General features: G+C 38.2%; 3 protein-coding genes and 3 pseudogenes across 4 annotated transcripts in view; 3 read left to right on the top strand and 3 right to left on the bottom strand.

The window, feature by feature from the left end:
* Nucleotides 1–1,339, bottom strand: part of LOC143629410 (protein TIC 21, chloroplastic-like) — a 2,602-nt gene extending 1,263 nt beyond the window's left edge. Inside the window, exons 1-3 of the mRNA XM_077098691.1 lie at nucleotides 1,263–1,339; nucleotides 446–620; nucleotides 127–384 (exon numbers count right to left, since the gene is read on the bottom strand). Of these exons, the coding sequence (XP_076954806.1) occupies nucleotides 127–384; nucleotides 446–620; nucleotides 1,263–1,339 (510 nt within the window). The remainder of the gene's footprint in view (nucleotides 1–126; nucleotides 385–445; nucleotides 621–1,262) is intronic.
* A 5,972-nt stretch (nucleotides 1,340–7,311) lies between these two features.
* Nucleotides 7,312–9,394, bottom strand: LOC143629411 (reticulon-like protein B11). 2 transcript variants are annotated; one of them, XM_077098692.1, is made up of 6 exons: nucleotides 9,233–9,394; nucleotides 8,956–9,136; nucleotides 8,745–8,886; nucleotides 8,585–8,654; nucleotides 8,310–8,483; nucleotides 7,312–7,661 (listed from the first exon to the last, which is right to left on the bottom strand). In XM_077098692.1, exons 1-5 carry the CDS (start codon nucleotides 9,282–9,284, stop codon nucleotides 8,317–8,319), a joined length of 612 nt encoding a protein of 203 aa, XP_076954807.1. In that variant the 5' UTR covers nucleotides 9,285–9,394; the 3' UTR covers nucleotides 7,312–7,661; nucleotides 8,310–8,316. The 2 variants fall into 2 exon arrangements, with proteins under 2 accessions (XP_076954807.1, XP_076954808.1); XM_077098693.1 differs by having other exon boundaries at nucleotides 8,278–8,483.
* Nucleotides 9,395–26,506: 17,112 nt separating this feature from the next.
* LOC143629361 (uncharacterized) lies at nucleotides 26,507–26,866 on the bottom strand. Its single transcript, XM_077098656.1, has one exon. It carries the CDS (start codon nucleotides 26,864–26,866, stop codon nucleotides 26,507–26,509), a length of 360 nt encoding a protein of 119 aa, XP_076954771.1.
* Nucleotides 26,867–31,544: 4,678 nt separating this feature from the next.
* Nucleotides 31,545–33,132, top strand: LOC143629412 (UDP-glycosyltransferase 84B1 pseudogene; annotated as a pseudogene).
* Nucleotides 33,133–51,973: 18,841 nt separating this feature from the next.
* LOC143629413 (UDP-glycosyltransferase 84B1 pseudogene) lies at nucleotides 51,974–53,475 on the top strand (annotated as a pseudogene).
* A 5,589-nt stretch (nucleotides 53,476–59,064) lies between these two features.
* On the top strand, nucleotides 59,065–60,543 carry LOC143629362 (UDP-glycosyltransferase 84B2 pseudogene; annotated as a pseudogene).
* Nucleotides 60,544–60,948: the final 405 nt, after the last annotated feature.

Here is a 60,948-nt window from a genome sequence, read left to right on the forward strand (position 1 = left end):
TCTGATTATTAGTGTCCTTGCATATTAGTTGTTAAATTGCTAAAAGATAACCTAACACTAACAATTTGGCTTGAGGATCATATAATAATGCATAAAATTACTACTTTAAAAACTGATTAAATATACCTTTGAAGGGTCATTGGCGGTCTTGCGAAGGCGATCAGAAAGGCGAATGTAACCTAAAGACCAGAAAACCGACAAGAAAGCAGCGACAATACCAGCAGAAGTAGCATAGAATGTAGCTGGTGATGTGATTTTTCCAGTAATGACAACCGAAAAGGAAAGAATAACAGCAGCTACAACTGTAGAAACAAGCTGTCCCCAAAACCCTAAACTACCCAATCTCTTGAAATACCTTGAAGTGTTCTCTAATCTCTTTGCAACCTACAACAATTTCACCATAAATAGTAAAAAAAAAACCCAATTCATAGATATGGAATTGTACCTGAGTAAGTTTTGCTTTTTCGGCTGCTGAAATTGGGGGCTTGTTAGAGTTTCTAATTGGGTTTGGATAAATGTGATGCGAAAACAGAGACATAGAAGAGGATGCAAAGGAAAGAGATGAATGAGAAGAGAGTGAATTGAAGGCGGGAAGAGGTCGGTGGATGTTGGGTAGTGAGACTCAGGGGCGGACCCACATAGTGTGGATCGGGGTCCCGGGACACCAATGTTTTTTAAAAATTTATTAGAAGCGGTATATTAAATTTTTTGAGGACCCCATAAGATTTAATACTTGGAACCCATACTATTAATGTTGATGTGGTCTGGTGGAAAGTCCCTTGTTTTATCTTTGAAAGGTCATGGGTTCAAGTCTTACAAGGCTCAGTTTTTGGTTTTTTGTGTTAATTTTTAGTGTTAATCAATCATTTGATTGCTAATGTTGCAATGATAACTTTAGAAACATTCAAACACCTCTAAAATACATATCATTGTTTTCAACTTTATGCATGGTTTTCTTTAGAAACATTCAAACACTTTAAAATATCAGTTTTATTTTTCACTAGTTTAAGTTAATGGTTTTCAACACATGCTTATGAAAGGGTGGATCTAGGTTCTATCTCAAAAATGTTTAAGAAAGGGAAAACAAAGTGTTTATGTGTCAACCCGACCCATTTTGACCCGTTCAGGTAGTGATGATTGAAAAGAAAGTTTTATTATGATATTGTTTTTTATTATGTTCTTCTCCTCGACCCGACATGAACAACGACCGACCCGAAAAATTTGAACACTGAAAATATGGGACCCCATTGGCAAAAAATCCTGGGTCCGCCACTGGTGAGACTTTGGTTAGTATCGGTGCGCTGCCGCAACGAGCTGCCGGCACCAACAAAGTTTGCATCTTGGAAGGTAAGTTGGTATATTTAGTTGGCAGGGGTGCTCTAATTCTACCTTCCAAATATTTACGCCCTGTTTTTTTGTTTTTTTTAAACGAGAGGAAAGAAAGGAAAACTAAGAATAGTTAAAAAATTGGGTTTTATTGAGTTTTTTGTAGGATGAACGGACAAAGGAGCAGGAGGAGTTAGCAGAGATTAAATTGATGTTTTTTCTCAATAAGTTATCCTCCTAAAAATGAGATGATTACTAAGGATAACATAGTTATCCTTTCATTTTCTTTAAATTCCTTCAAACTCAAGAACACTTAATTAAAAAAATTTCCTTCCCTTTCCTCTCCTTTCTTTTTCTTTCTTAAAAAACTTAAGAACAAGGCACTAGTTTTACTTTGTTTATTACTTTGCTTTTGAGTTTTTCTTAAAATATAATGAGATTTTGTAACCAAATTTTATAAATCATACAGTAACTCTTAACGTGTAAAAATATACGTGAATCACGCTCAAGTTAAAACACAAAACACTTAACCCCGAAAAACAAAAACGCTCGTACGCTTAAGGAAACTCAGTTACACTCATGTTAAAAATTAATTCAATTGAAGATCCAGATCTGTGTGATTGGATGAGTTGATGATTAATTAGATATAGATTGATGATTTCGATATCATTTGATGTGATTTCATAGATCAATTTCAAGAAAATGCTAATACGCTCAAGGAAAAACCATTCACGCTCAAGTCAAAAATTGATTCAATTGAAGATCTAGATGTGTTTGTTTGAATGAATTAATGATTAATCTGATCAATTTCGAAGTTTAATTGATTTAATTGTTAAACCAATTGCTTAAAAACTAACTTGTGAAAAAAGGGGAGCGCGTTGCGTTTTTCAAGGCGAGTTGTCGGACACTCGATGTCAACGACGGTGATAGTGACAGGGAAGTGTAGAAGCCAGGCGAGTGGTGCTCAATGGCGTTGGAAATGGCAGCGACAGTAGCTTGGTAGAGGAAGGGTCAATTTAGGGTGTTTTGAAATCAAACGGTGGAAAGAATCGCCGCACGTTAATGTACGATAAGGAATTTTGTATTGTATCCTTTTATCTTATAATTACACATTGATTTGATAATTCAGATTAGATCGAGTATCCTAGCAAATGCTTGACCGAATTAATCAAAATATATTTTCTAATAACAAAATTCACTAGATTAGTTATAACACATTACTAACTGTTTGGTTCTAAATAATTTAACAAAACAAACTATTGCTTAAAAGTTCAGTTTTAACTTTTAACACACAATCAAACATTCAAACCCAACAAACACATGGTCATCCTATAAGTTGGCATCTTATTACATTTTTATTTGGTAAAACAGTACCAACTGAAAATAGATTTGAACTAGTAGGTAGAACACCCCTCCCCCGCGATGCGGGGGTGCATGACAAATATAGCGTTTTACATGACCAAAGTCGATTGTCTTATGTCGCCATAGATGGACTCGTGCGTTGCTGTAAGGCTATTCTATTCGCGTTCTTTTTTAATTTGCATAACATAAAGAATTTGGTGATCAACTTATCTTCACCAACCAAAACTTTTTACTTTCTTGTACCACTAACCTCCATCATGTTCATCTCACACCTACCAAGCATGGTTAACCAATTTAACGTCACTTCTTAACACTAAGGGGCGTGGGGGCTCCAGCAGAACCAAGAACCAATAATATTATAACGTGTGACAGGGAGATAAACTGAATAAGGGGGGTGTTGGAGCCCCTGGTGTGGAGGGGCTCCAGCGAATTTTTTTTTTATAAATATATTCAAACAACGTATTATTAAAAAAAACACATAAATTATTAAAAAAAACACACATTAATAAAAAAACACATTAATATCTAAAAATAAAATAAAAATTAAAGTACTAAAAAGAAACATTCTTCTTATTCTTCGGCTTGGTCTTCTTCGATCAACCTCTTTCGGATACGTTCCTTTTGCTTTTCCATTAGCATATGATCGACCGGATTTAGGTTACTGAAGTCTCTAGTAAGAAAGTCCAAATCTCTCATTCGAGTTTTTTCCTTTTTGTCATAAGAGACCACCTCCATGGTTTTGTCGAATTTATTGAAGGATTCAACAAGATTGGCGATGTTTACGGCTTCCCCCTCAGCCGGTGTTTTCCCCTTGGCATCCCTTCCCAACGGCCGCCTCCTCGGTGGTGAAGACGTTTCCTCCCCCGCAATGTTTAGGTCGAATCTAACGCGGCAATCCGACCCGGTTGAAGTGCTATACGCTCCAGACGAACTAGTTTTAGTCCGTTTCGGCCCTACTTTCGCATCAAAGTCCGGCGCCACCAGCTCAACCCACTTGGAACACCTTTTCAACCTGTCCCACAACTTTAAATCGTCCCACGTCTTCACCATCCCATACCTCCGCAAACACTCCTGTTTCCACTCTTCGACCGTGAAATTGTAAACCGCCAAATCATCACTGCCACTTGGTCTCATACGACCGCTGTTCCTGTTGAAAAGATTAGTAAACAAGCCGACAAATTTTCTGATTTCGGACCACCGACCCGAAATCATATCGACGTTCCGCTCTGTACTCTCAACGAGCATGTGGAACGTCTCCCTAACCTTAGGCCAAAAAATCTTTCTCTGTTGGTAGTCGGCTGCAAAATGAATAAATAAATTAGATTTCCATTTAACTTTTTTATTTAACTTTTTTATTAAAAATCTTTTTTAAAAACGTTAAAACAATTACCGCAACGCCGATCCTCAGAAATGACTATCCAAGCCCGACACAAGGCTTCCTTCTCATCCGATGACCACGGAGTGGTTTTCCGTTTCGTCCTCGGAGTCGAAGCCGGTTCCGACCCGTCCGTTGCAACTGGTTTTTTCCGGTGGACGCGTCTTTTTGGTCCCGTAGCTTCACCTTGTGATTCTTGTGTCTCCGGAACAACAAAGTTAGGAGACGGTTGTGTGTTGAATGGTTGAAAGCCGGATGATTCTTGCGGCTCCGAATAAAACATCGGTTGGTGCGGTGAGAAAACCATAAACGTGTTCAATGAATCGTCGTCAAGATAATCTGAATCAAGGTTTGGGAACCAATTTCCAACCATTTTTTTTAAAAAAAGTTGAGAAGATGAATTGATTTTGGGTGAAGGTTTGAGTTTTGGTATAAAAATGGGTGAAATGGAGTATATTTTATAAAGAAAATATATTTTTTTTTAATTTAATATGAGTCCAACGGCTCTTTTTGCTAAAATCTAGGAGCCTCCTCTCTCTTTTCTCCCGCTACCAAGCTCACGCCTGCCTTTATCCTCCCTCTAGCGCCCCTGGAGGTGTGGTATTAGCGCCTGGGGGCGCGAGCGCCCCCGTTGAAGCCCCCACACCCCTCAGTCTAAGTGGCTTATTAACTATTTGACCTGTAAACAAATAGAAAGAAAAAAAACACTAACCTGAAACATAGTAGCCATCAATCACATTAAAATCAATAAAACTATGCAAATGCAACATGTCCCACATGGAGATAACAAAAGTACCTGTCTCACCTCCCCTAGAGCTATTGAAGAAATATCCAAGGCTCACTCGTTACCCTAAGCCCTACAGCTCCCTCGCTTACCACGTCCTAAGATGAATCAGTGACATGCTTTATACAGTAGGAGTTACTGTATAAATCCTCTAGCCCCCCTAGACGCACAAAGTGATTGATGATTGATGTTTCTAAAGTATGAACAATAAGCATATAAAACTTTCAAGAGTCATTTAATCCATAGATATTAATATTACACAGCAAGTTTAGCAACATACCTCTATATTTTACATTTTTAGTGAACTGATAGACAAAAGTGCAATTATGCTACATTAATTTTTTTGTTTTACACAGATGCTAGACATTCAATTTCCAATATATATTTTAAATAAATCTTAAATTAGTGGAATATTTACTCAGAACAGGACTAAATTTTTAAATATATATTTACCAATGCTTTCAAGACAAAGATTTGACTCATTGTATATTGTTTTTTAAGCTGCTGATTGTAGGGTTTGGCCACTTATCTTAATTAATCCAAATGAACAACAGGCAGCCAACCATCATTGAGATCAGCATATGAGCAGCGAAGCAACCGGTATCAGATACCTTTTTGGCCTCCAAATTCTTGCCTGACTCAGAATCTATTGAGTTTGTCAAACTTTGCAGCAGGTCTGTTGGGTGGCAGTGCAGGAGTTAGTGCTGTGCTGCTAAGGTGGCCCGTTATATCGTTCACACCATTCTTTAATCAACCCTGCTAGACAATATTTGAACCTAAATGTTTTGACGTACCATGCCTCGGTTTAGTTGGTTCTGTGTAGCTTCCTTTGCTGTCTTCAGGATTTAATCCCCTCCGCCTGTATAACCAAGTTTATTAAACACAAATATCCCATTAATCTTTACTAATGAATCTTGAAAAACACTAAATTTATATGTACATACCTTGAGACCCTCTTGTGGGTACAATCTTTCTTGCATCAGTAAAAGAATTGTACGAACACGGTTGCCTCTTGAATCATAAGAGCATTGCAGTGCATCTGCTTGCACTATATTATCAAATCAGTGACTCTAAAATGAACATTACAACCCACAATCATGAACTTGACTACCGAAGTGACAAAACCGACATTCACAAAATTGATGTGGGGTTGTTACCCGAGGCTCAGGTCCGGTACGCGGCTGCAACATAGGTTGCCATGCCAAAAACGGGAGCATCATCGCAACCATAAATCATAGAGAACAATAATAGATTCATCAACAACGGACATCGCCCTAGCCACCACAAAACCCTCCAATTCCACTAAAAGTAATAAGAAAATGAAATTTGTATACATACAATTAGCAACTTTTAGAAAATAAGCAAGATAAGCTCAGCATTATACAAACATTAGAAGCCCATGTTACACCCCGTAATGCACAAAGTTAGATAAACTTGTAACATTACAAATTTTGGGTGTACATATTCAGAAAATTGACGCTGTTTGTTAACCGAGGCTCGGTTCCTGTACATGGCAGAAACCGGAGTATCATCATAGCCATAAACCATAGAGAAAGTTGCAACCCAATAAGTCAAAGTAACAACCAGATAGCATCCACACTCTGCAAATTAACTGAAACTTATTTAACATGAAACATCCTTCAAATAAGATAGTAATTGACCAAATTTGTATATTAACAATTGCAAGTTCGTTAAGGAGTAACAGGACCAGCAATACAGCGAGACAACCGCTGCCATGTGGAGCTTGATTTTGAAACCCCATTTCTCTTTGTAGATCTCTTCGCCATCAACACTACTTCTAGGGTTACGGCGTAGAAAGGTGGACGGAAAACCAGCGCGCCACAACCACTCGGGTTCATGAATCAAACCCGGCAACGATGATTGAGTCGGCCACACCACCTCCACCAAGGGTAAGGATCATCGATGTAACAAAGAAAGAGGTAGATGACGTCCATGCCTCCATCGTTAATATCATCGAAGAGAGAGGTTTGGAAGTATCTGGAGTGGAAAGAAAAGTAGAAACCCAAAAGAGACACGTACTACCACCATCTGGACAAGTAAGATAGAGCTCAGCTGTGTACAAACACTTGAAGCCCAAGTTACAACTCCTTATGCACTAACCTAGATGAAATTGTAATATTAAATTAACTCACACCCATAACAGATTGTCTTTTAGCCGAAATTGAATCCATCCATTATTGATATAAAATTATCAATACATATACATTTGAAAGTTTTAGGTCTATGAATTAGGTTAATCGATCCATTATTGATCAAAAGTTACCAATGCATTTACATTTGAAAGTTTTAGGTATACCGAATTAGGTGAAGGGCGAATCTATCCATTATTGATATAAAAATTAGGTGAATCTACCCATAACGAAAGTTTTAGGTCTACTGAATCTATCCATTATTGATTAAAAAAATAATAACACCTTTAAAAGTGTAATTTTAGCGATGCTGCTTTCTGGTCCTGTGTTAGCCGCACCAAGTAATTAATCAAGTATAAAACCAATAGCCAAACCAAAATAGCGATACTATAACTCCTTCCAACCATCAAACGGTTGAGAGCATACACCACACCAGATTAACAGTCACGAGTGATTCACATATATACTCACACCTTAAACTCTTCAAACATGTTTAGTTCTCGTGGGATAAACGTGTCAAAAACTTGCACCAACTGGAAATCTAACAACCACTTATGGCAACATCAAAAACAAAAGCAACTTTTGAGATCCGGTCTGTCAACTCTTCTATATAGATTTCACATATATATCAGGGTTTTGATCTTGAGCAGCTGGCAAAAGAAACCTGAAAACAGGTAAACTAGTAAATATTTAAAAACACCAACGTACAGAAGTGTGTATAAATGGATCAAAAGTTTCAAATCATACTTGAAAACCCGCTAATGAGACATAAGACATATATTTAGCTTTAAAGCAGAACGCATCATTGATTTGAATAAAAATAACAAATCACAGATCATATTCTGTTCATAAATCATATATTAGCTTCGTTATGGTGATTCTAAGAAAACCAGCACTTGTTGAAACCAAAACATAAACTCTTGTAACATTATTAAAACTGGGTTGCTATTAATGATATCAGTTTAATCTTAAGCAGTAAATTGATAAATGATAATCATTCAAGTTAAAAAGTCAATCAAGACCTTGTACCGGCAATGACTGAAATCAACCAAATTTGCTCAAGACGTGGTAATTTAGTAACAAAAAATAAGTGAACCGGTGTTACATCATGTAAAACATGATCCAACAAACAAATGTAAACTTGCAAAAACTTATCTTTTAATGTAAGTAAGAACAAACATGAGCAACTTAAGACAAAAGCATTCATAACTACAACACATATCTCAAAAGTCAAAACATAACGAGCCATCTAAACATGAAACAACTTTTTCTTTGTTTACTTTTTCTTTAGAAAGGTTGATCGCACGGTTACCTTTGGCTTATTCAGTCTTCTTTTGCTTCTTTTGAGCCATTGGAATGTTTTGCAAGATGAGATCAACTATCTTTAACACCACACTCATGTTCTTGTGCACAACTATCAACTTTTCATCTATTTGAGGCTGGAACGTATCATATAACAAAGGAACCGACAAGCTAAGAAGCACCCCTAATGTAAAATCAAGACAAACCAACAAATCAGAATAAAAACTTCATGTTTAATCGTAAATTCGTGTACACACTTCCATAAAATGTATATAAGAAGCTCACCAATATAAACCAGTGTAAGAAAATTAAACAAACTACCAATACAAGAAACCATCCATAATCCAAAAGCAACCTGAATATTAAACCCGCATTCAACAATCATAAAACTCAAATACACAAATCTTGATTCTTGAAAAATAACAGAAAATTAAATCAAATGTACCAGAACTAAAGTCCTCAAGTTCCCATCAACCGCAATTTCATGAACGGTTGCTAAAGCCCGATTAACCCAAACTCTGATCTCATCAGCAGCAATCAGAACAGACTCTTCAGATATATCCAAATCAGGAATCGGAGGCAACGGCCTGAAATCAAACCATATTCAATCAAATTAACCTAAAACTAATTCATTAAAACTAGTCAATTACACGCACCGGTTAAGAAGCGAAGCCGATTTCACCCAAAAGAACAAGATCACAACCAAAAGCAAAAGAGAATTAGCTACAAAGGATAAGAAATTATATCCAGCTCGTTCAAACAAAACCCACATGACAGTTGAACCAATTAACAACATAACACCTCCGTAACATTTCCTCCATAGCAATGTATCAGCAACTGTAAACAATTCATTAACAACATAAAGGTTATCAATTAATTGATCAATTAATCAACCAATTGAATAGATCTGTGATTGAATTGGATGTTTGATACCTGGGCCACCGCCGAGAGCGTGGTGGACGGAGATTGGACGGAATTCGCCCATGATTGGATTAGGGTTTGTGTTGTTGGAAAGAAAGGAGGGAGATTTTTGAAGGTGTGTAAAGCGTTACGAAAGTTTTTTCTTTTTGCATAGATTGTAACGTGTGAGGGTAATAATTAGTTATTATTAAATATTGTAAATAAATAGCGTTTGATCGCGTGCATTATAATTTAGTACCCTGGTCTAAACTAGCACTGTGTTCAGAGTCTCATTTAATGAGGGAAGGGGAAGGAAATTAGGAGGAAAAAGAAATGAGATGAAAAGCCTTTTTTGTATTTCCGAGTTTAAAGGAAAGGAAGGAAAAATAAAGGGTTTTAAATATTTTATGTGTTCCCGAGTTGGAAGGAAAAGAAAAGAAAATTATAATTTTACTATTATACCCCTTAAGTAAAACTAAAATAGAAAATATATTTGATAACATTTGAAGGTTTCTATATATTTTCATAAAGCTGGCTGATTCAACGGAGGTTATTGAATCATTAAATAACTTGGATACTACAAGCTTACCTGTACTGGTACCTAAGTTGAAGGTGCATGATCTTTCTTGAGATTTAAAATATTATTAATTTTGCCAACACAAACAGATGGAACTTATGAGTTTAACTAGGATTTTGAAGCTGCTGGTGCAGAGGAAATAGCTGTTTTTGCATCTGCATCTGAGTCCTTCTCAAATTCAAACATTAATTGTACCATTGACCAAAGTTTGTCTCGTTATCGGGCTGTTGTTCATGCTGCTACAAAGCTCAATATCCGTGTTCGTGGGTATTGGATGCCCGGTTGAAGGAATGATATCTCCATCAAAAGTTGGCAAAAGAACTTTATGATATGGGCTGTTGTGAAATATCACTTGGTGATACTATTGGGATTGGCACAGCAGGTAATTGCCAGAATATTATTGCTTTGTAATTTATTAACTTTCAATTCCCTTGTGGACTCGTTTGCGAAGGTACGGTAATCTACTATATCATCGCTTACTTTGTTGGTTGCACGAATCAACCCGTTTGCAACTTTTGAAAATTTGAAAAGTTAACCATATGCATGTTCAGATCATTCAGTTCATCATAGATAGATTTTAACAAACAGAGACCATTTCAATACATAAATAATTGTAAGTAGAGAATCATGAGAACCGCATAAACATTTGTACATAAGGTAGTTATGCCGATGGATCTCTACTTATAATTGGTTAAGTATTAGACAACTCTCTGTCAATATGTATCTATAATCTAGAGCCGGCAAAACGGATCGTGATGTGTTAAACGGGCCGAACACGACACGGTCTGTTTAACACGACTGGCGAACCCGAACACAACACATTTAACTTGTCGTTTTCTCAAACACGGGAACATGACCCGTTAGACCCGCAAGATAACATTTGTTGCCTATTCCTGTTTGTACATAACAAACAAGTATATCCCATAGCCCACCATGGCTAGACCCGCAAGAGTCAAGAAGAAGTTCAGAAGCTTCAACAAGCAGGAATGATACTCATTGTTTGGTTACGAGGGTGTTCCGGTCATTTTATGGAACGTGCTGAAAGTTATAGTATAAACGTGCTGAATTACCGTTTTAAGTGCTCAAACGGGCCAAAATAAACTGTTTTCGGTGCTGAATTTTATTGTTAAAAGACCTGCCACGTGCTTAAACAGGCAAAAAACGCGCCGAAACTGCTCGTTGCTGAAAAGTGAAAGCAGACTGTTTTTGTGCTGAAACGAGCAGAATTTTCTGATTTTTGCTGAAACGTGCTGAAAAATTTTGCTGAAACAAACCTATAATTGCTGAAACGAACTGTTTTTGTCCTGAACTGTGCTGAAATGAACTGATAAACGTGCTATGCGACCCGAGATGTGTTGTATTTTGCTTGATATCCATGTAAGATCATTTTCTCTTCTAAATTTATAGGCATAAACTTGAGTTAGTTAACCTTTCAACCCTAACTAATAGTTATTTTACACTATATATAGGGAATACTAAAGAGACGAGTTTTGTTATAATAAAGATTGATATGAGGGTAATTTAGGAAATGAAAAGAAGATAAAATTATATTAAGATCTTTTCTTTCGTAATCTCTCCATATTGGAAAGACATATATACATTCCAATTTTCTTCTCTTTTCCCTCCCCTCCCCTCCCCTCCCATTCTTTCTTTAAAAAATCTTGGGAACATGACTTTTATACATTTTCCTCCCCTTTCCTTCCCCTCCCCTCGTTAAATGAGACTCAGGAACACACCGTAGATCCATTAATTCAATTAAAGATTCGAAGGTTCCATGACTGTATCGTACCGTCCGTGACTAATGTGGATCAACCACTCAGATAGAATGGATGGGCAATGAGATGGATTTTGGTAGACATAATCTAGATCACATAAGTGTTTTTTACTCGATCTTTAACCAGTGTTGTAAAACTCGGTTAAGTACTCGGTGATTACTCGCTATATAGCACCCTTCTGAGACTCTTTCTCCGCCTTAGCATATATTGCTTGGACTCAATTTTAGGCGTTCAACTTTGAGGTACTCGGCGATTACACGGATCTATTCGGTAGTCAAGTCAGAGCTACTCGACGATTACTTGGATCTAGTCGGTCAACTCGGTGCTAGTCGGCCAAAAATATTAAAGAATGAATATCGAATTTTGGAATATATTAGTATTTAAAAATGCTTTTTTATTTATATTAATATTCACGTATTTTTATATAAATATTAGTGAACTTATGAAACTTGACACGTACACACACGCACATATATAATTATTTCTTTATAATTTATCATGTCCAAGTACTCATTGCATAGACTGAGTACTCGCAACTTCTCAATCGACCGACCTGGTAGCGCCTAACGACTTCTACAATCATGTCTCAATCTCGACAAGATACATAAAAAAGGAACTTGGAGGATTGATACATTGAAATACAACTAGAGACAAATACACTTATTACAATTATGTAGATGATTTCAAGTTTGAAACAAGTTTAAGATACAGACGGTACTTTTGAATTTTTTTTTCAAGTATTAAGGTCATAGACTTTTATAGGAATATAGAGATATTTGTCTTAGAAGATTCCTATTAGTCTTATTTTTGGCTTATCCTTAGCCTTGATGTTTGTTGAAGAGGTAGGTCCCAGCAGACCAGTTGGTCCCGCAAGACTCACCTTGAACAGGTACGTCTGCGCAAAGGCCATCTGCTCCCGCAGGACCCACCATGCTCATAGAATCTTACGCGCAGTACGCAAGCTGTACACGCAGGGAAAGCCTCCCAATGGTGAAGTACCCCGCCTGTTCCCGCAGTTGCGGATACAAGCCATCAGGGAAGGCTACCCGCAGACAGCAGAGCTACACGCACAAGACACTAGCTACTTCAGCAGTCACGTGAAGGAATGAGCAAGGCGGGAACAATCCCGCCCAAATGAGCCAGTCTGAGTCTGAAAGATCTTTTGTACCATACCTACCAAGGTATGGATAGGACAGACGATCTGACCAGAACAGCCCATGAGCCAATCACAGGGTGACAGCTCACAGACAACAGTGCGAGGAGGAGCACCCTCTAGTACTGTTTCACTATTAGCCGCTGCCTACTCACCAACCCTTACTATGGAGCATGCGCAGCCTACAGTTGGTGGAATAGTGTTACTGTTGGCCGTAACCTATTCACCAACCAGCATGGCCTGCGTACAATCCACCGTAAGTGGGACGTGCATAGTCTACAGTTGGTGGAATAGTGCAGCCGACTTTGTTACTGTTGGCCGTAACCTACCCACCAACCAGTATGGCCTGTACGTAATCTACTGTTGGTTGAACAGGAATACTATTCAGCCGGCTGTACCTTCTAGAAAACCTACCTTCGGCTATAAATACTCCAACATCTTGGAATGGTAAGATCATCTGCTATCCAGTTATCTAGCAATCTCTTAATATACACTTATATTCAGAGCAACCTAGTCTGATTCTCACGCCGGAGGGTGGTCACAAGGAGGAACCCCCCCCTTCTCAGTGACGAGCTTACGGTGTTTGTTTTGCAGGTCTCCTGAAGAACAGCCTTCTCAGCTAGACCTCATTCGTGGGAAACATTACTTAACCCTCAGATTATCTATAATCTGTACCGGGTCACTTAGTGTTTCTTCATTGGCGCCATCCGTGCATAAAAGCTAGAACTATTTTAGTTTTCACAATTTCTGAAGAAATGGTTAACGTTACTCCGGTCCAAAGGCCCGTAACTGATCAAGAAACCCCGGTAACCACCCCAGCAACTGGGGGGAACACCGGCGGTTATACAATCCTTACGAACACTACCCCGACTAACCAAGCCGGGGCAAGTGGAGTAAATATTCCATTGGGGTTCACCGATACCCAACTGGAAAAACGAACGAAGGTCCCTCGCCAAACACTAGATCAAGTGAAGGCGTGGGCCGAAGCACGGCAAAGAGAATTCCAAGCCGAATTGGATGAACGCTTGCGTTCAGCTCAACAGGCTGACGAATTCACCAGCACTCGCCAACACCTCAATATGAGCAGTGACTGCGAGTACTCAGAAGACGAGTTGGAGTCTGATACCGACGCGAACCCTCGCCATAAGGCGAAAGGGAAGCGTAAGGACACGGACGTCCAACTAAAAAGGAATTTTGGGGAAGCTTTTAAACCAATCGCGGAGAGAAACCCGCGTGACTTCTCCAAAACCTTTAGACCAACTGCTACAAATGCAGGAAGGTCAAAATTCGCAAGAGACATTGCGGAGGCAATCGCCCCGAGAAGTGCCAAACAAATGTCAAACATTGGCACTTATGATGGTCTATCCGACCCAGACGACCATCTGAACAGGTTCATTGCGGGGGCTACCGTCAGCAACTGGACGGAACCCACGTGGTGCTACATGTTCCAGATGACTCTGGTCGGAGCAGCCAGGGCATGGTTCGATCGTTTACCGATCCACCACATATATGACTGGGCGGACTTTCAGAACAAGTTCAGCCAGCACTTCAGCCAACAGAGGAAGTACACTGAAGAGCAGTGGACGATCCTCAACTGCGTGAGAGAGGAAGATGAATCTTTACTAGACTTCATCACTCGCTTCAACTCCAAAAAGCTTAGTCTCGGCAACATAAGTGAGGATCTGGTTCGCGCCGCCTTCATCCAAGGCACCGAATACCCAGAACTTATCCGCACGTTGACGGGTAAGGATGGCATGCCATCCACATGGGATGCCATCATGACGGCAGCAAAGCGCTTTGCCGAGACGGAAAAGCAACTGGGAAGGGACCTTCCCAAGATACGCACCTCTACACGCAGAGGACAAGAGAGAACAATGTCCGGATCGCCCGGCAGAACAAAAAGAGGAGGCTAGGTATTTGGCAGTCAAGGGTAAACTTTGACACCTCATCCAGCTCTCGCCCTCTTGTTGGCGGAAGGGACAACACACACCCTTCAAATCGAAAACACCGGTGGACGCCACTCACAAAGAGCGTCACGGAGATATTTGCCACGGAAAAATTGCCATGGCCCAAAGCCCCATCGATCCGGCAGAAACCTAATGCGGATCAAAGCAAATCCTGTGATTTCCACGGGACAAAGGGTCATGGTACCGAGGAGTGCACATCCTTGAAGGATATTATTGAAACATTTGTTAAGGATGGAAGGCTTGCACATCTCGTGGCATCGATCAGGAAGGGAGGAAGGAATGACAACCGGTACAGAGGTAACGGACGAAAGCCCGTCGACATCAGCATCAACATGGTTCATGGCAAGGTCAGAGGAAAAAAAAGACGGGTGATAGAACCATGCGCGTGGAAGGAAGCTGAGGTGCGCTTCCCGCGAGTGCCAGGAGGCCCCAGCAAAGAAGGCCCCATCGTCATCAGAAGCCAGCTGGGGCACTACATCACCTCCCGCACTCTTGCTGACAACGGCGCTTCGTCGACAGTGATGTACAGGCAGTTCTTTGATAAGCTGGATGATGAAGACAAGGAACGCTTGGAAACGGTCTACGCTTCAATGGAAGGGTTTGATGGCAGTACAGAAACACCCCTGGGTATCCTATCTTTCCCCGTTACTCTTACTGATGGGAATCATTCACGCACAGAAGACGTGGATTTTGTCGTAATGAAAAAGCCACACCACACATACGACATCCTATTCGGAAGAGATGGGATGGCAAGATTCAACGCCGTGGTATCTTCAGTCCACGGCATGATGGGATGGCCAACAGCTGAGGGTGTAGCAATGATCTCTGGCATTCCCCAGGTATGCATTGCATCTGTCTCATCTAAACCCAAACCAAAGAAGGCTAAACCAACCGTCACTGAACCGGAAAAATGGGCCTTCAATGGCAAATACCCCGACCAGGCCGTTACCATTGGACCAACAATTGTTGATCCCACCCGCACCTTACTCAAGCGCTTACTGCAGAAAAACGCTGACATCTTTGCGTGGACACCAGCTGACATGACTGGTGTACCCCGAAGTAAGGCGGAGCATAAGCTCAAATGCGATCCGGCTGTTACGCCAATCGTACAAAAGCGCAGGGTAATGGGGCCTGAACAAACTAACGCGTGTAGAACCCAAGTCAAGGAACTCCTTGACGCAGGCATCGTACGCGTTAGTAGATATCAAACATGGGTTGCAAATCCCGTAATGGTACCGAAGAATGACAAACAATGGCGCATGTGCATAGATTTCAAAGATTTGAACAAAGCATGCCCCAAAGATTGTTATCCGTTACCAGAAATTGATCTCAAAGTGGATTCGTTGGCGCCATTTCGCCTTAAATGCTTCTTGGATGCGTATAAGGGGTACCACCAAATCCACATGGCCATTGATGACCAGGACAAAACCGCATTTCGGACGCCCGATGGTACATTTTGTTATAAAATGATGCCATTCGGACTTAAGAATGCAGGGTCCACGTACCAACGACTAATGGACAAAGAGTTTCATGCCCAAATCGGGAGAAACTTGGAAGTCTATATGGATGATTTGGTCATCAAAAGCCTCGAGCCTGAGGCGATGTTGAAAGACATTGAAGAAACTTTCAACACGCTCCGAAAGATAAACATGAAGCTCAACCCGAGCAAGTGTTCATTTGGGATGGAAGAAGGGAAGTTCTTGGGAGTCATTGTTACTAAATATGGCTTTAGAGCGAACCCTGAAAAGGTCGAAGCCATTGTTAAAATGGAATCACCTACCACCATCAAACAGGCTCAGACACTGAATGGGCGACTAGTCGCACTTAATCGCTTCTTGGCAAACCATGCGGATAAGTCGTTTCCTTTCGTGTCAACACTGAGAAACTGCTTGAAGAAAACGCACTTCCGCTGGACACCAGAAGCGGAAGCAGCTTTTCAGGAGATTCGGTCACGCCTGATCGAACTCCCAACGCTTACAGCACCACAAGCGGGAGAGGAGTTAATCCTATACCTTTCCGCAACAGATAGAGCAACCGGGGCAGTCTTACTAGTAGAACGAAAGGGCATCCAGATGCCAATCTATTATGTTAGCCGTATACTAACAGACGTAGAAACCCGGTACTCTACCCTCGAAAAATTGGTCTTAGCACTTATACACGCTTCACGCAGGTTAAGACGATATTTCCAGGGCCACCCGATCACCATTCTCACCAACTTCAAACTCTCAAATGTTCTAGGCAAACCCGAATTATCGGGACGTCTAGCCAAATGGGCAATTGAATTGGGAGAATATGCAATTAAGTACAAACCAAGACCAGCCATAAAAGGCCAGGTCTTGGCCGATTTTATTGCAGAAGTCCCCGTTTCGCGGGAAAAAGAGTGCCAGGAGGAGGCTCAACCCTCCACAGCACAGGACGTCAATGATGTCTGGCGACTCTACACTGATGGAGCAGCCAATAACGAGGGTTCAGGCGCAGGGTTAAAATTAACCAACCCAGCAGGCCAAGAATATACTTACGCTATTCGGCTGGACTTTCCAAGTACGAATAACGAAGCCGAATATGAAGCATTCTTGGCCGGTTTAAGAATTGCGCGTAAGATGGGAGTGAAAAACTTAGAAGCCCACGTGGATTCCATGTTGGTGGCCAACCAAATAAATGGAACATACACGGCTGTGAATGACACCATGGCCCTGTACCTCGCCCAGGCAAAAACCCTTATGCGTGATTTTAGTGATTGTAAAGTCATACACGTCAAGCGCAGCGAAAACAAATCTGCGGATGCGTTAAGCAAGCTTGCATCACTAGCCTTCACCCACTTGGGAAAGGACATCCGCATTGAACTCCTCGAAGCACCATCAGTCCCGCACAAGGAAATTTGTGTCATCCAAACCGGTACAGAAACGTGGATGACACCAATAATAAATTACCTTGCAGCAGGAACACTACCAGAGTCAAAAACACAGGCAAGAAAACTACGCTGTAAAGCACTGAATTATCAGCTCGTCAACGACATCCTTTACAGACGTAACTTTCTTGGCCCACTCTTGAGATGCGTGGACAACCAAGATGCCGACTACCTCCTAAGGGAAGTACACGAAGGCATATGTGGGGTACACGCAGGCCCCCGCGCTGTTGTAGCCAAGCTAAACAACGCGGGATACTTTTGGCCGGGGATGCATACGGATGCACTGGCATACATCAGAAAATGCAGGTCTTGCCAGCTTTACGCACCTAACACGCATCGCCCAAAAAACGAACTGGTTCCAGTCACTTCTTCGTGGCCATTTCAGAAGTGGGCCATCGATGTGACAGGCCCATTTCCTACAGCAGCAGGAAATGTTCAGTTCCTAGTGGTAGCCATCGACTACTTCACCAAGTGGATAGAAGCAAAACCTTTAGCCCAAACAACCGCAAAGCATATCAAAAAATTCATTTGGGAATTTATAATTTGTCGTTTTGGACTTCCACAGAATTTGGTGAGCGATAACGGCACCAACTTTGCTGACAAGAAGCTACAACAGTGGCTGAAAGAACTTCAAATCACCCACACCTTTACCTCAGTGGCACACCCGCAAGGTAATGGTGAGGTGGAGAGAGCAAACAAGAGCATCGTCGAAGGCATCAAGAAAAGACTTTTGAAACACAGATCCGGCTGGGTGGACGAGCTTCCGCACGTCCTTTGGGCAAACAGAACGCTGAAGAAGGCCAGTACGGGGGAAACCCCGTTCAGCCTCACTTATGGCACGGAAGCCATGGTCCCGGTCGAAATTGGTCTACCCTCACCAAGGGTCTTGAGTCAGCCAGAAGACAATGATGCGGAAAGACGGTTGGATCTTATGCTAACCGAGGAACGCAGAGACTTAGCCGCAGTGCGTGAAGAGAATTACAAACGACAAATGCAAAAGTACTACAACACGCGGGTAAAACTCTGCAACTTCAAGGAAGGAGACTACATACTGCGTAACAACGAGGCTTCGAACCAAGAGCGCCCAGGAAAGTTGGCCCCAGTCTGGGAAGGGCTATATGTTATCAAACAAGTTCTGGGAAAGGGCGCATACCGGCTCGAAAGGCTCGATGGCACTCCCATCCCAAGAACATGGAATGGAGCTCAATTACGCAAATGTTATATGTAGATCAATTCCAAAACTTGTAAAGAAAAGGCCAAGAGCCACTTCTAATGGAAATGATTCTCCTTTCATAATGTGTTTACCTTTATTCTTATGAACTCCCCACTGGTGCCGGTGTTTACCGCATAAAGGGGGAGAAGTAAGTTGTTACGTGTGGAAGGCGGCAAAACCCGCATAAACACAACGTTAAAAATAAGGGAAACCTACACGCAGGTATGATGAAAGTAAAGTTTAGCCATCCTTATAAGTGCAAGTGACGGTCTTATCCGCACAATCACAAATAAGGAAGCAAAACTTTAAACTATCATTTACCACGTTCAAAGGTTATCCTAAAAAAAAAAAAAAAAAAAAAAAAAAAAAAAAAAAAAAAATCACAAGGAAAAAAGGAAACCCTACACGCAGGTCAGGTATGGGTAAAGTTTAGCCATCCTACCAAGTGCAAGTGACGGTTCTATCCGCACAATCACGAAGGAGGAAGCGAAACTTTAACCCACTATCAACCACGTTCAAAGGTTAACTTATCCTAAGTACTTAGAAATAAGTAAACCCGACACGCAGGTCAGGTATGGGTAAAGTTTAGCCATCCTACCAAGTGCAAGTGACGGTTCTATCCGCACAATCACGAAGGAGGAAGCGAAACTTTAACCCACTATCAACCACGTTCAAAGGTTAACTTATTCTAGAACACTTGGAAAATTGCTAACTTAAACCAAGTATGCAAGTCATGAGTTTATAAAGCAAGGAATCCAAAGAAGGAAATAACAATCTTATACGCAAAAAAGATTTACATTTCAATAATATATTACAAGAATGATCGGGTTACTACCCGCCTAGAAGAGAATCTATACAAGTCTAAGCAATGGAAAGGGATCTTCGGGGTCAAGCTTCAGGGCCGCCTCCACTAGGACCCGCTCCGTCAGAAGAACGGGGTGGTTTGAGGAAAGCTTTGAGGACAGCTAACCCATCATCAGCAACAGCTACTTCATCCACCTTTTCCACCACTGGATGCGGGAAGGCGGCATATTGGTTCAATGCTTGGTCGTAAATGGCTTCGGTATCCACATCGAACAAAGGGAAGTTGGAAGGCGGGACGCCTTTCTCAACAAACCCTAGACCAAGCATGAAGCCGGCCTTTTCCCCATCATCATGAGAAGCGTTGAGGGCTGCGGTCATAGCATCATCGTAGGAGGTCTCTGAAAAGACCCGACGCACAACCTACAAAGAAAAAAAAAATACATTAGAACCTTTTCTTACAAAAGAAATGCGTGAAGATAAATCTAAACATACCTGAGGCAACGCTTCTCGAAGAAGCCATTGGAGGGCAGCTTGAGCTTCGGTATGGGCGCGTTCGGCTTCGCTCTTGTTAAGGTTGGCAAGTAAAACTTCCTTAGCGGCAGCCTCTTCGACGCCCTTAAGCTTCCGCTCGGTTTGGTCAAGCACCCCCCTCTGGTCCAGGATTTCCTGGAGTTTCTTGGCATCTTCCATTGCCAAGGCATCATGAGCGCGTTGGAGAGCCTCTAATTTGCCTTTCAGCTCCTCATTCTCCAAACGCAGAGGCTCAACAACGGCTTCAGCCTGGGCAGCCCTCTCGGTTGCGTTTCGCGCAGTTTCTCTGGCCAGCCGAAGCTGTTCATTCACAGCTTGGGCAGCCTTGGAACGGGCCTCGAGTCGCGCCTGAACTTCAACCTCGAGGGCCTTGAAGGCCTTCTCCTTGGCGGCGGCAGCTGCCGCCAGCTGTTGGTTCTCCTCCCGAAGAGCACGCGCTTCAGATACGTCTTTGGCGCGAGCTGCTTTCAACTTGTCGTTTTCACGACAAAGCAGCTCGATGCGCGGCTGCATCCGGGCCTGGAGAACCCGAAGCTCATTGGTTAGCCTACCCTCCTGGTAGCTAACCATGGCTTCCCCCAACGCACCATGAGGAGCAGCGTGGCGAGCCCAGTCCACGCACTCCACAGGGGTACGAAGGGTTGTTCCTCGGCGTATGTTCCATCGTGGAACATACACTTCATTGGAATCCGACACTGCAAAAGAAACAGACAGTAAGGAAAAGATGATAAAAAAGGGGAAAAACAAAGGAACCCTACGCACCTGTAGGGTCAATGACAGGCCGATATCCGCCAAACCCATCACCTGAACCTAAAGGAAATCCATCCAACAGGTCAGGCAGATGGGAAGGTGGCAAAGATCGGCGGGAAGCCCTGCGCATACCTGATGGTCCGGCTGTCGGTGCCGGTGGCGCGGGCATGGTGGCAGCCGCCGTGGTCTCCGCCGCGGTCGCCGCCTCCTTAAAAGCAGCAGTAACCGCCGGTTCCGTGAAGGATGCTGTAAAAATCGCACTCACGGCCGGCGGTGACGTCATCTCGGCCGGAACAGTTGGCTCGACGGAACGAGCAACTGGACCAGCGGATGAAGGCGCAGGCGACTGGGTCGACGCCTCAGGAAGGCTGACCGAGCCTACCGTCATTGGCAAGGAGGTACTCCCCTGCGTTTTACCCCGGATTGCGTCAACATCCACGCCTGCACAAAGAAAGTGTTAAAAGAAAATTATGAAGTGACAAATCTACAAAGGCATTATGATTGTACTTACGGGTTTTCTTGACCCTGAACGTACGGACGGGCGGGGAGGAACCCGATGGAGCCGGCCTCTTGGTACCGGTCACCGTCGTCTTCGTTGGTTCTCCGGAGGTAACGGTCGTAGCCTCCGGAGCAGCGGTCTTCTCACAAACGGGCTTCCCCGCCACCTCTTCACTATCTGACTCCGTGTCAGATAGAACCACTGGATCAGCTGTGGGGGCCTTCTCCTTCCCCTTCACGCCGGCAGCAGTCTTCTTCTTCCGCACAAGGGGAGGACCATCTGCGGATTCCTCAGAAGAAGATAGGATGTAAGGATTTCCAACAGCGGGTACAGCATTGGGGGGTTCGGGATAAAATATCTCCTTACCTGGCCGCCGGTGGCTCAGGATCTCTTGGCCCGGCGGATAGACCTCCACAAACCTATCTGCCGTTTGCTCCAGGATGGGCAACTCATTGTCGTCCAGAGCACGAGTGCCCACCCGCACGGGACTGTCAGCTTCCCGCGGGAACAGGAGCGACTCCAAATTATTCCCCTCTGAAAGAAAAGAGTTAGAAAATAAACTAATATCAGCAATAAAGACAAGACATACCATAAGGAATAGAGTTCAAACCGTATTCGAGAAGGATAGGAAACCGAGACGCATCCTTCCATACCCGGCTCATCCCCAGCAGCACCATCCCGGACTCCGCAAACCGGTAAACCGGAGATTGGACCCGGGATATCTTCGCGAACCATTCCGCCTCCTGGTAGCTGGAAGCGTGAAGGCTCGGAAGCGCTTGACCCTTCTTGAACTTCATAGCAATGGGGATGGCGCGGGCAGAGATGTAGAAGAACTCCCGCTTCCACGATCGGAGACTGCGCTCGGTCACGCAGATCTTTAAACCCTTAATACGGGTTGTCAGGGTGTACCACCCTTGGACGCACCTCCAAGTATAGAAGGTCATCAGGCGGTCCACGTAGGGTTCAATACCCAGAATCCGGCACACCCACTCGAAGTGCCGGACCTTGGCAATCGCCATCGGATGCACCTCGGTCAGGTGCACCCCGTGCCTCTCCAGGACACGGTACATAAACTTTGTCAATGGGAACCTAAGGTTTCCATACACAAAGAATGCAGCATATACCCCGATCTTGCCACTGGGGGCATCGTACACAGTCTGGTGAGATTCAGGAAACTCAGGCTCGAGGGACTCGAGCATGAACTTCCTGACGATGTACTGGTACTGATCGATAGGTAGAGCACACTGGCACTCGCCAGCAGTACTCCTATCGTCGGCTACAGCTTCAGCATCATGAGAAGACATTTTTGCAGAAAGAAGTGATTTCGGGAAAATGCTTGCCTGAAAAAGGGGAGTATTTGCCGGAAATCACTAAGAAGAAGAAGAGAGGTGAAAGTATGAATTGCAAATAACCCTCTTCCCCTTTATATAGTAATCGCAATTAATGCGGTGAATTTAATGCGGAGGAGAGAGAAATCGACAGTGCAATGAAACTATGACACGTGGCAAAAAGCAAGCTGGCAACAGCTGTTGAAAGGACGTGCCAGTAACTTCGCGGCCACGCGCCCGAAAAAACACGCCCACGCGCCTGAAAAAGCGACTGGAATGACCATGTTCTGTCACGTCACCATAACTTCCTGCACGTCCTGACACAGTCAGAAGAAACTGTCGCACGACGTTTCAGATGTGTGGATTGTTCTTATCCTTACCAACCTTTTGAATTTCAAAATTCAAAAAGATTCAAAAGTAAGCGGGAAAACACCCCTTACCTTGGCAACCAAGAAACCATAAGACGGACGCGGGTACAGTGTTAAGGCAAAACCCTTCACATACCTTGCACCCGCAGGGAATTGAAGCCAAGAATACCTCGGCAACAAAGTAACTATAAGACGGGTGCGGGTACAGTGTTAAGGCAAAACCCTTCACATACCTGACACCCGCAGGGAATTGATGCCAGAGGCACCTTGAAAGTAAAGTAACCGTAAGACAAGCGCGGGTACAGTGTTCAGTCAACCCTACACGTACCTAGCACTCCGCAGGGAATTGAAACCAAGAAGGATCTTCTGGGCAATGCTTGCGGAAACGGAAATAACATCCCCGCATAGCGGGAACGTCGAGAACTACATTGTTTGAGGCTCCAGGATGGAATTGGTGGTTTAACATAATTGATCACTATGTTCAAAACCACTAAAACCTCAAGGAGAATCCACACAAGTGAGACTCAACGCTCCTGACTTGCGAGAAGGTTACATACCTACCCGCATCATACCCAAAGATCAAGCAAAAAAATCGGGAATTTTTGCAAGTGACATTAGGAAACCCGCGGGAAGAATCCCCACGGAGAACCTTAAAAATAAACCCTTTTCAAAACCCCTTGCTTAAAGTCCAAAAGTTCACCTCACTTTATTAAACATTCGTGAGAAGAACATTGGACTGGGGGGACTTGAAGAGGTAGGTCCCAGCAGACCAGTTGGTCCCGCAAGACTCACCTTGAACAGGTACGTCTGCGCAAAGGCCATCTGCTCCCGCAGGACCCACCATGCTCATAGAATCTTACGCGCAGTACGCAAGCTGTACACGCAGGGAAAGCCTCCCAATGGTGAAGTACCCCGCCTGTTCCCGCAGTTGCGGATACAAGCCATCAGGGAAGGCTACCCGCAGACAGCAGAGCTACACGCACAAGACACTAGCTACTTCAGCAGTCACGTGAAGGAATGAGCAAGGCGGGAACAATCCCGCCCAAATGAGCCAGTCTGAGTCTGAAAGATCTTTTGTACCATACCTACCAAGGTATGGATAGGACAGACGATCTGACCAGAACAGCCCATGAGCCAATCACAGGGTGACAGCTCACAGACAACAGTGCGAGGAGGAGCACCCTCTAGTACTGTTTCACTATTAGCCGCTGCCTACTCACCAACCCTTACTATGGAGCATGCGCAGCCTACAGTTGGTGGAATAGTGTTACTGTTGGCCGTAACCTATTCACCAACCAGCATGGCCTGCGTACAATCCACCGTAAGTGGGACGTGCATAGTCTACAGTTGGTGGAATAGTGCAGCCGACTTTGTTACTGTTGGCCGTAACCTACCCACCAACCAGTATGGCCTGTACGTAATCTACTGTTGGTTGAACAGGAATACTATTCAGCCGGCTGTACCTTCTAGAAAACCTACCTTCGGCTATAAATACTCCAACATCTTGGAATGGTAAGATCATCTGCTATCCAGTTATCTAGCAATCTCTTAATATACACTTATATTCAGAGCAACCTAGTCTGATTCTCACGCCGGAGGGTGGTCACAAGGAGGAACCCCCCCCTTCTCAGTGACGAGCTTACGGTGTTTGTTTTGCAGGTCTCCTGAAGAACAGCCTTCTCAGCTAGACCTCATTCGTGGGAAACATTACTTAACCCTCAGATTATCTATAATCTGTACCGGGTCACTTAGTGTTTCTTCATTTGTCTAGGTGTATAAGATTTTTAAAGGAGTGTATATGTATTTTCAAGGGGGTTAATGCTAGTTTTCCTTGTCTCTTAGCTATTTTGTTTGTTGCAGCCATGTTTCACTAGTTTCACACTTTATACTAAGATAATTTACTACTATCATTACTAGTTTTTATATGGTTGTTGCAAGGATGGTTCATCACAATTTTTACATTCTATACATGTCTTAAAACATGTTATTCAAAAACTTATAAATTACTACCAGAGAAAATAAAAAATGGTGGTTTGATGCCCGCAAGTGGTCTATTGGTCCACTTGACGACATCTGAGTTATCATCTTTTTTTTGTCCTTTTTGTTTTAAATAACTTTTTAGTTATTATCATTACATCGTTTATACTTGCTAAACTAGCGTTGGTTCGCGTATGTAAAATGTTGATTATTATATTTTTTATGGTTCGTTGCGATTTTTTTATATGTTGGTTTGTTGTATTTGGGCTCAAATTCGGGTGGTTCACGCTCGCAACACGTTTTTTATGCCATCAAATCCGCGTCGGTTCGCAACCACGGCACGTATATTTTTTTGTTCGCCATGAGTTTTGTTGCTAATTTTATCTTTTTTTAGTTCTGGTACCATAAACTGATATCGACTAAATTAGTGTCGGCACGCAACCGTAGCGCACGGTTTTTTATTTTTGTTTTTTTAATATGTTAGTTTGTTGTATTTGGTTGTTAACGGATTTACATTTTTACTAACTACGCCATTAGCCCGATGCAACGCGTTGGGTGTTACACCAAGTTTATTTTAAAAGCGGTTTTGGCATTTGAGGGTAACTAGTAAAAACCAGCATTTGCGTGTCACTGGTAAAAACCACAAGACACGAAGAACGAATAACGAATAACCTTAGGAATGGATTGAATTAGTTACGTGTAAGCTTTTTTTGTCTTCGTTTCAGAGTGTTTTAGTCTGATTTATTTATTGTTGAAGTGAATAGAGGAACCACACTTCCTTATTCGTTGTTTTATAACTAGTTTGCACGCCGATATCAAGCAATCGGTCATGATCGGCTGATCCATCTGTTCGACAAGCGACGTTAAGAGGAGACGATGACGTTGGTCCAGCTCCATGAGACTCGGATTCAGTTAGAGTTGGAGAAATGTGTGGACCGGGTCACTGTTGGCATTAGTAGGCCCATACTTCCCATGCCCAAACCTCAAACCTGACTCTATCGAACCCAATTCAAGCTACAAAATGACTGAGCTTGAGACAATTATTTTCGAATAAACAATTATGTATATGTAAATCTTATGTTATTCATCCTTATTACTTCAAACTCTTGTAATACAGACTAAGGATTTCAACTAAACTGAAAACCTGGTTCAATCAGTTAATCTACTAGACTACAACTAATCATGCATCAAACATTATTTAAAATTTATGACGTATATGTTTGTTTTTTTCCATTTCAAAGTGAATCGTTTTCAACCAAACACACCATAAACATTTTCTTAAATTATAAATTTAATAAAAATATGAATGTAACAAGTTTTCAAAGTATGATATAAAGTGTACAATTTCATATTTCATAAGTGCATGCAAATACTTTTTAAAAAATAGGGATATATTCCACAATGCCGGTTTTGAAGGAATGGTCATCAATTTCATCTCATGGATTGATGTTAGATACTTAGATGGCCTTTTGAAGCAAGCTATCCTCTTGAAGAATAATGCTTATGGGAGTTTCACCAAAACCATTAACCCTGGCTAACATGACTTCCTTCATCATTGAACCAAACTCCTTGCGATTGAATGGACCCTTTTTCTCAACACCAAATTTCTCAAATAACACGTCGTATAGACTATCAATCTCTTCCTTTGATTGCAACGCCAATTCCATATTGGTTTCGTTTTGGATTTCTTCGCGAGACAGAACTCCGTCTTTGTTTGCATCTAAAGCATTAAATCGTTCCTCGATGCATTTTTCAAAAGCTTCTGAATTGTCAACGAATTTTTGTATCATATGGCTATCGATAAGTTCAACGCCCATATTTGCGAAATTTGTGATTATTAAAATTTATTTAGTTTTTATTTGTAATTATATAATTAGGTTTCGAGTATTTTATTTATATAGATGAAATATGTTCCTCCATTAAAGGACTTCCTTTTAAAATGCTTGAAAGCCCTTTACTTTAGATTTTAAAGGGTTCGAAGGTTGTGCGGTTGTTTCGCCATTTAATATCTCCCATTGCAAAGTAAATGGTTGATCAAAAATAATTATATTATATGATTTAAATTATTATTAAGAGTATGCATCAGTTAGTTATTTCGTTTTTTTTTCTATTTTTAACAAACGAAACATTGTTTTCTCTTAAGGGTGGGTATGTATTATAATAGAATTTTAAATATAGATATACTTTTAATTTTATTGAAAAAGAATAAAGTTTTATATGTCATTAAAGTCAAAATCATTTACCTTTATATCAATTTTACAAACAGCTAACAAATAAATATGTTCCCTCTTTCCTTTTAACAAAGTGGCAAACTAAATCATTATGACTAAGAATTTGTACTCATAACATTGTGTACTCACGCCCAATTCCACTTAACGTTATAACGACTCACACACCGTCCGCGCCTTGCCTTTTGTTGATGAGTGTGACTGCAGCAACGACCCTTGCTGATTTCCTTTTTCTCGTTTAATTAAATTATCCCAATCAAATATTTTCGAATCACAACATTTTGTCTTAATTTAACTTTTATTTACTTAATTTAAACATTATTTTAATAAAGTGGTTAGCGAAATCAATACGTACTTTAGAGTGAAAAGTTAGCGAGAGCTTACTGTCTACATGGCCTTGGAAATAAATTTTGTGAGAAAATTATCGACTGATTTATGATACATTATTTTGTTCTTCACTAATTTTCTTTGTGGTGATACGCTAACTTTGGTTCTTCAATTTTTTAGTTTGATTTGCTTTTATGATAATTTATTGTAAAATTTTTTATATGTGTGACAGCTATAGGCTAATCTATATTCTTTCAACATTTGGGGTTTATGCTAATTTATATTGTATCATAAAACAGTCGGTAATTTCCTCACAATCCATTTTTATTTTCTAATGAGTTCTTCAAATCCATCTTTATTTTTTAAATTTAGAAATTTAGAAAAAACATCCAAATAATCACTTCAACTCATCTCTATCTCCAAACTTCATCTCTAAATTTTAGTCAAATGATATAAGAAACCTTCAAATTTAGAGTGTTTCACAATACTTCAATTCCATCTACCCTTCTATAAATTTATATTAGAAATCATTTTATATTGAAAATAATTATAAGACAAATGAATATAGAGATGGTAATGAAGAATGAGTTGGGGGAGGTTACTAGAAAATAATGTATAAATTAAAGAAATTATGTTTTCTTGGTAAAATTTAAAGATGGAGATAGAGAACCCGAGCATTCTCAATGGGTTTTCCATACCCAACTTCATTTTCAAAATTTAGAAAAAACATCTAAATAATCACTCCAACTCATTCTCTATCTTCAAACTCCATCTATAAATTTTAGTGAAATGATATAGAAATCCTTCAAATTTAGAGTGTTGCCACAATACTCCATTTTCAACTAACATTCTATAAATATATATATTAGAAATCACTTTATATTGAAAATGATAATAAAACAAAATTTGAGTTAAGATTATAAATGAAAGAGAAAAAAGAATATAGAGATGGTAATGGAGAACGGGTTGAGGAAGGTTATTAGAAAATGATGTATAAATTAAAGTAATTATGTTTTTTAGTTAAATTTTAAATATGGAGATAGAGAACCCATTGGGAATGCTTTAAGTCTTGGCGTGGAATATTGATCAATTTAGTTTTTTTTATTACTTTTTTACACTTACGTATGATTTGGTTTTATGTTAATTTATGTAGTTAGGCCATACGCTATGGGGCTCCGTTGGCTTAGTTGGCGGGCGTCCTTGGGCGCGAAACACCACAAAGGCGCGGTGGTTCCGGTCATTGCAACAGCCGGCGTGGTTTGTGGTGTTGGTGGGCACCCTCCCCTTCAACGGCTAACAAAAATGATTATATATATATATATAAATCCTAACTGTTTGAATCAAAATCAAACCCAATTAACTGGGTGGAGTTGAGCGCCCAACGGGCGTCAGAGGAGAACTGGGTGGAGTTGAATTAAAATGGCTTCGAAGCCCCTCACCATAGAAGGGGCATCTTTGGGGTGGGGCTTTGAAGCCCCTAGTGCTGACGTGGCACTGGGGGAGGCTTCGAAGCCCCTCACCATAGAGGATAGTCTTATTATTTTCAATTGTAATGACTAATGGTACGTAGATGCCGTACGTGGTTCTTTCACCGTCCCCTGTCGGTCCTCGTCTGAAGCCATAGGGCGCTGTTTTTGCCAGCTCCCGCACCTCTACAAAATTTTCTTCAAATCAGGATGCACCATCTAGATGAGGTGTTGAAATAATTGGGGTATCGATGGGGATACCCAAAGCCACTTTAGCGTCGCTCGTTTGGTCTTTCTTCCGCATTGTCTAGATCAGGTTGATGAGTTGCAGTTCATTTGTTTTTAATTCTTTGGTTTGATTTTATGTTAGTGATTAATATATGCTCCTGTTATGCAAATTACTCAACACAACACACGAAAGCAATAAACAAACACGAGGATTTAACGTGTTTTAGTCTAAATTGACCTACATCCATGGGTGACAACTAGATATTTTTTATTGAGTGACAAACGACTACAAGTACATAACATTATATATAGAGAGAGATACTAATCTAGGGTTTCTATCTTATTAAACAAGAAATGTAAATCGTGTTGGGTTTAGGGCCGGTCACCCGCATTCATCTCCTCTTTTGACTTCAAATAATAAACCAGACCCAAGCAACGCCTACGGACCCAATAACTCTTTTAAGTTCTTTCCTTGGTTTTACACTAAATTATTTTGTAGAACTTTCAAACCGAACTTGAATATAGGCCGGTTTGATTCTTTCATTATTTGATTTCAAGCAAATTTGTTTTGCAAAATTTGTGTAGTTGATGATGAATATTAGTTAACTTAGGTTCATTCATTCTTTAGTCTTATTTTGCTTTATGCAAATTTGTATTGTAATCATTTCAAATTTAACGACGAGTATAGACTAATTAGGTTCTTCATTCTTTAGTTTGATTAGTTTTATTCTAATTTATTTTTTTCTTTGAAAGGCAAATTTGTTTATATAATAATATAATATTATTTAAATCGACCATAAATTTACGTTAATTTTGGCTCTTTCGTTCTTTTCTTTGATTTGGTTTGCAAAGTGATGATATGACTAGTCCATCTAAATTCTAATTGGTCCATTCAGTTGTTAAAAGTAAAATTGAGTAGCCAAATTAATGACAAAAACAAAAACATGTTGTAATATTGTCGGGAGCAGAAATGTATACATGTTCTTTAAACAAAAAGCCAAAATATTGGCATAGATCCGAATGAACGTCATTGCATACGTTGTTTAACTATTGTATTTTAAGGTTTGATGTTCGCCACACTTGCACCGGTATGTTGTCGATTGTGAATTCTATAGTTATTTTGCATATTATATTCATATTATTTGTTGTTCTTTTTTTTTCTTGAAATTAACATTGTTGCACATGCATCCTCGATTATCAAAAAGTTAAATCACTATTTCAAAATACAAATTTGCTTACATCACATTTAGTAGCATTAGATTACATTTGATTTTATGCCATTCGTGGGTGCATGTTTATGATATGGGAAAATTCCTTAAATAGTGTTTTTAAGAGAGAGTATTTGTGTTTTATCCATAAATCCTCTAATATTCTTAGAATAGTCCATAATATTTAGACGGAGACGATACTGAAAAATCCAATCAAAATTTTAAAATAGTGAGGGACCCGTCTATATTTTCTCACTAAATCTTATCCCGAAAAGCTGTCTTGCCAGACGGTTTTTTAATGTTTTCTACCTAATCCTTACAAATTCTAAAAACATGGAAAAATATGCCTTTAAATTCCGTCTTCCAAGACGCATTTGAGATGAATTTGTACCAAAGAGACGATATTTTGGTTCTGTTCTTAGAAGTTAAAATCTCGTCCACACCAACAAGATCAATTTTAATCCGTCCACACCGACAAGATTTAAGTTAATTATGTCCATATCGAATAGGCTAACACAAGTTTAACTATGTGTTTAGATGCCTAGCATATTTGACTATGTGTTTGAAGGTATAACACATCGCTGACTATGTGTTTTGAGGCATAACACATCGTTGATTATGTGTTAGCTAGCTCGTCAGGGGACTAACTAATACATCGTCGGTAATACGTTAAAAGAGGAACAAATTTGAAAAAACAATTTTGAGATGACAAATTTGAAATATACCATCATTAAGGGGCTACATTGAGAATTTTACCTTCGAAAATAGAGATATTTTTAATTATTAAATTTCTGGCACACACAATCTAATTATTTGCCATTATTCCCTTAAGGAGATAAGGCTGATTTAAACGAGATAGACCATACGTTTTTTAGAACATATAACATAAAAAATAGATGGCGTAAGAAAGGAGACACAAGGGACGGTTTTTAATCAAATTTCGTCATTTTTTTAAGAGATTGTGATTTGTGAAGGCTCTCTCACTTTGGATTTGGAATTTGTGGTCTATAAAGTATTTCACTAATTCTTTTCCATTCTCTTCTAAACACACATCACCCAAACCACACACCAATGAGTTCAACTTCAACTCCTAAACCAAACCAACAAAAAAATGTATTGCTTGTTACCGTTGCCGCTCAAGGTCACGTAAACCCAATGCTAAGACTCGGCAACATACTCGTATCCAAAGGCCTCCACGTCACACTCGCCACACACGACCACGGCCTCAAACACCGGTCATCCACCGTTGGAAACATCCACCTCGAGTTCTTCTCCGACGGTTTACCCGAAGACTATAACCGACAAAAAGCCGATTTCAACTTCTACATGAACTCATTACTTACTCATGGACCGGTCAACCTGTCAACCCTAATCTGCACACATAGCCTTAAATTCTCATGCATTATTAACACCCCTTTCGTCCCGTGGGCCGCAGATGTTGCCGCAGAGTTCGGAATCCCATGTGCCATGGCTTGGATCCAGCCATGCACGATCTATAAAATATATTATTGTTATTACAATAACCTCAACGAGTTCCCGACCGAAAATAACCCGAATATTAACGTTAAGTTACCCGGTTTGCCATCGTTTAGTCCCGAAGAGTTACCGTCATTTGTCCTTCCATCCAACACGTTTCCTACGTTTGGTAGTATATTAAAACAAGTGTTTCATAACCTACACAAGATCAAATGGGTGTTGGGTAACTCGTTCATGGAGCTCGAAAAAGATGTGATAAATTCGACGAATGGTTCGTTTTGGCCTGTGGGGCCGCTTGTTCCCGCGAGTCTTTTAGGCAAAACGGATAATATTGGAGGTGATCTTAGCGGGTTCGATAAGTCAAAGTCTGAAGATGAGAGCAACTGTTTGAAATGGTTGGATAACCAGAAACCGGCTTCGGTTGTTTATATATCATTCGGGAGTTTAATATTCTCGTCGGATAAGCAAATAGAAAGTATTGCTAGTGGTTTAAAGAAAGCAAACCGGCCGTTTGTGTGGGTGATAAAGCTTCCAGAGAATGAAGAAAGAAAAGAGTTAAAGATATTGGATGATATTAAGAAAATAGGTTTGATTGTGAAATGGAGTCCGCAAACTGCGGTATTGTCGCACCCATCGGTCGGGTGTTTCATGAGTCATTGTGGGTGGAACTCGTTGGTTGAAAGTGTTACCGCGGGTGTGCCTGTTATTGCTTGTCCGCAGTGGAGTGACCAGCCGACGAATGCTAAGCTCGTGACCGATGTTTGGAAGGTTGGTGTGAGAATGGATAAGGATTCGGAAGGGGTTTTTGGCGGGGAGGAAGTGGGAAGATGTGTGGATGAGATTATGAGTGGGCCGAGATCGGAGGAGTTTAGGAAGAATGCCGTGGAGTTGAAGAGGGCGGCGCGTGACGCGGTGGCGGACGGAGGGTCGTCCTACAAGAACATAGAGTTGTTTGTAAAGGAAGTGGTTAACTATCCTTTGCTAGACTTGTGATGCTTGTCTAAACTAGTAAAATGGTGAGGTTGTTCTTTATTATTATGTGTTATTAATTAATGTGTTTTATTTTACACAATGTTATTCGAATCTCAATATATAGAACATTGTAATTAGTATCTTAAGTTAAACCTATCAAAATAATTAAAGGCTTGGATGCATGCCAACCGAAAGCATTAGCTAGATGGACTTTGAATTTTTATTAAATTACTGATTAACTATGGCTTGATCATGTGTGTTTTGGAGCAGTACATTTCAATCTGAACCAACAGATTTCAACGTGTCTTGAAATTGTCAAGATACATTGGCTAGCGGTAACATGGTTGTCCTTTAATAACACCATGCGATGGAAAAATGTATAATAATATAAAAGCATGAAATGGCTTTCAGTCGCTATTGATTTTTTTAGAAAACTTATATGTTCTTTACATTTAGAATTATATATATTCTCATAGAAAATTGATCCATTACCACTTAAAAAATAAATTTTATCTGGCCAAGGTACTTTAGTAACCACTGTTCTCCCCTCTTTAAGATTACGTCTTATATTTTGGCATGTGGCTGCACTTTTTACTTACCTATATATGGTTGCCTAAGCATTGGCCGTGTTTGGTGTAATCCGATTATAAAGAGAGATTGGTTTTATATACTCTCAACGTTTACTTGTTGGTAGGGCACACTCATAACTAACGATTTGTCTCAATCACTCCTAACTTGTAACCTATTTTCTTCCGTCACTCACAAACTTAACGGACCATAACCCCATTAATTTTGTTGCTGATGTGGCATTTTTTAGTGAGATGGCAAACTTACGTGACGTTTCCTTTAAAACATGTGGGCCCAAGCTCCACTTCATTATTAAAAATTGAAAAACCTAAAACTAATAACAAAAAATTTAAATCCATCTCTTTCTATCCCCTCTATCTCTCTCCCAGCCACCCACTACAAAATACCACCGCCGACCATCACCACTTACCTGTCATATCGACACCATACTTGAATCTGAATGACTGATCCAAACAATAACCTACCATTGTAACCTCATCCCTAAAACTCCTCTCAGTTTAACTAAATGAGTGTTTGGGATTGTTTATTTTCACCAACTTATAACTTATAAACTTTTTGAACTTGTAAATCATTGGATCTAGGATCTAGTAGTTGAGATTAGTAGTTTCCAAAATTTGTATAGTTTCCTATTTATATGGTATAGTGTCCTATTTAGGTGTTGTACTTTATTTTAAATTCTTCTTACATTTCTCACAAAACAAATGTTTTTTATTTGAACCATTTTCTCTCTCTCTCTCTCTTTATATATATATATATATGAGAAAAAAGAAAAATAAAAGATGTTTTAAAGCCGAAGTCTTATTTGTAATAGACTCTCTATCCTTGAGATGGAGGAAATGTTTGTTTCGATCGGTCTTGTCTTGTCAACCATATCAGTAACTCTAGTATAACTTATGTTACTAAATAATTTGTTTGGTCGGTTGTACTTGACTATTTTTCCGGTTTCAAGTGATGTATTCGATGAACCATCTCATATCCATCATATTCACCTAATGTGTGAAAAAAAATATATTCATAATTTGCCTTTAATAACTGACATATTATTTTTCATAAAAATAACATGCCAGTATTTAATAGCACCCTAAGTAGGACCAAACATGTACCTAACAACATATAATGTGGTAACGGGAACTCACGAGAAAAATCTGACCCCGGCTAGGTATACCACCCTCCGATCCAGGGTTTGGTTTGTCCCATATTCCGAAAATTAATCCAAGTGTTTTCCTGACACATCTTTGTGTGTGTGGATTCCATACTTCCACTAAAAATAAAGGATAAGAGTCTATTTGGTTGAGCGTAATGGAATTGAGGGATAATTGAATGAAAGAAGGAATGGAATAGACAAAGAAATATAATTGATCATTACAATTCTTTTGTATTGTTTGATTAACTATGCGAATGGAATGAAATTTCTAAAGTGCTATAACACAAGATTGAGAAAAACAGTTAGACTAAATGCATGTATCTGGATCTAAACTTAGTTGACAAGTAGCAGGCATACTATACGCCGGTCTCAAAACGTATCTCCAATGGGCATAGCACCCGAAGATATTGTGGACTTGTGTGTGCATTTTAGTGACATGCCCCAGGGGAAGAGAAGCTGCCCTGCTGAGTTATACAGAAAACTATATTTGTGTTTTATCGATAGTTTAAAAATGTCTTGGTGTCGGTCAACATCACATCGCTGACGTATTTTCAAAACTGCTTTATAGGAGATCAGTTAGATTAAATCAAACAAGAAGAACTGAGACATATTTTCAAGATTGTTTTATAGGAGATTAGTCAGGTTAGATTACACAAGAAGAGCCGATAAAAGATTGAAAATATAACCATTATATGCTATTTGATGGCTCAGATGTTTGAAATCAGAAATAACATAATTATGTTTTTGCTGCCATGCTTTGTGATATCTAACGGGCATTTAAATCCCATGAGTTAAGTGTCATTTTACTATTTTAGTACCCATGGTTTGTTCAATTACGTAAATTTAGTACCGTTTTTGAATTCATTGCAAATGATTACCTCACTTTTCTGAAACTTGCCATTTTTTAGCCCCGTTTATTCTTCCGTTAAGTTAGTGGTAAATTGGTAATTTCATTTATTTTTTCGTTTGAGTTAGTGTAATTTTCATACTAGTTATTGCAACTGATTACTTTATTACTTTTGGATATATAGACAGTCCAAAAGAGACATTACATATTAAAATTAAAAGTTAACTGTAATACATGATAAAAGATGAAAAACAACCATGTTTTTGGCATAGCATATTTTTTTTTTGCATTTTGTTCTTTATTGCCAATCTACTTCAGTAGCTCAAGATCTGAGTTCATATTGGCAATTTTTCTTCCATTTTCTTTATGTGCGTTGATTTTTTTTCTTTTCAAAAGTTCGGGTATGATAACAATAGCTTTTTGACACATTGAAGAATCAAGCCAAATAACAATCTCATAGCTTCACACCTCTCAATATAACATAAATCGAACATGTAGATGAACAACGGTTGACGAACCACATGGGCAAAGCACCATATTGTAATTCACTGAATTTGAAGATGAACAATGGTTAGGGTTTGAAGGATCGACAAGCGCGCGTGCGCGGGAAGGAAGGAGAGGGGAGGGGAAGAATCTGTTCATTTAGGGTTAGAGGTTATCTTTTTATTGTAATGTGTAGGGTCTCTCTCTTGGTTATTATATGTATTCAAAACTAACCCAAGTATTCAGTTGCAATAAATTTAAAAAATGTAATAAAATTGCATAACTAAAGAAACCACATATATAAAAATGACACTTAGCTTAAAAGAGAAAATAAATAAAATAAGCGAAATTACCCAATTTACTTCTGTCTTAACGAACAAAATAGACAGGGTTAAAAAAGTTCTTAAATGGCAGGTTTAGAAAAGTGAAGTAGTCATTTACAATAAATTTTAAAACGTTATTAAAGTTGCCTAATTGAAAAGTACAAAAATGACATTTAACTATTAAATGAAAAATAAATTACATCGAACAGGAAAGTTGGTAACTTTTTTAGAGGGAAAAAAATTGAATCATAACGACTCCATTTTATTTACTGCATAGAAATTATTTATATAATTTGTTGTAAATGTAAGAATAATATATAGTAATATATATTTATATATGACCATTATAATCATTTATATTATAATAGATAACTATATCTTATTATATATTAGTTTGGTAATTGTTGATGGGCCATATTACCTATAATTAGTTAATGAAGGGTTTCCCCTTGGGTGTATATAAAGAGAGATAAATATTAACATCATAACCTAATCACATACACATAAGAAAATCATGTGTCTCCTCTCTCTTCTAAACCGGGTTCCTTTCAAGAACCCTAACCATCTTTAACTATACATCATAAAGGGGAACTCGACCAAGATGACAAACATGTCAACTATCTCATACTCTGCTGCGATTACTATTCTCCATGCTGTAACAGGTTAATAGGTTTAATATTTATCATGTTTTATATTACTTACATGAAGAACTGATCAACATGTGGCATCAGAGTGATGTTGATTAATCATTTCTTTATGTTTTCTCTAAATCTGGATCTAAATCATATGACATGAACTAAAAAACTTGATAAACCTTATTTTGTGCAACTTGAAAAATTATGATATTATGAAAACTAAATATTCAATTTGATTACATATTTTGGACATCTCTTAGCCGTGTTATGATGACCATAATTTCACATATTCACTTTTATGTTCAATAAGAATTTTAGTTTTAGCACCATTTGTTTAAAATATCTAATATTAATTTGGTATTGAATTAGTATTTTAGTATGAATATAACTTTATGGTGATTTAGCTTCCATCGATAAAATATTTAAAATTATTAGCATATCCCATTATTTAAATATATACTGTGTACATCAATTCATAATACAGTATTAATAAAGATTTTTGAAAATATTAACATATTGATTTAGAGTTCACATTATGCTATGTATTTCTAAATTATTAACTAAACTTTATCTTCAAGATATTTCGTTATCTAGTAATTAATAAAAGATATATTTTGAAACTAACTAAATCCTGGAGTTAAAATCTACCCATTAGAATTTGGACCAAATTTTATGGCTTATAATAGTTTGTGGGTTTTCATTGTTCATGGATTACGGGTCACAAAACAGGACTTACGAATTATAATTGTTCGCGGGAACTAATAAAAAAAATTCACAAGTTTTTTGTGGGATTTAAATTTGGGAAACTTATTGTTTCCAAATCCCCGGAAATTGTTTTCTCGAGACTTCAAAAATCCTGAAAACCCACAAAGTCGGAAACTAATGTTTTCTCGAAAACCTAAGTTTTCAAAAACTCATATTTCCCGAGAACTAATACCCGTAAACTGTTTGCTATTAAGTAATTAAAATGTTTTGTAAATACTTAAATATTATAAAATTTTACAAAACATAAAGGCTTAACTTGAATGAACTTCTGTTGTATCACTTATGTCAAAATGAGATGAGTTACATTTACCATATCATTCAAGTCTAACTGAAGCTTTTGCCTTACATAATATAAATGTCTTACTTCTGTCCAAAGGTGATGTGTTACATTTTTATTCAGCAAAACTAGCATGTGCATAATTAAAATAATTGTCTCACTTCTGCCCAAAGGTGATGTGTTACAATTATTTTGCACACGTACTTAAATAAAATTTAATTCTGTCCAAAGGTGATTTACTTTTTGTTTAAGTAGAACTTTTAATTATAGTCTATTAGTTTGATGTTAATAATAGACATATCACATCTTCAATAAAATATAATGATCCTCACATCAGATCCTTCATTAACCTAATGATCATAAATTTTAATATGTATTATCTTAATATCCCATAACATTACTCAGTATAATTTTCTTCTATAAATAGCTATCTCATCCAAATCATCCACTCTAATCTCAAAACACAATTGAATTTTGTCTCATAAAGAGTTTTAATAACATTTAGCTCTTCTCAATTTTAATTATCCATTAAGACATGATATGACTATCGTACTGCTCTTTCTAATAACAATTGAAAACTAGAGCCTAACAAATGGAATGAGTCAATCATAATATCTATTACGATAATGATAATCAAGAACTTATATAAATAAATGCTATCACTAGAGTTATTATAGATTTAGTTTTTCCTAAGACTAATCAAAATAACTCCCAAGATTCATGCACTCCTTAAGAATTCTAACTATAAGGTTAGATGGTATTATTGAATATATCATGTAACATCCTAAATATTCCAATAATAAATAGAGAATGTTGCGTTAAATTGTCGTGCGTTTAATGTTACTAATTAACGTCTAATGAGGAAAGATCATGGACTTGGATTAAATCAGATGGATTAAAGGGTAATGGGCTTTAGGTCCATGGGACTTGGGAAATATAAATATCCTCCTAAACCACCATAAAACCCTAAACCTCATTTCATTCCATCTTAATCTCTACACACTCCAAACACACACACACACACCATATACGGCCGGCGGCCGAGAGGGAGAAACGAGCAAGATCCGAGAGAGAGTAAACGTTAGTTGGTATTAGATCTTTATTACACGAGATCTAGAGTGCATAAACAAGCTAACCAAGATCGAACGAGCACAAAAGGTATGTTCTTGACCTTTAAAGTTTACGTAGTATTGAACGTTTTTACCATAAAGGTCCAAACTTTATGTCTTTACGGGCTAAGTTTTACCCGAACTAGGCCATGGGAATGATCGCGGAGTTAGTTAACGTAATATCCAAGAAATTCTCGATGAAATAAGGGTGATTTTAGTGATTAAGATTGAACAGAGACGGCAGCTGGGCAACTTCGCCTGCAAGCTTAACTTCGCCTGCAAGCTTAACTTCGCCGATCACTAACTTCGCCTATGCTTAAGTTCGTTTAATGTTAAGTTCGCCAAGCCATAACTTCGCCTGGTGATAAGTTCGTTCAATGCTAACTTCGCCTGAGTTAAGTTCGCTGAATGCTTAACTTCGCTTAATGTTAAGTTCGCTTAACACTAAGGTCGCTTACAGTAAGTTCGCTTAATGTTAAGTTCGCTTAACACTAAGTTCGCTTACAGTAAGTTCGCTTAATGTTAAGTTCGCTTATTGTTAAGTTCGCTTAATGATAAGTTCGCTGGAGTTAGCAAATTAGAAAATAAATTAAAAACCTAATGAAAAATGTTTTAAGACAGTTAATGGAAATAAAATTTTTCCAAGCTGACCTGGCAGCTCGACCCCAGCCAGGGGCTCTGCCCCTTGGACCCTGCTAGGGGCTGCCGCCCCTAGAACCCAGCTGCCAGGGGCGCTGCCCCCGGACCCCCGTTCGTTGTGGGTTATATAAGATAGAAATACTACATGAGTAGTAGTAGTAGTTAATTGATACATGTAAATATTATACAGTTAGCCGTGCACAGCTCAAGAAGGGAATAACGATTAACGGAGAGCGTAACAGGATTCAGGTGAGTTTCTAGCCCCACTTCCTTGTTATGTTTTCGGGGCTGTGTGCATACTCGATGTGATAGTTAATACACTTATCTTAAGTGGTAAGTGTATGTCTTGTATGATTTATGCATGATGATTGTTTGACGGTGCGTGAACGATCTTCGGATATTGCATGTACCGTCAGGTGGTTGTTAAGATATGATTGATAAGTATGACGAAAGATATGATGTATGTATGAATATATGATGTATGCATAATGTATGTATGTTATGATGATGGTACGTGAACGCTCTTCGGAGATTGCACGTATTGTCAAGGAAAGTATGTATGAACAGGTACGGTACAGTTGCACGAAACAAAGGGACCAGACCCTAATAATATCTGTAATGTTAGGGACCGAACCCTAATAATATTTGTGATGTTAGGGACAAGACCCTAATAATATCTGTGATGTTAGGGACCAGGCCCTAATAATATCTGTGATGTTAGGGACCAGACCCTAATAATATCTGTGATGTCAGGGACCAGACCCTTATAATATCTGTGATGTCAGGGACCAGACCCTTATAATATCTGTGATGTCAGGGACCAGACCCTTATAATATATGTGAGGTTATAGGGCGAAAGACTCTTTAAAACGTCTGATTATGTATGTAAAGAAAGTATGAAGGTAAGAATGAAAGTATATACACTTATGTGTGTATGAAAGAAAGTTAAGAGGTTAAGTATGAAATGTAAGAAGGTATTGCATGAGTATGTGATTAACTAGAACTCACTCAGCGTAGTTGACTTTTAGTATGCACGCAGGTGAGTAAAATGAGGCAGGTAGCTTGAGCAGGACACATGGCAGAGTTGGACGAAGCTGGCATCTGAAGATTTTGCTATGATGTTTTATTTTAAAAGACTATGTTTTGTTTTTAAATGACTATGAATTCTCGATAAGAAAATAATTATGGTTATGGAATGTAATGGTTTGAATGTTTTTAATGTTCCGCAAATGTTTTAATTAACTCTGATATTTAGAACTGCGTTTATGAGTAAATCCAACACGAAAGTAGGGCTACCGGTAACGGGGCCTTACATATCATAATGTACAATCATGACCCATAAAATTAAGGGCTCACACATGATATTAAGTACAATATTCTAGTACATTGCATACTCAAATTTTCAATAGTACAATTTGGTGCCTTAAAAATCAACTATAATACTCAAAAGTACCAAAGGAAAATGAATGTGTTGATTAACAACATATTGTAACATCCTAAAATTTATAATGTTGAATAAAGAAAGTTATGTTTAGTGATTTCACGTTTTAGTTATTTAATGTCGAGTAAGGAACGGGTCATGGGCTTAGATTACGTAAGATGGGTTAAATGAGAATGGGCCTTGGGTCCGTGGGCTTGAGAGATATAAATACCCATCCCAAGCCCAAGATATCATTTTATTTCCATCTTTCTCTTTTACACACTCAAAAACACACACATAACCGACCGAGATCCGAAGTCGAGACCCGAGATTTTGCTGGTAGATCTGAGTTGGAAAGGTAAGAACTAATCCCGCAAAGCTAATATTACTGAAAATGGTTAGGATTTGATGGGTCAACCGGACCCGAAACCCAAACTGCCCAAATCGGACCCCTAAAACGTCGATTTTAGGCCGATTTGATGGTTGGGATTTGTAGGCGCCGATCATACGATTCCGTGGGTACCAAAATCGAGTTATTTGGCTAAGAAACGAAGGAGTTATGGGCAAACAGATCTGCAGCGCGATAACTTCGCCTGCAAGATTAAGTTCGCCTGATGAACTTCGCCTTCAAGCGTAACTTCGCCTTCAAGCGTAACTTCGCCTAAGGATAACTTCGCCTACGGCCAAGTTCGCCTAAGGATAACTTCGCCTACGGCCAAGTTCGCCTAAGGTATAACTTCGCCTGAAGCCAAGTTCGCCTAAGGTTTAACTTCGCCTGAAGCCAAGTTCGCCTAAGGTTTAACTTCGCCTGAAGCCAAGTTCGCCTAAGGTTTAACTTCGCCTGAAGCCAAGTTCGCCTAAGGTTTAACTTCGCCTGAAGCCAAGTTCGCCTAAGGTTTAACTTCGCCTGAAGCCAAGTTCGCCTAAGGTTTAACTTCGCCTGAAGCCAAGTTCGCCTAAGGTTTAACTTCGCCTGAAGTGAAGTTCGATTATTAAAATAAATTAAAAACCTGATGGAAAATGTGGTAAGGCAGTTATCGAAAATAAAATTTTTTCCAAGCTGACCTGGCAGCTTAACCCCAGCCAGGGGCTCTGCCCCTTGGACCCCGCTAGGGGCTGCCGCCCCTAGAACCCCGCTGCCAGGGGCGCTGCCCCCGGACCCCCGTTCGTTGTGGGTCATATATAGATAGAAATACAAAACGAGAAGTAGTAGTTAATTGATATGTGTAAATATTATACAGTTAGCCGAGCCCAGTTAAAGAAAGGAATTACGATCAACGGCGAGCGTAACAGGATCCAGGTGAGTTTCTAGCCCCATTCCTTGTTATGTTTTCGGGGCTGTGTGCATACTTGATGTGTTGTTAATACATTTATCCTAAGTGATAAGTGTATGCCATATGTGATATATGTGATATGTATGAATGATTGCTTGATGGTTCGTGAACGATCTTCGGATATTGCACGTACTGTCAGGTTGTAACGTTATAAAGCCATATGCGATATATGTGATATGTACGAATGATTGCTTGATGGTACGTGAACGATCTTCGGATATTGCACGTACTGTCAGGTTGTAACGTTATAAATATGGCAAGTATGATATGTATGTTTATGTGTATGAACGTAATAAAGTTAATAAAAGAAGGAAATGACGGTTGTATGGTTGTATGGTTACGAAAAGGGTACCGAGCCCTAATAATACTCGAGGTATGATGTATGGTTGTATGGTAACGAAGAGGGAATCGAACCCTACTAATATTCGAAAACAAGGGACCAGACCCTAATAATATCTGTGATGTTAGGGACCAGACCCTAATAATATCTGTGATGTTAGGGACCAGACCCTAATAATATCTGTGATGTTAGGGACCAGACCCTTATAATATCTGTGATGTTAGGGACCAGACCCTTATAATATCTGTGATGTTAGGGACCAGACCCTTATAATATCTGTGAGGTTATAGGGCGAAAGGCTCTTTAAAACGTATGATTATGAATGTAAAGAAAGTATGTAAGTAAGAAAGAAAGTATGTAAGTAAGAATGAAGGCATGAGTACTTATGTGTGTATGAAAGAAAGTTATGAGGTTAAGTACGTATGTATGTAATAAGGTATTGTATGGTATTGTATGATTAACTAGAACTCACTCAGCGTAGCTGACGTTTAGTATGCACGCAGGTGAGTAGGTTGAGACAGCTGGCTTGAGTGGAGGACACATGGCAGAAGACTAAAGCCTGGCATCTGAAGATCTGATATGTTTTATAAGTTATGTTTTGATTTTGAAAGACAAGAGGAATGTTTTAAGACATGATTATGAATCGATATGTAATGTTTTATGAAAGTTTTATATTCCGCGTAAAGTTTTTAATTAACTCTGATATTTAGAACTGTGTTTATGAGTAAATCCAACACGAAAGTAGGGTTACCGGTAACGGGGCCTTACACATATATACAAGAAAAGAAGCATCCGGTACTGGAAAATAAGATGTTATTCAACTCACTACCACTAAAACCTAAAAGAGGATTATTCTAAGGTTCATAGACAAAATACAAGTATTACTTCCAGCTTTAAGTTCTATAAGGAGAAGTCTCATTGCCAAAATATGCCATTAGATTAGGCATAGACATTACAAGACTATCCATAATTCAAAAGAACAACTGGCTAAAATTGATAGTTGTATAATAATGATATATAAGTCTGCTAATCCTAATATTCCCATTAACACATGATTTGTTGAGTCTAGTTCTATATGTTTACCCGAAATCAACAAATAACTAACATGAGTGTTAGTGACAAATTTAAATGTTAAGGTTATTAGAACCATGATAAATTGTCTTTTAATTACACTTTATGATACCTTAAATATTCTGAAGATTAATCAGAATTTAGTATCAATACTTAAGTTACATTATGACAGTTATAAGGTTTGCATAGCCAACATAAAGTCACTCTTACCTTAAACTCTTATATTATTTGTTATCAATATCTGGATTGAAACATTTATAAAATAGAACTAGATGATAATGTATACTTTCACAACTTTTGTTATAATGCAAATAAAAATTTAACGAAAGACAAATGAGACCTATATTATTCATCTATTAAAACCAAATTTCATGAGAAATCATGACATGGTTGATGAGGGTGATTTTTCATATAATCTCATTCTTAGTGATTTTAAATCATGTGTTAAATGCCCTAAACATTACTTTGATTAAGGAATAAGTATGGGTCCACCATAAGTTATATTTCACTGACATTCGTGAAACTAAAACGGAATATTCAGACATAATTCTTTTCTCATTTAAAATGCTATTTACTTGTATTTAATCAGTATTCTATAGTCCGCGGTCTTAAAGAGATCCGTTCATATATACTTAATACGATTTCTTCTAAATATGTCCTTTAAGTTTATTATGACATCTGGACGTTAATGTAATCAAATCAAGTCTAACATATATATGACAGATTCCCACGTCATGTACATCATTGAAACTTCTCTTGTATTTTTCCTAGAGATATTAAAGATAAGTGGGAGCCTTAAGTGTCTCAATCATAACTTACAAGATTTGCAAGAGACGGGGGAGTGAAAACTTGATATTATCTCAAATACACCTCTTGTATAAGACACTGCTCCATCATAACACTATTCCATCAAAACTTATCTCTTTAGAATTTACTACTACTCTTACAAAAGTTTCATTGTTGCTTAAACGTGGACAAATTCAGATTTCTTACTAAATTAATCCTCACCAAGAGAAACTACAACAACTTATATTATTAACTTGTTTCTCTGTTAGAATCTATTGGTCTTTAAATACTGACCCTAAGTATGCTAATTTCCTAAAGGTTTCTAAGGTCAGTGGGAGCAGTAAAAGTCTTTATAATGACTTGTTAGAAGTACAATAGGCGGGGGGAAGAGAGATATTAAATTTTACTCCAATTACACCTCTTATACACCATACTGCGCCAAATATTACACACTTAGAATCCTGAAAATGATAGCAACCTAACTAAGAGATAATCCATAAAACTGAAACTTTTAAAATTACCCAATAATCAACTTAGGAGGCCATCTAGGTTTTAAAACCTACTAAATTTGATGCTTATGTAACCTCCCTAACTAAAGTTGAATTGGATGTTGGAAAGTTTAATGATCATACCCCTTATAATTAAACTATTATCATCAATCATAACTGACTCCATAAGTCGCTAACGTTTTGAGATTTGGTTGAATCACCTAAAGGTGTTCATAACTAAACTAAATCCTAACACAAACATTAAGACACTAAGAAGCATAATTGATTATTAAAGGTTAGATTCAAAAAGGAATAAATCATCAAAGAATCTTATAACCTATATTATAAAACATTTCTTTAAGGATCATCACTGTTCAAGTAGCTTATAATAGTTAAAGAGCTACGTTAGAAGAACATTAAAACAACTTTCCCTAATAACTGACTTACATATCTACATGCTCATAAAACAACCTAAATGTTATAAACTGAAGGTTAATGAACATTTAGTCTATAAATCAATAAAATCCATATATGGGTTAATGCAAACACCAAAATTTGATGAAATATTTATACAATTATTTTCATCAAAAGCCAAGTGGATTAATGTACTTACCTCAAGATGAGTGGGAGCAACTAAAAACAAACTTGTCCTTATATAGATGACATTCTTCTGACAAGTATATGTTACATAAGTCAAAGCATTGTTCACACACTTTGATATGAAATATCTCAAAGATATCCCTTACATAATAGATATCATAACATTCTGAGATAGACCAAAAGGGACATTAGTTTTGTTCTATAAGTTTTATCTTAAATGGGTCCTTACACATGTAACAAACAATATTGCTCTATTTAGAGGATAATAGGATCATTGAGATTATTACCTTATGCTTCATTAAGTAGAAGCTTTATGTAGGTTCAAGTCTATACTCGTTCAGATATTTCTCAAAATTGTAACACACTAGATATGCCTAGATTAATGTGAAATATCTAAAAGAGTATTAAAATATCTTTAAAAGAAACGAAGACTATAATTTAAAAGAAGAAGTGAGAATTCAAACTGGTATATTACTCTAAACTTTGTCATGTTCAGAGATAAGAAAATGTAAGTTTCGGGATATATTCTTATGTCAGTAGATAAATCTATCTCATGGAGGAGTCATAATGAACTTATAACAACAACCTAAGTCACAACAACATAATATGTTGATTAATTACAACGTTGTTGTCAATAAATGTTGTTGAATATTTATTAGTGGACTCATAAGTTTTATTAAACTCAAAATAACTTATATATTAAAGACTAATTGTGATAACGTCAGCTACTATGTTTTCTCAAACAGTAACAGTTTGATAGGAGTTGGATTAAATTTTGATATGAAATTAATTATTCGTTTATGAACGAATTGAGGAATCTAAATTTTCATATCTAATACATTCATGATATGCTTAAGGATCCTATAACTAAAGGTCTATTACCCATAAGTATTATGAAAGCGCTTATAATCATGAGGGGTTTATTAATGACCACGTACAACTGCATATCGTACTATGAATGATTAACTATTAAATTTCCTCACCAGTTTTGATTTTGTACGTCTCTTAATATGTTCTGCATGCATAATGACATATAGACGAATTAATATACAAATCAAACGTTCTGAAGGGCTTACTTGGATCATAACTACTTAGGTTTTAAATAAGGACTGCAGTATGATTAATGGGGGTCTTGAGCTAATGTTCAATTCAATGATTGTATTTCTCTGCTCCAGTTTAAGTATAAAGCTAAAATGAGTGTTAACTCCTGATCAGGCTTATCTAATACTCATAATAAATGATTACTCGGCCAAGTGGGAGAATGTAAGAATGATATATAGTAATATATATTTTTATATGGCCATTATAATCATTTATATTATAATAGATCAAAATATTAACTATACCTTATTATATATTAGTTTGGTAATTGCTGATGGGCCATATTACCTATAATTAGTTAATAAAAGGTTTCCCCTTGGATGTATATAAAGAGAGATAAATATTAACATCATAACCTAATCACATACACATAAGAAAATCATGTGTCTCCTCTCTCTTCTAAACCGGGTTCCTCTCAAGAACCCTAACCATCCTTAACTATACATCATAAAGGGGAACTCGACCAAGATGACAAACATGTCAACTATCTCATACTCTGCTGCGATTACTATTCTCCATGCTGTAACAGGTTAATAGGTTTAATATTTATCATGTTTTATATTACTTACATGAAGAACTGATCAACAGTAAAATGAAAAATATAAAAAGCCGTCCAAAGATTCCAAAGACGAATAAAACGATATGTACCTATTTTTTTCTCACTTCTCTGTTAATTATAATTTTAATGTAACTATTATATAGTTACGAAATAGGGGACGTTGAGACTTGTGATGTTCAGTTATGTATATTTAGCTTTGATAATGAAAATAGACAAAATATATTTAGAGTTACTAGTTTGATGACTTCGATCGGGTGAGCTCGTGCCGTTCGGTTTTAGACTTAATTAATACAGTATAACAATAACTGACACTTCCTATATCAAGAAATTATAGTTAATATGTTTCGACTAATTCAGTTATCACTTATCATTTGTTGAAGGAAAATTTGGTCGTTTTTTAGTTAGCCGAACTTTTGAAGTCGTGACTCGTGACCAGATTTTTGGTTAAATGGGTTTTTTATTTTTATTTTTTGGTTAAGCATATTTTCATATATTTTCTTTTAACCATTTAAAAAAGGGGGTCCTTTCAAAATATAGTTTATTACAAACGTTTTTATTTACAAAACATATTTATATATGTATGTTCTTATATTTAAATAATACAAGTTTAAAAGAGAGAGTTTAATATAAAAAAATAATTTGCAGATAAAAATAAATGTAATAAAAGTTGATAATGTGAAAATGAAAGGATTTTTTGAAAAGAAAAATATAACATTGAAATTATAGTTAAAATTGTCAGTTGTGATGAGTTACTAAGAGCGTTGGCCCCTCGCTGCCAACGTGGTCGCAAATACCAAAACGGGGTGGCGTGAGTGAGGGCGCTAGCGTCAAGTCGTGACAATGGTAGCGAGGCCAAATGACCGTTGTAAGTGGGAATGTGGGGTAGTTGCATGATGACAGTTTGCAAGTTGCATATTCACATTTGTAGCATCCCAAAAATTTCATGCAAATATTGCCAACTTTAAAGTTGAAGGGCCCAATTGTAATTAAGCAAAGTTAAAGTTCAAGACCTAATTTGTAATTAGGCAAAAATATGATTAGATGGACTGTCTAATATTTCAGACGTTCCGTATAAAGGTGACCCGGATAAGAAGAAATCTCTTAAGACGGACTGTCACATCCGCCTACAATTCTTAGACGGTCTATATAAGGCCAATCTTAATCATCAAGTTAACAATGAGACGGACCATCTCATCTTCATACGGTTCGTTTAACCGCCCCTGGCAGCAAGAGTTATCAAACTCGATCAAAATGTGGCAGAACTCAATTTGTGATTCATTATTCGGCATTGGCCTATTAATATTGTCCATAACGCATCCATGACATGTATCCAAAATCAAAAGTCATAACAAACACTACAGATCAAACAAAGGCTTTGTTTTGGTGTTTTAGATGCATATACAAGTCAAAGAATTAAGGTGTACTAGTCAAGTATAGGCTCTGATCATATGCTCCAAAGATGTTAGAAGCATTGCAAGTTGTTACTAGATTGTACGTATAATATCTCAGAAGTAAGGTAGTGGCATCTGAGATTCGTTTAAAGTTCATTCTTATGATTAAACGAGTATTCAAGCTAGTATCGATTAGACCTCAGTAAACTTATGATACAAAAGTCATAAAAGTGTTTTAAGCATGTATAAGGTCTTAGAATACATAAACGGATATTGGTTTGATGTTTAAACTCGATTTTTACATAAATGGCAAGTACGTGCAGAAGATTTAGCGGACCGTCTAACCATTCATACGGTGCTTCGCAGATGGTTTTCATACATGTCAAGGGTCAAAAGTTAGGCAGCCTGTCAAAGACATATATGAACAGTCTCAACATAATACGACCCGTCTCATTAAAACTAACCAACGAACCGTCTAATCTAATTGACATCCCGTCATATCAAAAGGTTCAGTCAAACATAGTTTATACGAACCGTATCATTACTATACGGTCCGCATAAACATAAAATTAATACTTTAATGCAAATTAAGTTTTTGAACCTATTAACCCAACCATAAATTATAAACGAGGTTTGAAACGATAAAATCAGACAAGTATGGTCTAGGGATGAGCAAAACGGGTACTTATACCGATTCGGTACCGGTACCAAAAACTCAAAACTAGTTACTAGTACTTCTATAATTTTTCCTTCAATACCGATACCATACCGGTACCAAATTGAAGTACCGACACCAAGATTTTGGGGAAATCGGTACGGTACCAGTACCCACTCACCCCCAGTATGGTCTGCACCTGAATCAGCAGATGATCCATGTATTTATGCAAATATTTATGATTGGTTAAACATCCAAAGCAGGAATGTTATTAGAACAAGTTCACCCAAACACATCTAAGAGATGAATACGCTAACCTTTCCAAAACCTTTGAAAAGATTCACCGACCGAACATAAATGTGAATACATTAATCCTTGTTAAATCTTTAAGCAGGTTCACTAACTGATTATAAATGTGAATGTGTTTAACTGCCAAACATACTCTGAATATACATACATGTTGTCTGTCTTAAGGCTGAAACATATTGTATATCTTAAAGAGTAAAAAAAATGTTTACATGAGATAATAGCATAATTCATGATAGGATTTCATGAAGACATATGATTAAGGTTAATGATATTCAAGGGATGACACTTTGGTATCTTATCTTTGTCTCATGGCTTAGTTTATACTACATCTTATTTGGACTATATATTTGTAATTGTCTGCATGTATTTGTGTGTATATGTTTTAATTTGTAGTTTACAGTATCGCTCTGTCATCATTTGTTTTAATATAGGTATCTATATATGTTTGTATGTTGTTTATTTGGGGGGGGGGGGGGGGGGGGTGTTTTTTTTGGAGGGGGGGCCGCTTTTGGAAACACCTTTTCTATTATAATGGATAGAGGTAAAATTTGCATACATCTCACCATTTCTATACCCTACCAACTTTTGTTAATTATGAGATTTATTGGACACGTTTGTTGTTTTTTACTACTTTTTTAATATTTTTTATTTTAATATTTTTATTAAGTTAATAAAGAAAATGTTCTATAAATAATTCTGGGATACTTTTTAGTTAACTCATTTTATTTTATCTTTTAATTTATATCGTTATTTTACATTTTCAAAACAAAAAGACAAATAAAAAGAAACTCGCTGAATCCCCCGCTCACTCGAATCACAATAAGCTTAGGTGGCTGATTATTATTAGCGCTAGATAAAACAATATTAGAGAATGAATCCTGACCGTGGCTTGAACCACAATGCAAGGTATAAAATTTGTAGGAGGAATAAAAAAGCTGAAATAGTCAAATAGCAACTAATTAATGCGTCGTGTTTGTGTGTGTTTGAAATCATTAGGCTGAGGGGTGTGGGGGGCGCGAGAGGGGGCGCGAGTGGGGGCTCCAGCCAATAATATTGTGACGTGTGGCAGAGAGAGAAACTAGATAAGATGGGTGTTGGAGCCCCCGCTCGCGCCCCTGGCCCTGGTGTGGAGGGGCGCGAGCAGGGGCTCCAGCGGATTTTTTTAACATTCCCAACGGCTCCGGAGAGGGTTCCTCAAATCCCCCAAAATCAGCACACACCCAAACAACCAACAAACGTTCCTCAAATCCCAAAACCCTAAACCTCGTATTTCACAAACCCACTGTCTTATTTCATATTTCAACCCATTAATGGACCATCGAAGAAACACCCACATGATGCAATTTCCGACCCACCAGAACTACGCCGGAAACGGCGTTCCATTCCCGTCTTTTCCGCCGGAGTTTAGTTCCGACGGCCCGTATTTATCGGAAAACAATCATTTTTCTCATTTTACTCATTTACCATCTCCGATTGACGCCGATCAGAGCTTATCTAACGTCTTTTCCTTGCTTAGTCTTTCTCCGGCGCCATTTAACACTAACCCATCTCCTTTTTCCGGTCAAATCGGTTCTTTCTCCGGCTCCGGAGAGGGTTTTGGTCACCCGATGAACAGCCCTAGAATAATGCAGTCTGATTTGGGCGTTCAACGGTGGTCCGACGAGATTGAAGCTCGCCGGCGGCACTGTTCTTTAGGGTTTGAAGACGTCTTTGACTTTGGCCGATAGTCTCGCCGGCGGCACTGTTTTTTTAACAGAATATTTTTTTTTAATCAATTATGAGCCCAACGGCTATATTTAACATTCCCAAGCTCCCTTCAGGCGTATTCCCAGCCGCGATCACCCTTGCGCCCGCCTCTTTTTCCATGCTCGCGCCCCTCTCGCGCCCCTCTCGGTGGTGTGGTGCTCGTGCCCCGGGGCGCGAGCGGATGGGCTCACGCACCCAGGCTAGCGCTCCACACCCCTCAGCCTTAGCATCATGTACGCTCTTAGATACCCCTAAATATGCTTCTAAAATGTTCTCGTATAAACATTAAATAATTTGGATACCACCTAATCTAGTACAACCGCAAAGGACAACATTAATTGTAGCAAAATCATATAAGTAACAAACTCAATTTCAAATTAATCTTTGAAAAGTGACATCAAACTGTTTGAGTTGTACACTTCTTACGTATACGACGGCCTATAAATTGTCATTTGTGTCCTCCTCTAAATCACCCCCCAAATCTTTCTCCACCTCACAATGGGTTATTGTGAACAAAAGCAATACATAAATGTTCTTCTAGTTACTCTGTCGGCTCAAGGTCACATAAACCCCATCTTAAGACTAGGCAAAAATCTTGTTTCCAAAGGCCTCCATGTCACTCTCGCCACCACCAACCATGTCCTCAAAAACATATCGTCAGTCCCGAACTCCATCGGTGGGGTCCACCTCGAGTTCTTCTCTGACGGTCTACCAATAGACTACAACCGAAGTGCTAATAGGGATTATTACATGGATACCCTAAACAAGTTTGGACCCGTTAACCTATTAGCCTTAATCCGGTCCCACTCAACTAAATTTGCATGCATCATCCATACACCTTTCATACCGTGGGTATCTGATGTGGCAGTTGAGGTTGGTGTTCCTAACGCCATGCTCTGGATCCAACCATCCACCTTGTACCAAATATACCATCGTTATTACAATCGTCTCGATGATTTCCCAACGGAGAGTAACCCGAATTTAAGCGTTAAATTGCCCGGACTGCCCGTTCTTCACACTGACGAGTTGCCTTCGTTTGTTCTTCCATCAAATACACTACGTAGCTTTGATACTATACTAAAGAAAGTGTTCCACAACATGCACAAGGTGAAGTGGGTGCTCGGGAATTCATTCATGGAGCTCGAGAAAGACGTGATCATGTCGATTAATAATACCGGCAACGTGTTTTGGCCGGTAGGACCAATAGTTCCGGCAACACTATTAGGTAAGGAAGATGATGTTAGTTTTGATCTTTTTAAATCTAATAACAATAATAATTGCATGGAATGGTTAAACAAACAAAAACCTTCTTCGGTTATTTACATATCTTTCGGAACTCTCTTATTTTGGTCCGAAAAAGAAATAAAGAGCATAGCGGTCGGTCTTAAAAACACGAAAAGGCCGTTTTTATGGGTGATAAGGCTACCGGATAATCAAGAACTGCCGGAACTAGGGTTTTTGGAGGAGATTAAGGAGCACGGGTTGATTGTGAGTTGGAGTCCACAAACAGAAGTGTTGTCTCATCCATCAGTCGGGTGTTTCTTGAGTCACTGTGGTTGGAACTCGTTGATCGAAAGTGTTACTGCGGGTGTGCCTATTATTGCTTGTCCACAGTGGACGGATCAGCCTACAAACGCTAAGCTTGTGACCGATGTTTGGAAGGTTGGTGTGAAGCTGAAGAAGAGTTCAGAAGGTGTTATTGATGGGGAGGAAGTGGGAAGATGTGTGGAAGAGGTTATGAGTGGGCCGGGATCAGAGGAGTTTAGGAAGAATGCGCTCGGTTTGAAAACAGCGGCGCGTGCGGCGGTGATGGATGGTGGTTCATCGGACAAGAATATTCAGTTGTTTGTAAATGAAATAATTTACTCTTGGTCATCATATCCTGAACAAACTTGATTTTGGATATTGTATGTAAAATTTTACTTCAACAGGTTCATGTGAAATAAGTATTTATTAGCTCGGTGTTAGTTTTAGCCTATGAGGCTATAAAGTAGTGAGGATTTAAATGTATAATTAATACATGTAACAATTTAAATTAATAAAACATGAGCATTTACTTTATAAATGAGTTGTTTTAACTATGGCAAACAATTAAAAAGAGAAAAAGGAAATGGTGTATAAAAGTGCACGTCGCACACCGACAGGTCGTGTGATTAACATAAGAGAGGTAAATCATGTGTCACGTAGCTTATTGAAGTTGCTTCTCAACTTCTTGGATTTCAGCTTGGGGTTCAGGTAGCTTTCTCTTCTTCCCTGAATGAGCTTTAGCTCTGGTGGTCACGGTGTGAGGGCTAGGTTCTTGGCTAGCAGACTTGGATGGTTCTTTCTTGACTATCTTCGGAGAAATCAAGTGGTCAATGTCATCGAAAGAGAATTGGGCAACAGGCTTGCTGGCTGACTTAGGCATGTCTTCAAAACATAACAAACAGATAAGTTTTTCATTTTTTCTATATAAAACCAATATGCTTATCTTTATACTTACTTGACATATAACTTTGAGGTGAGATGTTTGACTGTTTAGTTCTGAATCATATCAAGGATCCTGATCATGAAAGTCCGAAATGTTGGGCTCAATGCGAGAAATGCGGCTACTCTCTCTTTGGTTCCTGGAAGCTTGGCTAGATGTGCGAAATTGTCAACTGCATAAAAATGAAGCAAATCAGTGTTCAACCTTAATCAAGAAACAACAATAAATGCAGAAACCCTACCCCGCCTTATCCACTTAGTAGGAAGGGTATTTCCGTTTGGGATTGAATCTCGCTTGACAAAGAAAAACTTATTCATCCAATGAGAATCGTTTTGTGTAACCTTGTCGAGCGGAATTGGTTGGTGAGGCTTGAATTTGAGCAGAAACCGTGGGTGTACAAAGGGTGTACAAAGAGTATATGTATGACAGTTCAGAGAGTCCAAACTCAAGGTCGTGGTCAGCTATGATTTCCTCAAGGGTAAATAGAGCTCGCCAGATCATAGGCATAGCTTGGACATAGCTAATGCTGGTAAGGGTGAAGAATCTTTGGGTAAATTCCGGTAATGGATAGGAGTAACCAAGCAGGAAAGGACAGGCCGGAAAACAGACCCATATATTTGAGGATATGTCACTTGGGGTTGAGGAATCGTAAGGTCTGAATACGGTATTGGAAGGAAAAGAGGATGCTATTTGGTCAATCTCGGGGTCCGTGAATTTGCATATTTCCGATTAAGGGTTTTGTAGTAACCCTTGACTTTTCATATCTCCGTCCATATGGTTGGACGAGTTTGAAAAGCAACTATCGGTAGACTTTGATCGATACTGAATATAAAAGGAAGAAAGGGATAGAGGATTACCTGAAATATAGAGGATTGAAGATAAGGAGCTTTCGGAATGGAGAGAATATAAAGGGATCCGGGTTTTATCTTTGATCCCTAAGTTAATTATTTAATTTTTATTTAACCCCTATTTGTGTCTTTTCACCTAATCTCTTTGACAGCTTTTTTGAAATTTGAAAGCAATTTGGCAGCTGTGAATTTATCATCAACCGTCAAATTGGGGGCAATTGTTGAGCCACAAATAATTAAGTACTGAGGATATGTTATTTTTGGTGATGAGTCTGGATCAGTTATCCTCATGAAAAGCTCCGGAGCTGTCAGGATCAAGGATCCTCAGTAGTTGGTATTATTAACAATTGTTTATTGTGTGTAGGTTGGTGCAACGGCAACAAGACTAGTTCTACCTGAATTCTCGCTATTGGACTTGTCAAGCACGTGGTCAAAGGTCGTGGTTGAAGATAGTGGGAAGATGACTGATTTATAGGCCTTATTAGTTAGTTGTTAATTTTCTTATTATATACTGAGGTTATGATCAAGGCTAGATACACGCACACACACACTTTCATTCACTCACTGCTTACATTCACGAACTCTCTCTCTCGCAAACACACTCAAGGCAGATCACATACACTTAGATTATTTGTAATCTTTGATCATAAACTCCATTTGTAACACATCTTTGATATTAATAAATTGGTTATAGACGATTTGTTATCAACCGAGGTTTTTTGCCGACGATCTGATCAAGATCAAGGTTTTTTTCTCGCAACAAATCACGGTGTTCATCCTTATTTCGTTTATATACTCACCATTGTTATACTAGCACTAGACCTCACTATACAAATTTGGTCACGTTATCCTTATTAGATTTTTGACCAAAACAGTTTCCATTAAAACCATGCTATTTTAGTACTTTTTGTCAACCACCCGTTTATTTTTTCCATTAAATCTACATTAAATTAATTTATAAGTATTTTAAAAATCACAATTAGAATAATGGATCTAATTTATTTTTATTATTTGATAAATCCCGTATAATACGTTGTATTATATAATAATTTACTATTAAATATGTTTTACAAATGCTTATATTTGCTAGAGTTGCATCTCTCTGAGTACATGGTATAAGATAGGAATTTATGAAGATATAAGATTAAGGTTAACGATATTTAAGGGATAACGCTCGTGTATTTTACTTTATCTCATTGGCATAGATTATACATCGTGGACTCTATATGTGTAATTGTCGTCATGTATTTGTGTTTATATACTTTTTAGTTAACTCTTTTTATTTCTTTTAAGTTATATTGTTATTATACATTTTTGAAACAATCGCACTGCTTGCGTTGCACGCATATAATACATGTATGTGTGAATCCTCAGGTGGGAAAAAGTGAAATTGCCCTAATTTTGACGTTATTTTACTAATCTCGTGAAAATAACATTAAAAGTGGCGGAAGGTTAATTAGGCATCATGTGGTGGTGTTGATAGCCGAAAGACAAAGGTACATGCACCAATCGGCGGTGTCCCAATGGTTGAGTGTTATGTGCCTTATGTCATAGGCTTGATGCAAAACTACTATCGAGTCGAGGGTCTCACCGAAAGCAGCCTCTCTATTACTAAAGGGTAGAGGTAAGGCTGTCTATATCTTACCCTCCTCAGATCCTACCATAACTTTGCAATTGTGGGATATACTGAATACGACGACGACGACGATGATGATGATGATACATTTTCGAAACAGGATATAATAAAAAACAACTCGTTGAATTCTCTCGCTCATCTGAATCATAATAAGCTTAGGTGGCCTATTGATATCAACGCTAGAAAAAATAATATTAGAGAATGAATTCTGGTTTTGGCTTAAACTAGGGCCGTCCAAACCGCTCGTCGCTCGAACTCGCTCGCCGCTCGCTCAGAAATTGCTCGGAAAATACTTGCTCGTTTTTTCGCTCGATTGTAAACGAGCCGCTCTGCTCGGTTCGGTTTGCAAACGAGCCAAGCAACGAGCAAAGATCTGCTCGGTTCGGTTCGGCTCGAATATTTTTAATTTATTTTATACATAATTATATATGAACAAATATATAGATATATAGACAAAACACATAAAAAATAAGTTTACAATTTTTTTAACCCCTTTAAATTTTTCATATTCCGTCAATTTTATAGTTATATTTGTTCGTTTCAAGTTTTTAGAATACTAAAAGTTAGTTTACATTATCATTTTATCTCACTTCAAACTTACTTTAAATAAAAATTTGCAATCTATTAAACGTTTGTTTAAAAACTACTAATTTATTTATAAAATATATAATTTCTAACCTTCAAACTTGTTTCTTATTGAAAATTTTAAAGTGAAAAAGAAATAAATAATGCTCGAAATCGCTCGATGTTCGATCGAAAAATGTTCGATTCGATTTTAGCTCGTTTCGGTTTTCACTTGGTTCGAATTTCAGTCGTTTGGTTCGGTTCGGTTGTAAACGAGCCAAACAACAAGCAAGCATTCGCTCGGTTCGGTTCGGCTCGTGAACAGCCCTAGCATAAACCACAACGCACAGTATAAGATCTTTGTAGGAAAAATAGAAAGTTGATTAGTCAAAAAACAACTAATTTATGTGTCGCGTTTGATATCGTTGGCATTGTGTACGCTCTAAGAAACCCCTAATTATCTATACTATATATAATGCACCATCCATGGGCAAATTAAGACACTCAATTTTAAGTAATTTACAATTTTTCAAACACATAGTACAACCTTAAATAGGGGCATAGTAGACATTCTAACACAAAATTTAATGTTTCTTTCATATTTCTTTAAATTATTTACAACCATGCCCCCTCAATTTTAATCAACATTTGGAAATTTAAAGAATAGTTACAACTTTGATCCCCCATCTTTTAACTATATATTATTTATAATTTCACTTTTAACCCAAATTCCCCCCACGATTTTTAAACGGCCATAACTTTTTCATACGTTAATATTTTTTTAAAAAAATTGCACCATAAAAACGAGTATTTAATTCTCTTTAATTTGAGTATGATATTGTCATAGTTTGTTTTTAGTTAAAAAAATAACATCTTACGTATAGGCGTTTGTGGTCCGGTTTTGATTTTTAAACTAAGCCGTGAGCCAAGCCGTTTTTTTGTCATCGAAAACTGAAACCAAACCGTTGAAAATTAAAACCCACCAAAAACAAACCATTAACAATGGTTAGATTTCAGTTTCATTTGTACTTCGCTACTAAATTGAGTTTAAAATAAGAATTCTTAATCCACGGTTTCAAATGGAACGATGAGCACCCAAAAATCTCTTACGTGATTATTAAGGCCTGTATTCCCGCTGTATCGCGCGGGCACTCGTTTAGTGCCTCTAAAATGTTCTCTTATGAAACATTAAAAAATTTGGATACCACCAAGTCTACTACAACGAAATTTTTTTCAAAATAGGATAAAACTTAATGGTGAAATGGTTTTCTAGGAGAGAGAAAACATGTATTAGGAAAGTAGGAGATCCGTCCTTTGAAAGTAGGAGATCCGCCCTTTTCTTTTTATTATTTACTTTATTCTTTTTAGTATTTACTTATTTTCTAAATATATAATAACCTTTTATAAATAACCTTATTTAACAAATAAAAAGTGTATTTAACAAATAATGTTTTTAAAATACGTTTTTTATTTTTATTATTTATTAGTTTTCTAAATATCAGTATTTAAAAAAATATAAAATTTAATATTAAAAAGATTTTTTTCACCAATAAGTAAATGTTAGTATTAAATCTTTTTCTTTGCGGTATTACACTTTCTAATGTTTCTAAATATCAGTATTTAAAAAAATATAAAATTTAATATTAAAAAGATTTTTTTCACCAATAAGTAAATGTTAGTATTAAATCTTTTTCTTTGCGGTATTACACTTTCTAATGTTATGACCAGTTTCTAAATATCAGTGTTACAAATGACGAATCTACTACTTTCCTAATATATGTTTTCTCTTACCTAGAAATCATTTCACCATTAAGTTTTATCCTATTTTAAAAAATATTTTCTACTACAAGAGTAAGTGACAACATTAATTGTAGCAAATTTAAATAGGTAACAAACTCAATTTCAAATTATCCTTTGAAAAGTGACATCAAACTATTTGAGTTGTACACTTCTAACATTATACGACATTATACGACAGTCTATAAATGCCAATCGTTTCCTCTGCTCAATCACCACAAGTCTTTCTCCACCTTAAACAACAACACGTAAATGTTCTTCTGGTTACTCTTTCGGCTCAAGGCCACATAAACCCCATCCTAAGACTAGGCAAAAATCTTGTTTCCAAAGGCCTCCATGTCACTCTCGCCACCACCAAAAAAGACATATCGTCGGCCCCCGCCTCCATCGGCGGGGTCCACCTCAAGTTCTTCTCTAACGGTCTACCAATAGACTACAACCGAATTGCTAATAGGGATTATTACATGGATACCCTAAACAAGTTTGGACCCGCTAACCTCTTGGCCTTAATCCGGTCCCACTCAACTAAATTTGCATGCATCATCCATACACCTTTCGTGCTGTGGGTATCTGATGTGGCAGCTGAGGTTGGTGTTCCCAACGCCTTGCTCTGGATCCAACCATCCACCTTGTACCAAATATACAATCATTATTACAATCGTCTCAATGATTTCCCAACGGAAAGTAACCTGAACTTAAGCGTTAAATTGCCCGGACTGCGCGTTCTTCACGCGGACCAGTTGCCTTCGTTTGTTCTTCCATCAAATACACTACGTAGCTTTGATACTATACTAAAGAAAGTGTTTCATAACATGCACAAGGTGAAATGGGTGCTGGGGAATTCGTTCATGGAGCTCGAGAACGACGTGATTGTGTCGATTAATAATACCGGCAACGTGTTTTGACCGGTAGGACCAATAGTTTCGGCAACACTATTAGGTAAGGAAGATGATGTTAGTTTTGATCTTTTTAAATCTAATAACAATAATAATTGCATTGAATGGTTAAACAAACAAAAACCATCTTCGACTATTTAAATATCGTTCAGAACTCTCTTATTTTGGTCCGAAAAAGAAATAGAGAACATAACGGCCGGTCTTAAAAACACGAAAAGGTCGTTTTTATGGGTGATAAGGCTGTCGGATAATCAAGAACTGCCGGAGCTAGGGTTTCTGGAGGATATTAAGGAACAAGGGTTGATTGTGAGTTGGAGCCCACAAACAGAAGTGTTGTCTCATCCATCAGTAGGGTCTTTCTTGAGTCATTTTGGTTGGAACTCGTTGATTGAAAGTGTTACTGCGGGTGTGCCTGTTATTGCTTGTCCGCAATGGACGGACCAACCTACAAACGCTAAGCTTGTGACCGATGTTTGGAAGGTTGGTGTGAAGCTGAAGAAGAGTTCAGAAGGTGTTATTGATGGGGAGGAAGTGGGAAGATGTGTGGAAGAGGTTATGAGTGGGCCGAGATCGGAGGAGATTAGGAAGAATGCGTTCGGTTTGAAGACAGCGGCGCGTGCGGCGGTGATGGATGATGGTTCATCGGACAAGAATATTGAGATGTTTATAAATGAAGTCATTTGCTCTTGGTCACCGTATCCCGAACAAGCTTGATTTTGGATATTGTGTGTAAAATTATACTTCAACCGGTTCAAGTGAAATAAGTATTTATTAGCTCGGTATTAGCTTTAGCCTACAAGGCTATAACGTAGTGAGGATTTAATTGTATAATTAATACATGTAACAATTTAAATTAATAAAACATGGAGCATTTACTTTATACATTAGTTGTTTTAACTATGGCAAACAATTAAAAAGAGAAAAAAGAAATGGTGTATAAAAATGAACGTCGCACATCGACAGTTCGTGTGATTAACATAAAAGAGATAAATTACGTGTCACGTAGCTTATTTGATGGTGGGGGGTTGATCCACATATCTTCACAATAAATTTTCATGTCTTTACCACATAAACATCATTGTGGGGACTAACTTTAATTTGTTTAAATGCACCTCATTTAAAGGTGTAATGAATTTATATAATATAAAATTACTTTGAAACTAATTCAAAATATAT

This window comes from Bidens hawaiensis, unplaced genomic scaffold, assembly GCF_021521415.1.
Source record: "Bidens hawaiensis isolate Kalapana, Puna unplaced genomic scaffold, B.hawaiensis_p1.1 tig00005195_1, whole genome shotgun sequence".
NCBI lineage: Eukaryota > Viridiplantae > Streptophyta > Magnoliopsida > Asterales > Asteraceae > Bidens > Bidens hawaiensis.

What these genes read in the sequence shown, in the direction of transcription:
- LOC143629411 (XM_077098692.1), bottom strand. Translation starts at nt 9,284, where the DNA reads ATGGGCGAATTCCGTCCAATCTCCGTCCACCACGCTCTCGGCGGTGGC. An exon ending in ACTTGAGGACTTTAGTTCTG is followed by an intron (nt 8,655 to 8,744) that starts GTACATTTGATT and finishes TTTAATATTCAG; the next exon opens with GTTGCTTTTGGATTATGGAT. An exon ending in TCTTACACTGGTTTATATTG is followed by an intron (nt 8,484 to 8,584) that starts GTGAGCTTCTTA and finishes ATTTTACATTAG; the next exon opens with GGGTGCTTCTTAGCTTGTCG.
- LOC143629361 (XM_077098656.1), bottom strand. Translation starts at nt 26,866, where the DNA reads ATGGGCGTTGAACTTATCGATAGCCATATGATACAAAAATTCGTTGAC.